Raw genomic sequence first — 72,089 nt, 5'->3', positions numbered from 1 at the left:
ATGTTTATGACACAGCGGAAGACTTCTAGACATTTCCTGGCAACTCAACCCAGCTATCCCATGCACATCAACTCATACCTGCTCAATAACTACTCACCATCCCCGAATGGATCACCACTGTTTTCAAAACATTTAAACTGGGGTTAGTTACTGTTTACATAAAACAATACAACAAAAGCAATACAACAATCCAATCCAATCAACCAATCTCCATCATAGCTCCACACATCTGACTACACACTAAAGTGTGTAGTCCTGCCAGAATACCCATCGCAACAAGTATTCCACACCGCCAGTGGGGGACCGCAGCCGTTCCCACCTAAGCCCCGCTCATCTCATCCGAGCGATAACCCAAGTTCCTAAATGTGCACATCCCCTCTGTGGCGGGCTCCACAGAGGGAGAATCAAGGGCATGAAGCCACTCCCGCAAGTGACTCCACTCAGCCGAGGACGCACCTCGCAAACCACAGACAGTTATACAACCAACCATATTATACCACAACAGTTACCAATTACCAAATCCGATAGGATATAAATCAACACCAATGATCAACCAACAACAATACAATGTAAACAATAACCGAGTAGGGAAACCCTACCTGGAATAGCAACCACAAGAGCGTCACAGCAGCTAATCAGAAATGTTCCTCTACGAATCCTCCTCCTATAACACATATTCATATAATTATCACCTAATCAACACAATACACCCAAAACCCCCCAAATCTACTCAATTAGGGCTTTAAGCAAACTCAACGAAACATTATAAAAATTATACAAGAAGCTTACCCTTGACACGACGATCTCAACGGCGTAAAGAACAAGACAATCCGACGATAGTAGCCCTTAGGATTTGTTAACAACGCGACGAAAGAGAACTACGTAACTTCTTTTTCTTTTTTGAAAAGTTTTAGAAAGCAAAAGTGATTATTAAGAATGACGGAAATCTTTTATACTAATCACGTGTTATTTATAAAACCCGGCTAAAATAACCTGTAAGACTCACTTACTCGATCGAGTAAGTCACTTACTCGATCGAGTAAGTTACTTACTCGATCGAGTGACCCTTACTTGATCGAGAGACCAACATACTCGATCAAGTACCCATCAGGTAGCCTACTGTTTCGTATAAAAACATACTTACTTGACAGAGTAAGCCCCACTCGATAGAGTACCTTTAGACATAGAAAACCGTAGTATTACAGGTGCATCTCGCATTTCGACATGTTTCGCAGCATTGGATGCCTCCGCTTCACCCCTTCTCTTTGAAGAACCTTGCTTGCTAGACTTTTTAGGAGCAATGAAATATCTGAAATTTAAGACAAAAATTTCATCTTAAGATAAGCAAAAATTCATCCAATCAATCATAATAGAACAAACTAGTGAACTAATTCATCCTACAAACAATAATAGAACGCGATAAAACCAATTTCTAGCATAAGTAAGTGGCAAATCAAAAAAACCCCAAATTGAGTTACGGTTTGAGAAATTGGGATTAAATTGATTAGAATGGATGAAATCAAAGAGAAATGAGATAAAAACTTACTTGTTGATGATTAGTCATGTACAAACCTTGAATCTTGATGATGGAAATGGTGTATTGTTGTGATTTAAGGTGAAAAATGAAGAAGAAATGAAAGAAGATGGAGAAAGGAATACCGTCAGGTGAAGAACAGTGATAGAACACTTGAGCATAATTCCATTTTAGCCGTTGACTTTTCCTCCTCCGTATTACTTTACGCGTTGCTCCGTTTTTGAAAATTACAACCCTGAACGGTTTTTCTTGAGTGGGGAAGCGTGCCAACCTCCATAAAGCTTTCTTCCCATCTTCAATCACCTATAAATGACAAATCAAAATACCAACTAGTTTAGCAATTATTTCTAATTCTATGAAAACATTAAATTGTTCGGAAATTAAAAACAAAAACAAATAAAAACACGAGTTGCCTCCCGAGAAGCGCTGATTTTACGTCCCGCGTGACGTAAGAAGCTTGAATGAGTTAAGCTTCCATAGGTATAGGATTCACGGTGACTTCCTCTACAACTCCAACGATCACATTCTCATGATAGACCTTCAAACGATGGCCATTTGCATTGAATTTTTCTCCATTAGTGGTCATTACTTCAACAGAACCGAATTTGTTGACATTGGTTATGGTAAACGGACCGGATCACCTTGATCATAATTTTCCCGGAAATAGCTTGAAGCGGGAATTGAATAGTAACACCTTATCACCGATCTTGAATTATTTCTTTAAGATCTTCTTGTCATACCACCTTTTTGTCTTCTCCTTATAAAGACGGGAGCTCTCATAAGCTTGCAAGCGGAATTTATCAAGCTCAATGAGTTGCAACAACCATTTCTCTCCACTTAGCTTTGCATCTATATTTAGCTCCTTGACCGCCCAATATGCCTTATGCTCCATCTCAACCGGTAGATGGTAAGCTTTTCCATAGACCAACCTATATGGTGAGGTACCAATAAGAGTTTTAAATGCGGTTCGGTAGGCCCACAAGGTGTCATCTAGCTTCATGCTCCAATCTTTACTTGACTTGGAAACAACTTTCTCAATAATGGACTTGAGCTCACAGTTGGAAACCTCGACTTGGCCACTAGTTTGTGGATGATAAGCACAGCCTCTTCTATGGGAAACCTCATACTTTTCTAGCAACGCATCAAGTTGTTTCTTATCAAAGTGATTACCACGATCACTAATGACCGCTCTAGGCACACCAAATCTTGGAAATATGATCTTCTTGAATAAGTTAATCACGGCTCGGGCATTATTGTTGGTGGGAGTAGTAATTGCCTCTACCCATTTAGAGATATAATCAACGGCGACCAATATGTAACGATTACCTCTTGATGAAGGAAATGACCCTTGGTAATCGATACCCCACACATCAAATACCTCCACTTCAAGGATACCATTTAAGGGCAACTCGTGTCTTCTTGAAATTGAGCCCGTTCTTTGGCAAGCATCGCATGCCATCACAAAATTCTTGGCATCTTGGAACATGGAAGGCCAATAGAAGCCGGATTGCAACACCTTTGAAACGGTCTTGTATGGTCCATGATGACCACCATAAGGAGAAGAATGATATCCTTCTAGCACACCTTTCACATCCCATTGTGGGACACATCTCCAGAATAGCCTGTCGGAGAAATGTTTGAACAAATAAGGATCGTCCCAAAGAAAGAACTTGGCATCATGTAAGAACTTCTTCCTTTGTTGATATGAAAGGTCGGGTGGCAACTCCTTTCCAAATAGATAGTTAGCTATGTCGGCATACCAAGGTGTATTGGCTTCCAACATTATCAAAGCATCATCGGCGAAAGAATCATCAATAGGTATATCAATACCTCCGGCCATCATCATACTTTAATCGGGATAAGTGACCGGCAACAACATTTTCAGCCCCCTTCTTGTCTCGAATCTCAAGATCAAATTCTTGCAAGATCCATCTTATGAGCCTTGGCTTGGCCTCTTCTTTGGCTAGGAGATGCTTCAAAGCGGCATGATCGGTATGAACAATGACTTTGGAACCGATCAAGTAAGAGCGGAATTTGTATAAGGCATAGACAATGGAAAGTAGCTCTTTGCCCGTGGTGGCATAATTGATTTGAGCTGCATCCAAGGTTTTTCTAGCATAGTAGATAGCATGGAGCACCTTGTTTTTCCTTTGTCCTACCACGCACCTACCGCATAGTCACTTGCATCACACATGAGCTTGAATGGCAAGTTCCAATCCGGTGATTGGATGATAATTGCGGAGATCAAAGCCTTTTTTATCCTTTTAAAAGACTCAAGACAATAATTAGTAAACAAAAATGGAGCATCTTTTAAATGAAGCTCCGTAAGGGGTTTGGCAATCTTAGAAAAATCTTTGATAAAACGGCGGTAAAATCCCGCATGCCCTAAGAAACTCCTTACACTTTTAACATTTACCGGTGGGGGTAGTTGTTCAATAACTAGGACTTTAGCTCCGTCCAGTTCAATTCCTCTTTTGGACACAATGTGACCAAGTACCACTTCTTCATTCACCATGAAGTGGCACTTTTCCCAATTTAGCACCAAGTCAACCTCTTCACAACGCTTCAAAACTTTAGTCAAATTAGCCAAGCATGCATCGAATGAAGAACCATAAACGCCAAAATCATCCATAAACACCTCCATAATAGATTCAATGAAATCAGAAAAGATGCTTATCACGAAACGTTGGAACGTAGCGGGGGCATAACAAAGACCAAAGGGCATTCTACGGTAAGCATAGGTACCATAAGGACATGTAAATGTGGTCTTATCTTGGTCATCCGGGTGAATGGGTATTTGAAAGAACCCGGAATAACCATCTAAGTAGCAAAAGTACTTGTGATATGCCAACCTCTCCAACATTTGGTCAATAAAGGGTAAATGGGTAATGGTCTTTCTTGGTGGTCAAATTCAACCTCCTATAATCATTACACATGCACCACCCCATCACAATTCTAGTGAGAATGCGTTCATTTTTATCATTTTTTACTACGGTGGTTCCTCCTTTCTTAGGAACCACTTGTACCGGACTAACGCATTTGGAGTCGAAAATTGCATAAATGATTCCCGCATATAACAATTTAATGACCTCCTTTTTAACCACTTCTTGCATGTTAGGATTTAGTCGTCTTTGACCTTGGACACATGATTTATGATCTTCCCCAAGGTAAATTCTATGCATGCAAAATTCCGGGCTTATGCCTTTCAAATCATCAAGTTTATATCCAATGGCTTTCTTGTGAGTTTTCAAAACTTGAAGCAATGAAGTTAGTTGAATCTTACTCAAATGAGCACTAATAATGATCGGACACATATCCTCATCATCTAGAAAAGCATATTTCAAATTAGAGGGGAGGGGTTTAAGTTCGGGTTTTTGTACCTCAAGGTCTTGAGTAGAAACCAAACCTATAAATTGTGAGCTTTCCTCCAATGATAGCTCTTCTCCATCCAATTCCATCTCCAAAGCATCCACTTCTTCACTTCCAATCTCATCATCACCTGCAAATGATTCCAACAACAAGAGTGCCTCCAAGAGATCTTTAGCCAAAGATCGAGGTATAGAATCTTCTATGACAACATCAACAATATCCAAAATTTCAATATAATAACAAGACTCTTCATGGCACTATTCAAATTATATGTGACCTTATCGTCACCAACTTACAAAGTCAACTTACCATTCTTGACATCAATTACCGCACCCGCGGTGTGTAGATTGATTGGGATTTGTACGTCTTTGGCCATGTCAAGAACAATAAAATCAACCGGAATGATAAACATACCAACCTTCACCGGGAACATCCTCCAAAACTCCCAAAGAGCGTTTTATTGAACGGTCCGCCATTTGCAAAGTGACACTAGTATATTTTAAGACTCCCATGTTTAGCTTATCACAAATAGAATATAGCACTACACTCACACTAGCACCCAGATCACATAAAGCTTTATCAATTGTATAGGTGCCAATGGTGCATGGAATAGAAAAGCTATCGGGATCTTTTAACTTAGAAGGGGACTTATTTTGCAAAAGAGCACTACACGTGGAGGTGAATGCTATAGTTTCAACATCATCAAAAGTCCTCTTCTTAGTTGAAATATCTTTCATGAACTTTAGTGTAAGATGGAATTTGAGTAATTAACTTGGTAAAAGGAACGGTTACCTGCAAATTCTTCACTACTTCCATGAACTTACCGAATTGAGTTTTCTTTTGATGCTTGGCCAATCTATGAGGGAAAGGCACTTTGACCTTTTCCGGCACTTTAGCTTCAACATCTTTCTTTGGAGGAGCATCCTCCACATCTTTCACTTTCTCAACAATGATGGATTCATCCACTTTCTTGGGAATAGCTTCACCTTTCTTTGCATTAGGAGAAACCTCCATTTCAACAAGTACCTCCTTACTTTCTTTGGGCATAGGGGGCTTATCATATTTGGTACCACTTCTCAAGGTAGTAGTAATGACGGTATCATGTGGTTGCTCACCTTAGGGTGGTAGTTGGCCCATCTTCCTTTGAGAGCTAGAAGAAGCTAGTTGAGCCATTTGATTCTCTAGCATTTTGATTGCGGCATTGTGAGCTTGGTCACTCTTTTGCATTTGAGCCAACAATTCGGATTGTGTCTTAGCCATTTGCATCACCTAGGTTTCAAGTTTGCTCCTCCCTTGGTTATTTTGTTGGGAATTTGGAGGTGGACCTTGGGTTGGTTGGAAGTTTTGTTGAGGTGACCTTTGATTTTGATTTTAGCCTTGATTTTGATTCGGATAGCCCGGTGGATTGAACCTTTGTTGTGGGACAAAGCTATTTTGTTGTTGTGGCACAAAATTTTTTTGTGGTTGAGGATTTAGCACATTATTGATTTTGTAAGACAAATTCGGGTGGAACTTTGTGTTGGGATTGTAAGTATTTGAAAAAGTACCCGGTGGAAATGAACTCTGTCTAAAGCTTTGAAAAGTATTTACCTCTTCAATAGTGGCTTGACATAAGGCAGTGCAATGTCCTGCACCTACGCAACCTTCACAAACAACAATTTGGCTAGTAGTGGACATGGCATTGACTTTTTGAAGAGATGAGGCCTCGTTTTGAGTCTCCAATTTTTGTTGAAGCAAGGCAATTTGAGCCTTCAAAATGGATGTATCGGAAGCCTCCTCCTTAGTCTTTTGGGGTGTATTTCGGGAATTAACATATTGTGAATCATGAATCGTCATGGATATAATTGTGGCATGAGCAATATCGGTGTCAATTTGATCAAACCGCCCATTGTTGGCGGAATCAAGAACTCGTAGGGACTCGGCACAACATCCATTGTAGAATGTTATAGCGAGAAACCAAGGATCCAACCCATGATGTGGGCATTGTCTTTGCAACTCCTTGTATCTCTCCCAAGCTTCATAAAGGCTCTCTAGCCCTTGTTGACGGAACCCCATGATTTGGCTCTTCAAGGTTTGAGTTTTCTCCGGTGGAAAATAATTTTGGTAAAAAGAAAGAGCCAAAGTCTCCCAATTGGTGATCCCCATGGCGGTTCTATCAAGGCTATTGATCCATAGTTTAGCCTTGTCCTTCAATAAAAAAGGGAAAATTATCTCCCTTATTTGAGATTGTGTGACTCCCGTTTGCCTAATCATGGAGCAATAGTCACAAAAGTTTTGCACATGCAAATTGGGATCCTCCAAAGGACTTCCCCCAAATTGCCTCCTCTCCACAAGGCCAATGAAAGCCGGTTTGATCTCGAACTCCGCGGCTCCAATTTGGGTAGTAGTGATACTGATTGTAGGGTAAAGTCGTCACACCCTTATCAAAAGTAATTTATAAAACCCAATCAAAAAGTAGTATTTAATCGGGGTCGAACCACAAGGATGGCGGGGTGTATACTTAATCGGTTTAAGTCCTATTTTAGTCAAACAAGAATAAGGTTGGTTGATTATAAACTAAGATGCAAACAAGATAAATGACTAAACTAAATGAAATTCTTTTCTACTCAAATGAATAAAAACTAAGGTCTTTGGGTTCACTTGGGTAAGTCGGGGAATAGAAGATTGTTAACAAGAAATGGGTAATGATAAAGGTCTATGATTGATCCTAATTTCTTAGTCAATTAGAGCTAACCAACAAGCATTCACTTAGTAAGAAAAACTCGTCTCGACCATGCCATATAGGTCTTCCATTGGCTTTCGACCTAGGATAGACTAAACATGATAATGAAAGACTCAGACTTTCATTTAAGCAATCCATCAAACATTTCATGGGCATGGGAGTAAGGGTTTACAAACAAGCTTTCACTTAGTTTAAACAAACTCATCACAAACATGCATAAAGACTATCTAATAGCATAGGCACCAAGATGGATTAAACATGTCTAAGAAAGGCTCCAACTTTCATTAAAGTATCTCATTAAACACTTCTAAAACCACCCAATAGCATAATGCACCAAGATAAGTTAAACATGCTAATGAAAGACTCAAACTTTCGTTCAAACATTTCATTGAGCACTTCATATGCACAAGAGTAAGACCAATTAACTACCCAACTCAAAAGGTTAACAACCCAAATTCACCCCCTTTAATCACCCAAGATCCCCCATGACCTTAGATAAGACTACTCACCCATGATTATAGTGGAGAAATTAACAACAAAAGACAATAGCATATGAACAATGACAAACAACATGGTGACTTGAACAAAGAGTAATTAATGAAGATGAGAAATGTAAACAAATGAAAATAAGATGTAAATACGAGAGAAATTGTACCAACTAAGAGGAAAGTAACAAGCTTGGATAATAACGGAAGATGATTTTCTTCTTGTCTTCCAAATACAACCCAAATGACTAATTGTAAACTATTGAGAATTGAAGAACTTGGATAAACTATAGAGCAATTGCATTAATTTTGAGTAAAGATTACAACTTGAGTAGAGGAAAATTAAAGAGAGGAAATTAAAATCTAGGGTTCTAAAATATTCTATTCTAATGTGTCTAATATAATGTCTAGTCAAAATGAGAGAAGGAGCTTTATATAGCATTCTCTAATTACAAGTCTAATTAAACTAATAATAATAATAATCTAATCATAATAATAATTCTAATAATAATAATAATAACTAAAAGCATAATCAACCGACACAAACAAGACTTAAAACAAAACAAAAAGGGGAAAACACGGGTGAAACAAAGCAATCACGCATCGGGGGGCCTCTGCCTGTCAACCGGTTGCCGGCTAGGGCACCGGCAGCGAGTCAATTGAAGCAAGGAGCAGAAATGTGATGTGGTGTGGTGGGTGCCGGCATGTCGGCTGCCGGGGCACCGGTAGAGGAAACAATGGAGGGCGAGTTCAATCAAGAGAGGTGCTGCGTGCCGGTAAGTCAGCTGCCGGTGACCAGGCCGGCAGCGAAAACTTCACAAAAAGAAGCAAATTTGTAGTGTGTGTGGCTACCGGTGGGGGATCGGTTGCCGGTTGGCCGGCAAAGAGGAATCATGAATGAAATATGATGCGGGTTGGTGACGGAGTCGATGTCGGGCTGAATTGGTGCTGTTGTTGGTGTCGCCGTGGACAGAGGTGAGTGATGGTTGTGGAGCAGGGTAGTTTAGTGGTTCAAATGGGATGAAGTGACTGGAGCTCCGTTGTCTTGTCGGGTTTGGATTGAAGATGGGGATGGTACTGTGTGGTGATGCGAGTGAATGAAGGGGATGATGGATATGGGTTCGTGAAATGGAGCAGGGGAGTAATTTGATGGTGGTGTCGAGTTTTCTGTGAAGGGGATGTGATCGGGCTATGGTAATTGATGGAATATGATGATGATGATGATGATGATGATGATGATGATGATGATGATGATGATAGTGTGAATATTGCAGGGGAGCAGTCGGGTTGAGCTAGTGGTGATCGCTGTTGTGCTTGTTTTGTCAAAGTCAACCTTTGACATTTGCTTTGGTTTTCATTTAATTCACGCTTTGCTCTTTGACCCGTCTCAACCCGATTTGCTCACCAATTTTCGTCTCATTGTTCCTCTAGCTCGAATCTCCTCTTTATTATTCCGCCTCACCTATAAATTATAATTAAATAAAACAAAAGTAATATTAATATTATTAAATTCCGATTAATTATTAAATCTAATTAATACGGCTAATTACTATAAATTAGTTAATAAATGAGTTTTTTAACCATTTAAGCACGCAAAATCGAGTCGAAATATAAGATAAAAGTATGAGAAAAATGACGCTAAATTACTACTTATCAGATACCCCTTGGAAGCATAGCCGCGGTGGGCTTGGAATGATCGGAAAGTTTCACCATCTTTTTTATTGGAGATGGTGGTGACGGTGGAGATGATGAACTAGAGCCTTCTTCCTCGTCACGGATTGGATAATTGGTACGAATGCGACCTAAATCGCCGGGACTAGAAGATTTGGCAAGCTCCTTGAAATAATTGAGTCGGCTACGGAAAGTTTTCTCGGGCTCCGGATCAAAGGGAATCAATTCTTCGGTACGAGAGGACCTAGGCATAAGACAACAATCTTCAAGAAACTTGTAAGTAACGGTCTCAAGGAACAAGTGTTCCTTAAGACAAAAGAAAATAAGATAGAAATAAACAATTCAAAATGCAACAAAACCGTGCTCCCCGGCAACAACGCCATAATTTGATAGGCTATCGCACACCTAACAAATATACTCTAAACTCGGCTAACAAATTAATGTAGTAAAGTAGGGGTCGAACACAAGGAGACGGAATTGCGTAGTGGATTGTTATGAGTTGAATTCTATCTAGGTCGGTTCGATTGTTTGTTTGGTTTGGTTTGATAAACTTGTAAATAAAATGATGTAAATTAAATATGATAAAAGAGTCTAGGGGAGTCGGGTTATACATGCAAATATATAGATGCTCATGCTAAACTAGAAATAGATAATATTGTCAATTGTTTAGGTATTATGACAGCCACCTCTCGGCCTTATTGTCGACCATAGAACGGGTCCTAATGAGCTCTCGCTATGGCTAGGTCGGTCTACTAACACATGCTTAGTCTAATTTATTTTCGTGTCTCTCGACCTATAAAAGTGAATTAACAAATTAATCAAAGATAGTGATCAATTACCAAAGATTAGCAAAGAAACAAGCATGTGATAGAAATTTATCAAACAATATTATATCATTCTAATTTAACATTTACAAATATTATTCATGCATGGCTTCCCTATTCCCTAGACAAAAAAAAAGACTACTCACTCATTTTAGAAATTGAACTAATGATATGTGAATTAATAAACATGATGATAATAGAATTTATAGCTAAATGGAAATATAAGAATTATAAATATGCTAAATAATGATAACATATGAATTAGTGGAACTACTATGATAGAATGTAAAAATGAAATGCTATGAGATATGATGATAATAACTTGATTATGAAATGTAACAAAGTAATATGAGATTGCTAATAACTAAAATGTAAACCACGAAATAACGATAATGAAGAATGAATCAACGAAATAAACAAGAAATGAAATTACCATAATAAGAAAATTTGGAACTTGAACAAGAAGAACTCAAATAACAAACCCAAATAACTTGAATGGAAAGATTGTATTATTAAGAACAAATGCTTAATGTAAATTATTTATAACAAAGAAAAGCTTAAAGAAATGTAAACTAATCTGAAAACTAAAGTATTGTGTGCTTAAGAGTGTATGAAAGATGATAAAAGATCTCCCCTATGACGGACTAAGCACCCTTTATATAGTGATAAAGGGTGAAACGTAAAATTAAATGGGGAAGGTAACCCCTGTTGGAATATGTGTCCTCCGACAATAATGCGATCACAACTGTCGATCATGATGATCACATGTTTATATCTCATTTTAAGAATACATGTGGGATGTAATATTTTACAGTCAACTGGTCCACACATATCGGTAATGATTGGCTGACTAGAGTTTGACATTACTGTCGTGCGACGGTGGTGATCAGTTGATCCCCTTAGGTCATACCTATAGGGAAATACTCTTAATTGATTATTTAATTAATCGTATGCCGATACGAGTTAATTAAATTGCTTAAAATTGACGGATGATCTTGTGAGTAAAGATAACGTGTCTTATTGTAATTCGATTAAATTAGATACGGTCTAAGTAATCGAATTGTTTTATTACTTGGATAAAATTATTGTTTACGAAACAATTGAAATTGAAATTGAATGAATAATTTATTATAAATACAAGACGTTGTGATTTATAATTGATAAACCGTTTTGGTACAAGTAATTACGAATTACTAGTCGATATTGTATATGACATATTTTATGAGTATGTTGATTTTTAATATGTTAAAAATACATTACAATTTCACATGTCAAGTAACATGTCACATATGTCACAATTGACAAATGACAAAATAAAATGGACCTCCCATTTTATATATGTGCCGAAAATTGGAGGGAGTTTAAGGTTTATATTGTGTTTTTTATTTTAAGTGGAAAACACAATGATTAAACCTTACTTGTAGCCATGCAAACCTAGTTGATCTTGAGAAGAACACAAGCTCATGCATTGGCCCCTTTATTCCCCCTCCCCACCGGTTTTTCTAGCTAGAAAGGCCAATGGTTTTTTCTATCATTATTCACTCTTTCATAATATAATTTCTAGTGTAAGAAATTATCATTCTCTCTACAACTTATGAAACATTTTTAGAGAAAGAAAAACCTCACAAATCTCTCCTCTCTTGGCCGAAATTACAAGAGAACAAATTAATATTTTGTGTCAAATTTTAAGTAAGACTTATATTGTTACTCGATCATAATAATATTAGTTATTAAGGGTTTTTCTTTGGGTATATACTTTTGGGAGAGGTTCTAATTTGGACCTTTGTTCATCCATAATAAGAAAGCTCAAGAACTAATAAATAGGTGAATTTGTTGGTGCCCTTTTGATCCGAAATCCCAAAGTAAGATTGACGATTTCTTCTCTTATCTTGTTTTTAGTTTGCATGCATAAGATCTTGTATTTATTTTATGACCAAATAAATTGTTTCATATATGAACATGTAAATTAATGAGATTAATGAATCTAACAAGCGGTATCATGAGCCTTAGGTTGTTTGCATGCAAATCGGTTTATAGTTTTTCCGAGTTATAAGATTAACATACAAAACTAATTAATTTGGATTTATGAAGATAAACCTAAAAATATATTTGAATGTTAAAAGTTTATGATCCTAAGTGATTTTTAGGACATTTTGGTTTATTTATGGATTTTATTGTTCATTTTATATATTATTGGCATTAAAATGTGATTTTTATGATAAAAATGTCATTTTTGACGAAAAATAGCTAAACTTCGATTTTTTTAGTGGTTTTTGGATATGTTTTCTCACATATTATTTACTGATCGCCTGTAAATTTTGGTGTTAAAATAAGTTGTTTTGCTCGAAATATGAATTTTATAAGTTAAAATCGTATTTAAATGGGTAAATAGGTTAATATGATTTATATTTCGAATCTGGTCATGGAAATTTAGTATGTTGTCACATGTAATTTTACAAGATGTGTGTAAAATATTTGGCTATAATGAAGTCTTTTTGCATGATTTATGAATTTTTGATGAAAAACCACATAAATAGTGACTATAATTAGCAATAATGCTAAAACATACTTCATGACTAAAGGAAAAACGTCACATGTTACTTTTTATCATATATTTCAGATCTAAAAGTGAAAAGTTGATGAAAATAATTTTTCTCATATTTTATGGTCATATTTGTTAAAACCGATAAACCGCAACATTGTTTTTCTCGATAAATTTTCGAAATTTTTAACCTAAGTTTTGAATATTATGAGTGTCATGGTATTTTTCCAGAATGTTCATGAGTTTAAATTTCAAATTTCGAAATTATTTGAAATTTTTATAATTTAATTTGAAGTTTATAGCATAATTTTGTATTTTTGGGTCCATTTATGAACAATATTAAGAAATCAAGTTTAATTATTGTCAAAATGTTAATGGAGAATAATTTTTGAGTCCTAAGATGGTTAGGGTAATTAACTTGTACATAAATATGAATTTATGTAATTATTGTGATTTTAACAAGTTATAATCACGCAAATCCATGAAAACCGATAAATATACGATATTGGCTCTTTAAAGGCGATTTAGCATAAAATCTAGCATGTTCATACATATTATAATGCTGCATTTTATTTATGATTGTCATATTTTAATTTTATATAATTTTTGAATTATGTAATTTTACTTAGTATGGCCTTAGTTTTAATTGATATTACACGAAATGTATGGGAATATCGACTCGGTTGTAATTATTGTGATCTCGTATCACCGTTTTATAATATTAATAGATTTATTTTAATTACAAATGTATAATAGGAAATTATGTAATTCATTTTGTAATTTAATTATTCCGGAGTTCCTTGAAGACGGTGCCATTCGAGAAGGCGATCCATCAAAGAAAGTGTTGCCTTGAAATGCGTGCCAAGACCGAAGTTCAAGGGACCAAAGGAGTTGGTTTCCGAATTATTAATAGTTTATTAGATTTACTTTTTTAGGAAGGCCATACTAAGATATTATTTTTATGCTTTGCATTTTATTTATATGTTGCATGCATCGCTAAATCGCCATAACTAAACATGCATTTTAAATCGAGTTTATCGACCGTGTCAATTACAATTATCGTAGTTCACCGCTTTAGTTCACTTAAAACGTGATAGATAATAAATTGACATGACCTCTCGCTAAAATAAACAATTGAGACTTAGCCTTACCAAAAAGTAAAAACCATGAAAACCTATTTCGTGAGGGAGTGCGCTCGGCCACACCGGGGTACAAACCTTGTTACGTAGGGGAAGTGGTTGATAAATGTCTATCCACCGAATTCATGTTTATAAGGGATGAATCGGCTACACCGTGCCCAAGTTGATGTGGATTTGGATCATGGACACATTTATTCGAAATTTGGGTTGAACTCAACAAAAGTATTCTCGACCATAGCCGGATGTGTTTTGGGCTAAAGATAAATATTAATGTAATTTTATCGACCAAGAGTTCTAAAAGTAGAATCGATTAAAGAGTTAATCCACCGAGTTATATTGATAAGGGATGAATCGCCTACACCGTGCCCAAGTTAATATGAATTTGGGTCTTGGAATCATTTATCAAGTTGGGTAGAGGTCACTAGATAAATGCAATAAAACTTGTTTAAATTAAAATTTACGAGTATTATTATTATTTTGAAAACGACAACTGTTTTATTCCTTCTATTTTGTTTTGTAGACCACTTTTATTTCTCATAACAAATGGCCGCTCCAAACACCAACGCCACCACTCTCACTAATGTTTCATGGCTCCGATCCTTCATGGATCGTTGTAAACTTGAAAAGAATGGGTCAAATTTCTCCGATTGGGATGCCCAACTCAAATTAGCCGCTCAAGGTGACGACAAGCTTCGTTACCTCATTGAGGCCTCTCCACCCGAACCTAATGCTAGGTCGAGTGCCGCCACTAGGGAAGCATATGAGGCTTACCACAAAGAGTCCACCGCTATGAAAAATGTGTTGATTTTTGCTATGGAGGCGGATCTCCAAAGGAGAGCCTTTAAAATGGGCACCGCTTATGAAATCTATTCCAAACTTGTGACAATGTTCTCACAAGCACCAAGGATCGTCCAATATGAGGCGGCCTCGTCATTCTTTCATCTCGATTTCAAGGAGGGCCAAAAGGTTAGCCCTCACGTGCTCAAATTGTTGGAGCTAGTCGAGACATTGAAAATTCAAAAGGTTGAAATCCCCAAGGAGCTCATTGTTGATAGAATTCTTCACTCCTTATCCAAAGTCAAAGCATATGTACAATTCCGGGTGAATTTCAATATGCAAGACAAGGACGTGTCTCTTGAAGAGTTGCACAAATTACTTGTGCAAGCCGAAAGAGACATGGGGCTAAATGTTAACCCACCTAAGGATATGCTTAATATAAGCACTAAGAGCAAGGGGAAGTTCAAGAAGAATGGGAAAAAGGGTAAGAGGCAAGCTCCCATGTCCACCAAGGTTAAGACTTTTGAAGCTAGCACTTACAAAACCAAGAAGGGTCCTCTTGATAAATGCCATTATTGTAATGGTGTTGGACATTGGAAGAGGAATTGTTCCAAGTATCTTGGTGACATCAAAGCTGGAAAGATCACTCCAGTAGGTAAATGACTATCCTTTCTTTTATGTTTCTAATTCAACTATGGTATTTTGATACAAAGTTGTGATAATGTATCCCTTTTTATTGTAAATAGGGCCTCCTCCAAGCAAAGACAAGGGAAAGGAGAAGCAAGCTTGAGAAATCATGAAGGAGCTAGGAGTAGCTACCAATGAAGCTTGGCTTTTATTATTGTCTTTATTTTAATGTTATGAATTTTAGAACTATTTTGATTTCCGTGTTTGACATGGAAATGGTTGATCCTTTCTAAACAATGGTTGTATTTTGGATTATGGTGGCTTGGCTTGCAACCCAAGTCACCCCTTTTATCATATTTGTTTGTTCCAAAAAAATTCGTCTTTATATGCTTGAACATAGAAACATATGATCATCTACATAAAGTGATCCAATAGACAATTATAATGATAGGATTCATTATATGTCCACAAGCTTGAGGCTTGTGTATGATCAATTATAAAGTGATGTTGAGTTGATGAACTCTCCTAAAGGAATGTCAATTACCAAGTACACTCATCAAATCTAAAATCTATTAGTCAATCTATGAGATAATCCTCCTTCTACTTCAAAATCATTATTTGTGTCTCATAAGCTATCTTTGAATATCTAGTGTATTTATTCTAAAGATAGAGTGGGAGAAAAATGAAGACACAAAGAATACAAAGAATAATTTGTATGCTTGAGTAAATGAGATCTACGAAAGGAAAAATGATTTGTATACCAAATTAGATAGTATACATGAATAGATGAGATCTATGGTCTCGAATAGATGAGATCTACATGACAAAAGAGACCAAGTGAAGTAATCAAAAGAATATGTTCTTAAGATAACTACACGAGGAGACCAAAAGAAAGTTTTTAAAAGAAAATGACTAAGATTTTGCTAGTTTATGACCTAGATATAAATAGAGTTTCAATATTGATATTTACTTAAGAGCCTAAATGAAACTAAGCTGCATCCTTGAGTATAAATGAGATTTATGATTAAAAGTCGCAAAGAAAGATATGCCGATATCTACAAAAGCTAAGTTAATTGTTAACCACGCTAGTGTCATTACTTAACCTCATTATGAAAATGAAATGGTTATACCTCCTTCCAAAAAGGGTATTTTGAGAAGGACGTGTATTAAATGAGATTTCACTTTTAAATAATGACATTGCTACGCATCATTATAAAAATGAATGAGTTAGAGATTAAAATCTCTTTCCATAAGTTTAAGAATGAAACCTTTTCAAAATAGGTATTTTGAAAAGATATGTTGGGAACATATATGGTTTTATCTTAATAACTTGGCAAAGCAAAATGTATTTCAATTCTTGAAATGTTTCGATTGAGTAGTCAAATACGAAACATGTGGAATTGAGTGGGAGTTTGAAATTATCATGTGAAGACATGAAATTTAGTGGGAGCAATCATCTTGTAAAATTTATAACTCATTACTCATTGGGAATGACGAGCTAGTACTATCCTTCACAAAGAAGTATTTGAGTTTTCAATTCTGGATGAAAATGGACTAAGATGAATCCAATCACATCATGGGATGTTGGATAGGCATTGAGATATGCACATCAAATCAACAATAAATATAGGTTATTCATTTCAATGAAAATGGAATTACCATAAGCAGTCATGGTCATTCATTGAACCGAAGAATGGTTGATCACGTGATTAAAGATTACTAATGTTTCCGCCATTAGAATAATCATGCACATGTCCAATAATGAATCATATGCTTAAGAGCATGATGAGTCATTGGTAAGCCATTGAAGAATCGTCATGAATTCTCGAGGAGAACTAATGAGCTATTCTAGTGTTTGATAGAACACTCTGTTATGTGACAAGAAGTTGCACATATTGAAGTTTCGAAAAAGCGTAAGGATTTATGAAAATCCTAAGCTATTTAAGCTAAAAGGAGAAATAAGAAGTTTGAAAAGATACTTGGTTATAGTAAGAAGTTACTCAAAACTAGTATTTTCAAATTTGCTAGGACTTAGGAGAAGTGCTAGGCTAATCATCTTGACAATTGTTGCAAGATCCTACAAAACATATACCTGGTACATTATGAGTTGGAAGAACACTTGACTAGTGCAAGTCATGTCGTCCACTATAATTCATTTGTTATGTGATAAACAACAAAAGGGTTCTCTCAAAGTAAAGAACCTAAACCTAGTTTGGGAAACTAGATATGTACTTGGTGAGATTCATGCTATGTAAGACAAACATGAAAATAAAGGAAAATCCAATTCAAGAGTTTGAACACATGGACACATGGTGTGTTAAACACATGTAGCGAGTAACTAGTGTTTACACACTTACAATGTACATCACAAGGTTGTAATATGGTATTGACTACCCGAATGTGATGTCCACAATTATCGTTTGAGTTATTATTAACTCACCTTATACTTTGTTACATCCAAACGGGTTATAGAGACAATTGAACCCCGTTAAAGGGAACATGGATTAGCATTGTATTCGCCCATAGTCACTTACATGAGGTGACGTCTCGAAGTGACTAGAGTGTGATGCGATTGATGGCAAGTTCAAGTGTCATGGAGTCATGTGAGATGACTGGTCGATCACATAGGCAGACTGTTAGGAACACTTTGTCGGGCTTATGACCGCTTATAGAGTTCTGGCAAATTTATATAGCCTGGTCGTGGCGAGAGCTACTATAGTATTCTAATGAGTCAATTCTTTTGACTAAAGATTGATCACCTAAGGTGGCACAGTTTCAGATTAACTTTGATTTATGTTACTATGACCTTCGTAAATGGGGTCAAATGGGCATATTTTGGGTTATGATGGTTGTGGTTAGTCGAAGGGAATAGTGCGATAGGAATTGTCCACCCCTTGTCAGGGTTATAACAATATCTCAGGGCCACTCGAGGAGTAATGAACTGGAAATGCGTGGCCACGCTCGGAAGGTATCTATGGTAGATAATTCCGGTCAATCAGTTATTCTCCAGATCGAGGAAACCACTCTCGATATGATCACTTGCAAGTACGACCTGAAAGACACCTTGCATTAAGTGGGAGATAGTAATAGGACAAGAGAATTGATGACGCACACTTGTCGAGGACAAGTGGGAGATTGTTGGAATATGTGTTAGGTTCATATACCTATTATTAGACTCCTCTAATAATGAACTAATTAACTTGTTAATTATTTGTTCTTTAGATCTAGTGCATGCATAACAAAATAAAAGATTTATAAGAAAAACAATGTCCCTTATATTGGTAGTAGGTTCGAAAATATGGGCACAAGTAAGGTCACCTTCCTTCACTTGTTCTTGAGCTAAATATGATGGATGATCCTCCTAAGACTCCAAGTATAGAAGACACTGCAATAAGTTGCACCCAAGATTAATCCCAAAAATTCCTACTAATATTAACTAAATATATAGTAGATACCCTTAATAATACTAATATTTCTAGTATTACTACCTCTAGTAATAGATGATAAGTATTAATATTTTTAGAGAGTTTTATGACTTTGCATGTGAGGAAACATGAAGCAAAATGAGAAAAAACCAATAGTGCAAAAATGAGCAACAAATGCTCATATATAGAGCACCAAAACCGGTGGCTCTCATGCAAAAGGGAGAATATTTTCTTTTTGTTTTTGCTCTTTTGTTTAGTATAGGTAGTGTAGTGTAAGAGTAGGTATGATTAAAGCTTGTTTGTTGTGTCACAATCACACTTTAATCAAAACAAACAAAAGACAAAACAGCATCTTTTGCTCTTTCATTTGGCCGAAATAATGGAGCCATTTTGGTCCATTTTTCCCTTTTGTCATTTGTCCCACAAATGCTTATAAGTCATATGTTTAACTATCTTACATAATTAATTATTAATGTAACTATTTAACACTTAAATATCACAATTAATAATATAATATACACTCCACTTTTTGAGTAGTATACTACCATTATATCAACATATAATGGGGCTTATAATTATTAGTTAGTTAAAATCACAACTTCTTGTAACTTTAAATAACTAATTACCTCTACCTCAAAACTTATATATATATCCTCAAGTAATTTAGCAATTTAACACTTAAATACTAAATTAAATCTTATTTAATCACATTACAATAAGACGCAAAATTAACACTCCCATTATTAAGGAATTAATTAATCTGTATCACATACAATTAATTAAATATCTATTTGGGCCTCATCCTATAGGTGTGACCTAAAGGGATCAACTGACCACCACCGTCACACGACAGTAATGTCAAACTCTAGTTAGCCAATCATTACCGATTAATGACGGTCAGTCGCCTATATAAAGAATCATCCCTCACGTATTCTTAGTATGAGATTTAATAATGATATTTAAATCATGTGATCGCACTATTGTTGAGGACACATTTCCCAACAATCTCCCACTTGTTCGAGACAAGTGTGCGTCACCAATTCTCTTGTCCTATTACAATCTCCCACTCAATGCAAGGTGTCCTGCAGGTCGTACTTACATTTGATCATATCTTGAGTGGTTTTCTCGATCTAGAGATTAACTGTCTAACCGGAATTATCTATCATAGATGCCTTCCGAGCGTGGCCACGCATTTCCAGTTAACTGCTCCTCGAGTGGCCTTGAGATTTCAAACAACCCTGACAAGGGGTGGACAATTCCTATCGCCCTATTCCCTTCGTTCAGCCACAGTCCATCATAACCCAAAATATACCCAGTTTGACCTCATTTACGAAATCGTAGAGTATAAATCAAAGCTAATCAGAAGTTGTGCCAACTTGGGCGAATAGTCTCTAGTCAAAAGAATTGACTCATAAGAATACTATAGTAGCTCTTTCCACGACCAGGCTTTATGAATTACCAGAACTCTATAAGCGGTCACTGCCCGACAGAGTGTCCCATACAGTCTGCCTATGTGATCGACTAGTCATCCCATATGACTCTATGGCACTTGAACTTGCCATCAATCGCATCACACTCTAGTCACTTCGAGACGTCACCTCATATAAGTAACTAGGGGCGAATACCATGTTAATCCAGTTCACTTTAATGGGGTTCAATTTGTCTCCACAACCCATTTGGATAGAACAAGGTTATAAATAAACGAGTTTGTATAAATAAACTCAAACCACAAATACGATTATCATATATGAACCAAAAACTCAGATTTTTCATTTCATATCTTATAATCTAATACAAATTTGGCATACGCCTTAGACCCGTGGATACAACATGATGGTCATGCTTTGTTTGCGATAAAGGTTTGGTCAAAGGATCAGCTATGTTGTCATCCGTTCCAACCTTACAAATCGCTACTTCCTTTCTTTCAACGAAATCCCTAATTACATGGAATTTGCTAAGTACGTGTCTAGACTTATTGCTAGACTTGGGTTCTTTAGCTTGAAAGATCGCCCCACTATTGTCACAGAAGATCGTGATGGGATCTTTGGCGGTGGAAACTACCTTTAGCCCTTCCATGAATTGCCTAATCCACACGGCTTCCTTGGCAGCTTCTGATGCTGCAACGTACTCAGCCTCCGTAGTAGAATCCGCAATCACAGCTTCTTTGAAGCTTCTCCGGCTTATGGCACCACCATTGAGCATGTATACAAATCCAGCCTGGGATTTCATATCATCTCTATCTGTTTGAAAACTCGAGTCTGTGTAACCCTTAACACATAACTCGGAGTCGCCTCCAAACACTAAGATAGAATCCTTAGTCCTTCGCAAGTACTTAAGGATATTCTTCACAGCTATCCAGTGACTCTCACCTGGATTATCTTGATATCTACTAGTCATGCTTAAAGCATACGAGACATCTGGACGAGTGCATATCATGGCATACATGATTGATCCAACAGCGGAAGCATAAGGAATCAACTTCATGCGTTCAACATCTTCAGGTTTGGAAGGAGATTGAGACTTGCTCAAAATGATTCCACTACCCATAGGAATTAAGCCTCTCTTGGACTTTTCCATGCTGAGACATCGAAGAATCTTTTCAATATAAGATTCTTGACTCAATGCCAATATCCTTTTGGGTCTATCTCTATAGATCCGGATACCTAGTATGCGTTGTGCTTCTCCTAAATCCTTCATTTGGAAATAATTTCCCAAATACTCCTTGACGGAGGTTAAATTAACATTGGAATATCATTTCCAATAAGTAGTATGTCATCCACATACAATATTAGGAACACAACATTGCTCCCACTGAACTTCATGTATAAACATGGTTCCTCAACACTTCGAGTAAAACCATTTTCTCTTATAACATGATTGAATCGATGATTCCAGCTTCTAGATGCCTGCTTAAGACCATAAATGGATCTCTTAAGCTTGCATACCATGTTAGGATTTTTCAGATCTACAAAACCTTCAGGTTGTATCATGTACACCTCCTCTTCTAAATGCCCATTTAGAAAAGCGGCCTTTACATCTGTTCCGGGTGTAATTCTGAAGCAGTTATTTGTTACCACTCGTGGCTTGTAGAATGACGTCTTTGATTGAATCCTCCTTTCGGTCTCTCCTGAAACAATGAACAAACTGAGAGCTCGGCTTTGGCCGAGCGTACTCACTCCGACGCTCAAGTCAGTGAACTTAAAGAGATAAGTTGTGTGTTACTTGGCGAAGTATATATTGTAGAGAGATAAGGAAGATATTACCAGATTATGAGGTGTTTAGGTTATATTTCGGATACTTTCCTCAATGAGGGTTGAGGAGTATTTATAGACTTTCACCTTTTGTCACGTAGTGGCCAAGTGGCCAAGTGGATAGCAGGTGGAAAGACTGATCTACCCTCGGCCGAGGGACCCATGGCAGGCCGGCGGGCCCTGTTGACTCCACGCCGAGGGGTCTTGGATATGAGTACGCGGATATGTGTCCCGGCTGGCTAGTTGTCCTAGCCGGGACCCAAGTGACAGGCCGACAGGCTGCGTCAGCTAGGCTGTCCAAGGTGTTGACTTTGCTTTGGATATCTTTGACCTTGCTCAATATGTTGACTCGGTCAGCGAGTGCAGAATATGCCCCATCAACATCCATTTGCCATATTTCATAGTCATGAAATGCGGCAATCTCTAACAATATCCGAATGGATCTTAGCATGGCTACAGGAGCAAAGGTTTCATCATAGTGAAGACCCTGAACTTTGGTAAAACCCTTTGCAACAAGCCTAGCCTTGTAGACATCATCATGTCCTTCTATGCCATTCTTTATTTTGAATATCCATTTGCATTGAAGAGGTCTCACTCCTTCAGGCAAATCCACCAAGTTCCAAACTTGATTTTCATGCATAGAACTAATTTCGGATTCCATGGCTTGAAGCCATAAAGCTGAATTAGGACTAGAGATTGCAGCTTTGTAGGTAGCGGGTTCGTCGCTTTCTAGAAGCAACACATCAAGACTCCCATCCTCTTCGATAAGTCCCACGTACCTATCAAGATGGCGAATTTCTCGACCCGACCTCCTCAATTGAGGAACAACTTCCGAATTAGATGACGAAGGAACGTCTTCACGTGCTTCTCCATTTGTCTCTATTTCGGTTTGTGTCTCTTGAACTTCATTAAGTTCAAAATTTCTCCCACTCTGTCTCTTAGAAATAAACTCACTTTCTAAGAAGACAGCCTCATTAGACACAAACACTTTGTTCTCTTGAGGTTTGTAGAAGTAGTAGCCTCGGGAGGTGGTAAGGTAACTTACAAAGATGCACGTTTCAGATCGGGGGGCTAGCTTGTTGTCGGTCTTTAATTTGACGTAAGCATCATGATAAGTCATAATTATATACATATTTATGCCTCCCCTTAATTACTTTTGATATGGTTTTCGTGCTAGTTTATATCATTTACATGCCTTTTATGTTAGAATGTTGATACTTCCGCCTTTTGATGTTTAATGCAGGAATGATGCATTTGAGGAGCAAATGAATGAAATGGGCATCGCGGAGTTATCATGAAGGGATACACGAAGCATGGCACGAGAATCCATAAGAATGAAGGAAGAGAAGTTAAGAAGAAAACACAAAGAAAAGAGCTTTATATTACAAGTGCCTACTTTGAAGAGCCATATCTCGAGTTCTACAACATATTTTCAAGTGATACCAATTGGAAGTGAAATCTTATCTTCTTATATTTCCAACGCCGCAAAAATCGCTTATTTCTGACAAGTAACGAAGAAATGGCAGCCGTTTGAAGTTCAGTGCGCGAAGTAGGAAATTGGTGCCTCGATCGAGTCAACCTTGGCTCGATCGAGGAACTTCATGCTCGATCGAGTCACCTCCGACTCGATCGAGGAACCAACCTAATCAATAAACTTTGCAATGTCGAGAGTTGGGGTATCTGGGAATTGGTGCCTCGATCGAGTCAACCTTGGCTCGATCGAGGAACCACTAGTTTCCGCAATATTCCGCAAATTTCCTTAAGTCGGTTATGACTACTATAAATACCAAAACTCGTACTCTAGGTTATATTATGCCTTATTTTACATAGGTTTAGTATAGCTACCTTAGAAAACTCTCTCAAATACTTAGTTTAGTTTAATTATTGTTCGGATCTATTGCCTTTAATTGCGGTATTGTTCTAATCTTTCTTCAATTATTATTTCAATTACTTGTTTATCTTTATTATTGTTCATCATGTTTTCTATTACTATTATTGTTATTCTTTCTATTATGCGTAGCTAATTTCCTCATCTAGGATGAAGGGGATCTAGGTTAATTAAAAGGGGAAAATTGATTAATTGCTAGGGAAATCATATAAGTTGTCGTTTGATTATTGTTCTTATTCTAGTTAATTAACTTAGGCCTGAGTTGTTAATTAGTGTAGCGAATTAATCCTTTCACCGACCGGGTTAGAATTAATATAGGCTGCGATAATCAAATAGATTGTATCTAATTATAGCGACCGCATGTTAGAATCGATCTAAAGGGCATAATAGAGTCGACCGATCTTATGACCTTAGACAGCTTGACGGATCTAGCAATTGATTAATAGACCCCATATAATTGACCTAGTGAACCGGAAATCCTAGACCTTTAATATTATTGTTATTTGCCCTTTAAATTACTTGCAATTAGTTGGTTAGCATACAAACAAAACAAACCCCCACAATTGGTTACTTTAAGACAGATTTAAATATAAACAAACTAGATAATCACCGCCTCCCTGTGGATTCGACCCTGACTTACCGCTAGCTATTTTGTTAGTACTAAGCTAGGATTTATTTTGATTAAGGCAAACGACTGGAAATAACCTTATCACATCACATCCCCAAATCTTCATATAGGAAATATTAGGAACCCTTCCTTTCCACATCTCATATGGAGTTCTTTCGGTTGCTTTTGATGGACTATAATTCAATGAGATGATTGCGATTTGAATTGCAAAACCCCAAAACGAGTCAGGTAACTTAGTTTGACTCATCATAGATCGAACCATATCTAGTAGGGTTCGATTTCTCCTCTCGACTACACCATTTAGTTGTGGTGTACCAGGTGGAGTAAGCTGTGACACAATGCCACAATCTTTCAAGTGTGAATCAAATTCATTACTGAGATATTCTCCACCACGATCCGATCGTAGTGTCTTTATCCTTTTGTTCAATTGGTTCTCTACTTCATTCTGAAATTGTTTAAATTTCTCAAAAGCTTCACTCTTATATTTCATTAAGTAGATATACCCATATCTATTCAAATCATCGGTGAAGGTAATGAAGTAATCATAATTACCCCTAGCGGTGACACTCATTGGTCCACACACATCGGTATGTATAAGGCCCAAAAGTTCACTAGCTCGTGTCCCTTTACCACTAAAAGGACGACGAGTCATTTTGCCTAGGAGGCATGATTCGCATATACCATATGATTGGAAATCAAATGGTTTGATCACGTTAGTAGAAACTAACTTCTTAATGCGATTCTCATTGATATGACCCAATCGACAATGTCAAATGTACGACTAATTTGGATCACTTGATTTGAGTTTCTTGGTTTGAATGTTATAGATGTCATTCCTTGGATTTGATGTTTCTAGAACATAAATACCATTAATAGATGAACCTTGGCCTATGACCAAGTCATTTCTAGAAATAGTACAATAATTGTTCTTGATGGCAAAATTAAAGCCTTCTATGTCTAACATAGCAACTGAAATAATGTTCTTAAATAAAGTAGGTACATAAAAACAATTATTTAAATACAATTCAAATCCATTCGCTAGAACAAGTACATAAGTACCCTTGGACGCGGCCGCTACCCTAGCTCCATTCCCAAGTCGGAGATCAACATCGCATTTGCTCAGCTTTTCCACGTTTCTTAGCCCCTGTAAATGATTACAAAGGTGAGAACCACAACCAGTATCTAGTACCCATGTTGTCGTGGAAGTGAAATTTACATCAATAACATAAATCTCAGTAGGAATTTTACCAAGTGGAATGACAAGTCCATCCCTTATATTTCCCAAATATATGGGGCAATTTCTCATCCAATGTCCCATGCCATGACAATAATGGCATTCATCATCAACTTTGGCTCCTCTACCATTGTTGAATTTTCTCCCTTTTCTTCCCTTCCTCTTGAACCATTTCCCTTTTGTAGCAAGATCTTGCTTGCTAGAACTCCCACTTACTTCGGCATCCTTCTCTTCCAAAGATAGGGACCTCATAGACTTAGTGACATGGTCTACCCGAGACGTATTCACATAAGGCCTAGTTATAGTAGGAGGTATGGAGGAAGTGATGAAATTGAGATTTCCATCAGAACCGATCCCAAAATGAAGCTCTCTAGTAGTATCGAGTTGGTGGTTGGAGCAAATTTCGTCGAATAAATTGTGACATGACTCAATGGTAATTGGTGTTGTTGCTTGTGATGGATCCATTGTGATATAAATCAACTACAAATTTGGAGGTAAAGGAAATATTAACATTTGTCATTTTAATATAAACTTGTAAACATTTTTAAACAAGTTTTAACATTTATATAGTGACCTCTACCCAACTAATATAAATGATTCCGAGATCCAAATTCATATTAATACGGGCACGGTAAGCCGATTCATCCCTTATTAATATAACTCGGTGGATTAACCTCTTAATCGATTCTACTTTTAGAACTCTCGGTTGATAAAAATCACTCTAATTTTCATCTTAAGCCCGGAACACATGCGACTACGGTCACGAATACTTCCGTTGAGCTCAATCCAAATTTCGATGTAATAACATTTTACTACCCCACTTCGCCAACGTAACAAGGTTTGTATTACGGTAAAGCCGGCTCAACTCCCTTATGAAATTGTTACTTCATGGGTTTCTACTATTTGGTAAGGCTATTTCTCAATTTATGTGAGAGGTCTTGTCAATTTATTATCTATCACGTTTTAAGTGAACTAAAGCGGTGAACTACGATAATTATAATTGACACAGTCGATGAGTCGATATGATATGCATGTGTTGTTATGGCGATTTGGCAATGCATGTAACATATCAAAGCAATAAATAAAATTCCTAGTATGGCCTTCCTAAAATAGAAAATCAAATATTCTATTACATATTCGGAAACCAACTCCTTTGGTCCCTTGAATCTTCAATTGGCACGCTTCCCAAGACACCGTCTTCGTCGGATCACCTTTCCGAATGGCACCGTCTTTGAAGATACTCCATAATTACAAATAATAATAAAAATACAAAGCTATTCCTATTATACATTTGTAAAATGGAAAAACTAATAAAAATAAAAGTGATACGAGATCACATTAAATTACAACCGAATCAATATTCCCTTTCATTACGTGTAATATTGATTAAACTAAGGCCATACTAAGATAAAATTACATAATTCTAAATTATATAAATAAAAGACATTCAACAATTGAAATATGCAGCATTATAATATGTACCTATCATGTCAAATGATGTGCCAAATCGCCCTATTTAACTTATGTCGTACATAGAACCCGGTTTTATGGAAATGCGTGATAATAACCTTTTAAAATCACTAATTAACACTTAAATCACATCTAAGCTCAAGTTAATTATCCTAACACTTTTTTGGACTCAAAAAATAGTCATCACTCAATTTTTGACAATAATTCAACTTGATTTAATCTTATGCTCATTTTATTTTTGCAAGAAATTTTTATGCTCATTTTTGACCTTGAAATCATATAATTTATGAAATAAATCCAAATTAATTTATAAAATTCTCAAAATTTGAATTTTAAATTTTTGAAAATTCTGGAATAATTCCATGACACTCATAATGTCAAAAATCATGGTTAAAATTTTCGAATTAATTTTTGAGAAAATATAGTTGCATATTATCGGTTTTATCTCATAAAATATTTAAAGTATCCAAAAATTACTCCAATAATTTTTACAACCTTAGATCTGATAAGTGGGATATTAATGCAACTTAAAATAATTTTCTCAAGCCATGCAATACGTTTTAGCTAATTTTGCTAAAATAGTCACTATTTATGCCATTTTTACTCTAAAAATCCATAAATCATGCTAAAAGATATATTTTAATCTCGAAATTTATATACTCTATGTAAATTATGCATGTGACATCATATTAAAAAATCATGGCTTAATTCAAAATTTAACTATTTTTAACCATTTTACCTCTATTAATCCATTTTTATCTCATAAAAATCATAAATCATGCAATATTAATTCAATTAATACGAGTTTTTACACACAACTTGTAAAATATGCATGTGAGGTCATATAAAATTCCCAAGGTCAGAAACTTAGTTTAACTATTTTTAGCATTTTAATTCCCATTTTAGTCATAAAAATGTAATAAAATGACCAAAAATCATTAAAATGGGCAATAAATTTCCATAAATCATAAAAATGATCTAAAAAAATTTTAGGACCAGAATATATAACATGCATGGTGATTTCGTGGCTTATACTTATAAATCACAAATTTTTAGTTTTATATGTTAACCTTTTAATTCGGAAAAACAATAACCGATTATGCATGCAACATCCTTATGCTCTGATACCACTTGTTAGGTTCATATACCTATTATTAGACTCCTCTAATAATGAACTAACTAACTTGTTAATTATTTGTTCTTTAGATCTAGTGCATGCATAACAAAATGAAAGATTTATAAGAAAAACAATGTCCCTTACATTGGTAGTAGGTTCGAAAATATGGGCACAAGTAAGGTCACCTTCCTTCACTTGTTCTTGAGCTAAATATGATGGATGATCCTCCTAAGACTCCAAGTATAGAAGACACTCCAATAAGTTGCACCCAAGATTAATCCCAAAAATTCCTACTAATATTAACTAGATATATAGTAGAAATGTACCCTTAATAATACTAATATTTCTAGTATTACTACCTCTAGTAATAGATGATAAGTATTAATATTTTTGGAGAGTTTTATGACTTTGCATGTGAGGAAAGATGAAACAAAATGAGCAAAAACCAATAGTGCAAAAATGAGCAACAAATGCTCATATATAGAGCACCAAAACCGGTGGCTCTCATGCAAAAGGGAGAATATTTTCTTTTTGTTTTTGCTCGTGTGTTTAGTATAGGTAGTGTAGTGTAAGAGTAGGTATGATTAAAGCTTGTGTGTAGTGTCACAATCACACTTTAATCAAAACAAACAAAAGACAAAAGAGCATCTTTTGCTCTTTCATTTGGCCGAAATAATGGAGCCATTTTGGTCCATTTTTCCCTTTTGTCATTTGTCCCACAAATACTTATAAGTCATATGTTTAACTATTTTACATAATTAATTATTAATGTAACCATTTAACACTTAAATATCACAATTAATAATATAATATACACTCCACTTTTTGAGTAGTATACTACCATTATATCAATATATAATGGGTCTTATAATTACTAGTTAGTTAAAATCACAACTTCTTGTAACTTTAAATAACTAATTACCTCTACCTCAAAACTTATATATATATCCTCAAGTAATTTAGCAATTTAACACTTAAATACTAAATTAAATCTTATTTAATCACATTACAATAAGATGCAAAATTAACACTCCCATTATTAAGGAATTAATTAATCTGTATCACATACAATTAATTAAATATCTATTTGGGCCTCATCCTATAGGTGTGACCTAAAGGGGTCAACTGATCACCACCGTCACACGACAGTAATGTCAAACTCTAGTTAGCCAATCATTACCAATTAATGACGGTCAGTCGACTATATAAAGAATCATCCCTCACGTATTCTTAGTATGAGATTTAATAATGATATTTAAATCATGTGATCGCACTATTGTTGGGGACACATTTCCCAACAATATGTGTCCTCCGACAATAATGCGATCACAACTGTCGATCATAATGATCACATGTTTAAATCTCATTTTAAGAATACATGTAGGATGTAATATTTCTGATCAAGCGGTCCACACATATCGGTAATGATTGGGCGACTAGAGTTTGACATTATGTCGTCGCGACGTGGTGATCGATTGATCCCCTTAGGTCATACCTATAGGGAAATACTCTTAATTGATTATTTAATTAATCGTATGCCGATACGAGTTAATTAAATTGTTTAAAATTGACGGATGATCTTGTGAGTAAAGTTAACGTGTCTTATTGTAATTCGATTAAATTAGATACGGTCTAAGTAATCGAATTGTTTTATTAATTGGATAAAATTATTGTTTACGAAACAATTGAAATTGAAATTGAATGAATAATTTATTATAAATACAAGACGTTGTGATTTATAATTGATAAACCGTTTTGGTACAAGTAATTACAAATTACTAGTCGATATTGTATATGACATATTTTATGAGTATGTTGATTTTTAATATGTTAAAAATACATTACAATTTCACATGTCAAGTAACATGTCACATATGTCACAATTGACAAATGACAAAATAAAATGGACCTCCCATTTTATATATGTGCCGAAAATTGGAGGGAGTTTAAGGTTTATATTGTGTTTTTTATTTTAAGTGAAAAACACAATGATTAAACCTTGCTTGTAGCCATGCAAACCTAGTTGATCTTGAGAAGAACACAAGCTCATGCATTGGCCCCTTTATTCCCCCTCCCCACCGGTTTTTCTAGCTAGAAAGGCCAATGGTTTTTTCTATCATTATTCACTCTTTCATAATATAATTTCTAGTGTAAGAAATTATCATTCTCTCTACAACTTATGAAACATTTTTAGAGAAAGAAAAACCTCACAAATCTCTCCTCTCTTGGCCGAAATTACAAGAGAACAAATTAATATTTTGTGTCAAATTTTAAGTAAGAGTTATATTGTTACTCGATCATAATAATATTAGTTATTAAGGGTTTTTCTTTGGGTATATACTTTTGGGAGAGGTTCTAATTTTGACCTTTGTTCATCCATAATAAGGAAGCTCAAGAACTAACAAATAGGTGAATTTGTTGGTGCCCTTTTGATCCGAAATCCCAAAGTAAGATTGACGATTTCTTCTCTTATCTTGTTTTTAGTTTGCATGCATAAGATCTTATATTTATTTTATGACCAAATAAATTGTTTCATATATGAATATGTAAATTAATGAGATTAATGAATCTAACAACCCCGATCGGGGACACCCCTCCCCGATCGGGGACGCAGGATCCTCGGTCAATTGCTATTAATCCTTGATTAATTAGCATATGGCATCCTATGTTCCGACTTAATGCTCCATAATTTCTCGAGTTAGAGCATCATTTGGCATCCTATGCTTGCAAGTTGACTTGGTCTTTTGGACTTTGTTTTGGGCTTCATTTCACATCTTTTCTTGCATCAACCAATGTTCATTTCTTCCATGCTCGGGAATTCTTTGCTCGAAATTCTCCAAAACGCCATTCCATTTGCATGATCTTGTTTCTTTTAGCCTCGTGAACTTTAATGCTTGCACATTTGACGAAAAAAAGCTACAAATGCTTCATTTCCTACAAAATACAATGAAAACAAGTAAAGACACCTAGAACACGGAATTAGCTCACAAATACACTAATAAAAGTGTAATATTCAAATAAAACCGAGCAAAAATAGGGGGTAAAATCGTATATAAATTAGACACATCAGCTGGGTATTCGCGGACAGATGGGGCACAACATCTCTATACAAGCTTGGATTATCAACTGGGTTAACTTTCTATACATAAACTCGGATCCTATGATAACTATCCCTATTTTCATCGACACTCTTTGGCGAATTCGGTGCATCAGAAATTGTCATAAGTTCAATAATCTTGATGTTGATATTTCCATATCTATGAATCAGATAATGACGAAAGCTTCTATTGTTACATTGTGCTTTGCCCAACGAAATGCTCCTAAGGTGGATGTTGATTTAATGGATACTGATGATTGTTCTGAAGTGGCAAACATACGAGACTTCTACCATGTCTTTCTAATTGGCACTTCCCTTTGTTCGAATTATGTTCGTTTAAAGTGTGATGCCTCCCTGAAATCTGGGTTTAAGACAGCAGCTGGTTGGATAATTCAATATGCTAATGGTGATGTTTTTCGACACGGCTCAACTAGGTTCTGGGCATGCTCACCCTTCCAAGCAGAAGTTGCTGCTCTTCATTATGTCATTACTAATGCGATTAGTCATGGTTTTAGGCATATTGACGCAACGACGGACTGCTTAAATCTAGTACTTCAAGTGACGGGCAACATGGAGGCTTCTCAGGATGCAAAGTTTATAATTCGTTCTATTACTAGCTTAATCTCTACTACGCATTGTACTTCAATAAGTCACTATCCTCGGAAGCTGAATAGGATTGTCCATTCTATTGCAAGAGCTACTATGGAATGAGTAAGCCTATTTTGCTTACTTTCCAGAAAAAAAAAAGGTTTTGGTAAGTATGTAAAGTTGGGGGTAATACGATAGCTCATTGTATAGCTCGATACTGCATGTCGGTGGGTGAGTATACTGTGTTGTGATGTGTTGAAGTTTGAATGGTAAGTCCAAAGGCGGTATGCGCGTGGCGTGCTGAGGCACTGGAAATAGATCCATTTCAGGGTATATTGGATGCACAGGAGTTTGGTATGTAAGTGTAGTACAAGTCACGTGAGACACATGGTGTGTCGTTTAAAAGAGGTTATCAAGGCTTGGTGATCCTAAGGGTATCTAGAAGTTGGGGTTGCATGGTGTGGGGAGTTCTCCGTGAAAATCAAGGTCCGAGTCAAGATGATAGTCCTTGATTTGAGAGGAGTATTGTTAGGGTGTAAACAAGTGTCCCGTATTGGTAGTGTAAGGTTAAAGGTCGTCTTTATAAGTATCCACAAATATAATAGTAGGAGGCCTTTTGGAAAGGAGCCCAAGAGTAAATCTGTAAGAGTTTGGCCCAAAGTGGACAATATTGTAATATTATGAACCGTGAACATTGGCACAGCAAAGGCCCAACATAAGGATATTCACGCTTCTGCACAACATGTTGGTCTCCAACTTTCCAAAAGCCATTTTGGATTTGGAATCGATTTAATATAACGCACCCCTTCCCCGTGTTTTCAAAAAAGTTGGAACATTTAGCATCCAAACCTAAATACCGCTGATTCAAGAGATATGCGTCGTCATTTTGATGAATTAGATTCTTAATGGAAACGCGTCAATTTGCCTGGTTTGTCTCCTTCTCCATGCTCAGAAAAAATGAAAATATAAATAATAATTTAAAAAAAAAAAAAAAAAAAAAAAAAAAAAAAAAAAGAGGTAACTATTCCGTCGTTCCGATCATTTGTTTACCTTTGCAGCTTTGCTTTTGATACAAAGACCAAGAGAGAAAATTAGATCATTTGTAGTTGTTATTAGTGATGACAAATGGACAATAGTGCAACTGTGCAATTGAATGATCAAATGACCTATTAAAATCTATCTCAATTGAATTGAGACATGAGCATGTCAATATTGTCATATTGAATCTTAATACTTAATGCGAGTACTTGGTAAATATGCCAACAAACCCATACACAATCATACAGCTTGTGGCTAGAGTTTCCCCTGCTATAATGGTCCAAGACTTTTGAGACTTTGCAAGTTTGTAGTACACCGTAAACAAACCAACATTGATAGTGGTTTTACGGCTTTTAGTCCTAATAGTTAGTCCGCAAGGCATTCTTTTACGAATCCGCTATGTTAAGTATGAGACAGTTGAATACACAATTAAATTGTTAAACATTACTATAATAAAATAGCGTGGAATGAAACTGACTCCTTTCATACTTCCTTTTAGTGGACGTTTATGAATAATACTCTCCAGCTGATATGATCTCAATTGACCAAGCATGTTTGGTTGACAAACTACTCGAGGCAACTTACAGATAAAATGGATCACTTATGATTAATTGCCGGCTTAGAAAATTCCTAACCTGACACAAGCCGACCAAACGTTATGACCTACTTCTATTATATTCCACAGACGATATGCACCCATATGAGTATGACATGACCCATTCCGTAAACAGACTGACCTGCCATGCACACAGTTTACTATTTGCTTATTTCTTTCATGCAAATGATGCAACTACAACTACGTCCAATAAAACTATCTTGACTCGAAAGGACCCAATATCAACACAACAGGCCTGAAAATGACCCAAAGCTATTAATTTGAAATTACCTTAAAATTCAGGCCTGATTCAGTAACCATTAAACTAAAGCGGCAAGTACCAGTCAGTAACGATAAAATAATAGCAAACCCGACGTCATGACATGAATCGTTTGTCAGGCTTAATTACTATATTTCTCAAGGTTCTCCTATGCTATGAAGCAGTGAATAGAGTAAATCTACAGTTCAATAGCATAGTGGAGCTGTCGCCTTCACAATTTGGAACTGGATATCTCACTCATACTGTTTAACATAACGAAAACAGGTACTTATTGTACAACTATTCCAAGTGGAAACTGGAATTTATACCTTAATCTTGATGTAAAATCACATACAATTTTCTACCGATACTGTACTCAACATATGTCTAACTGAAATTCTAAAATCCCGACGTCAAAATCATCAAGATCAAATAAGCAGCAGATAACCAAAAAAGAGGTGGGTAGCTACGGGGAAGCACTCATCTGGTTTAAAATATGGGAATAAGTAGCATGATCTGGTGTGCTTTTGAACGCAGGCATGAAGTCTGACAGGAATCTCAGTACAGCTGCCAGACGCTGTGAATCATTTGAAGCATATGCCTCTTCCAGAAACAAAGACGGCCCAACTGTGACTACCTGAAATCATACACATGTTTACCGTAGTTAGTTCAAGCCGTTGCTAGCACGTGTACATTTTCATGATTTCATTTCTATAAATCTGGAAACTACTGTGGACTAGATTCAACAATCTTTAAGTGTCATTACATGGACGGCATAAATTATTAAACTAAATAAGAAAGCCAGATTTTGTGGTACAGAGTGCTAGAAGAAATTTTAAGAGTTGGGGGATTATGAGCAATAAAGGTGAATGTACTCAACAAGGATATTGATATTGCAAGTCAAATTAAAGGTGTACGAAGTGCTTAAGACAATACTGGCTGAAGAAGAAGTTCTGGTACATCAATGCCATCCGGAATATAGAATTGCTTGAATCACAAAGTCAAAATGAAAAAGCTAAAATATGACTTAGCTTGTACACAATTTAAGGGTACGGCAAGACCTATTTGTGATCGCTAAGGCAGATTAAATGGTATTTTTAGTCTTTTCTCCTTTGACTGCTAATAGATTTCACATTTTGTGCATAAGAAACCATAATGGCACATAACTCATTAGTCTTTATAAAGTGCTTATTTGATATATACGCAAGTTAAATCTCTCACTTCTTCCAATCATATTGTTGGAGTTAACTCATCAACTACTCCCAACATCTTATAGAATTTATTTCCAATTGTTTGACCACATAATCATTCTAAGATTTCTGACATATAGAAATAGACAAATATAAGTTGCTCATAGTGAATGAAAGAACACCGTCTTCCGGTGTTATTAGTATCGAAACATAGAGGCCCTTAAACCGGGGATTCTCAATTGGTCCGGATTCCTCATACTCTCTCCTACTTAACAGAGTCATTACGTTTTCCTTTTTGGCGGATTTCACCAGTTTCTTTACATTTACTTCTCAGAAAATTCTTACACTTACCTAATTACTAACTTACCCTTATCAACCCCTCAAATTACTACTATCTCGCCCACTTTTCCCACCCTCATTACCCAACCAACCACCCCCTGACTCACCATCATTCTTATCCACCACCACACCACCGATCTGCCTGACAACCATACCACCACCGCCAAACCCACGAGCCGCCCGATGAATATCGTCAGACCCGGACGCACATAAAAACCACCACCACCCCGCCGAAATTCAACCCCCACCCCAAAACATCACTCCCCGACCCTAGAAAAAGCGACCCCCAATCCCATGAAACTCCGCCGTGGACCTTAGGAAAACCCCACCCCTCCTCCTCCTCAGAAACCCTAGATCTAAGGTTATCGAAGGTGGGGAAGGGGGATTCAAGGGAGTGGGAGGATTTTCCTAAAGTCGGAGGTGGTGTTTAGTAAGGGTGGGGATATATTCGGTGCTGGAAGGTGATTTTTGGGGGGTAGGGTTAGTTTAGGAGAGGCGATAGTGACTGTTCTGGTGGATATGGGGTGCAAGGGGCTGTTTTCGGCGGAGATAGACTGTTTCCGGCTGGTAAGGGGGCATCTCTGTTGGATGGGGTGGTTTATGTGGGAGGTTGATTAGTGGCAGGGTAGTTGGGTGGGTGGGGTGGGTTAGCTGAGGATGATGGGGATAATAACTAAAGAGGGTAGGAGAGGGTAATGTAGAAATTGTGTGGCCTAAATACCACTGGCATCAAAATCCTAGCAAAAAGAGCAAACGTGAAGGATCATGTTGAATCGAAGGGGGTAGATGAAATCTAATGTGAACCATGAAAGAGCACAAAGAAGGATCACAATGAAATAATGAAGGTGCTTACAATGAAAGCTCTTGGAGGAAAAAGAAGTTAAGCATACCTTATGCTTACGCGCATAACGTAAAGCTTCTTGATAGTATCCATTCTGCACCAGGGACAACACATAATCATGATGTAAACCTAGCTGCCTTAGCATGTCAAGGCCCAGCTTCCTGGTTGGAAAGTGTATACGGCCAGATTCAAGTAGTTGACGAGCAACTTCTTTTGAGGGTTCAATAATCTGCATGCACTTCTTTTCATTAGACTTGTGAATAAAGTTGATGAAATATTTGTACTTGTACGAGAACTGCATATTCTAGCAGACATAATAATACCTCATCACAAATACTAGTGCATTGTGGTTTTGCACGAGTAATTGACAGAAACATCGTCAGAAAAAGAATTTTTAGTTATTATCATAACCTATGGTGTGGGCATAAATGTCTTAAGTATCGGTTTATAAAGCCGTTTTACAACAGAATTTCTGATTATATACCTTATCAATGATAAACGAGCTCAGTTCTGCATATCGTTCCCCACGATCGAGCAATTGTATCATCAGAACATATATATTGGGATAGACTCTGATCCTTTCCACACTTGCACTGTGATAGTTGCAGGAAAGAAAAAGTTAAGAGACCATGATGGAAGTGTGATAAAGAAAAGCGAAGAGCAAAAATAGCAATGATACAGCAAACAAAACAAGAATTTTGATCAACAGAAACACGAGAAAACTGGGAAACGTTTACGGAGCAAAACTTTCCAAAAGAGCATCAGTTGTCAGTCGAATCTTGCTAGTCAAAACTTTTAACTGCTTGGGTTTATTTGAGGTTTATTTTCGGCCTTTCAAGTGTCAGTATGATTAGGAAGCTCTCTGGATATAAATTCAATAAGCCATATAAGTCAAATATCATTATGGCGAATATTTGACTTCTATCCAAGAGCCTGCTAAACTTCACCGGGCCTTTAAAACAGTTCTGGTTGATATCATATGATTCACATATTCATGCACCTAAACCACACCAAGTAAGACAATGGTTCACCTTGGTGTACCTTCAGATTCATGTCATCACATAAACATACACCAAATCATATGTTGACAAGTTATAAGAGAGCAACCAAATATAATCACATAAACATTTACCTACGAAGGAACTCAATGATGATAGCAACCAAATAATCAGGGTCACCAGCCATCTCCTCATCTACTGGACCAAACACATAGCTGTAAATCTCATCAGGTGAAACTGCTGCGGTGTTGATCTGAGAATCATGCTGTTCCACATTATTAGCATCTAGTGGAATATTGCTAGGACCAACTGATGGAGATTGCATAGACGATGACCGAATCTTGGCACCAAAAGTTTCAGTGCCAACAGAATTAGGAAAAGTCATTCCTTCGTCGGATTCTGAATCTGAGATCACTGAGGATTGTATGGCATTTTCATTGGGAATCACCCTTGTGTTCACATTATTAGAAAATCCACCTGCAAGATTTCTCGGACTATGAGCATGTGGGGTGCCAGAAGCAGGAGACTTGTCCGTTGTACTTCCTTTAAAGTAATCGCCTGTTTTAATAGCATGGGAATAAGAAGTAACAAGAATATCCAACGCACGAGCGACAACGCTCACTGGCCTGTGCTCCAATAAAATTGTCCGTGTCAAAGACAAACATATTTGCTTCGCCTGAATAGGAAAAAAAAGGGAAGAGTTACTATCTGTAAATTGAACAATCTGACCTTAATGAAGTCAGATAATTGTCAAAGCAACGTGAATATCCAAATCTTGTAATGTGATCATGCCAAATCTTTACAAAATACCCCATCTAATAATAACAATAGGCAACAATATGCATCATAAAACCTGCTTCAAGAAAGCCTTTGCGATGGGATCAATAGACGGGATTTTGTGAGTAAGTTAAAAAAAAATGAAGACATGAGTGAAGGTCAGGCATAAGCCAATTCTATTTGATCTAGTCAAGAAAGTAGAACTTGTTACCTTGCTATTGAAGCTCTAAGTTCTTGACTAACTTTTTTAAGCATGTTCACTTTTCAATCTCAGTTTCACTCTTGTCAGTGATTTAAGACCTGACTTATTCTTGCAATTATGACAGAAAAATGAAAGCAACAGTCATGCTCCAATGATCTTTGGAAAAAAACATCAGGGTCCAAGGGGTGAGGCACTAAGGTTACACACATCTCTTCTTCAGATCTCAACTTGCAAGGTAACAGTTAGAATATAGACTATAGAGCCAAAGAAGTGGTTGAGGGACATGACTTATTTCTAATCAGTTTTGTACAACTATTTTTAAAATTTAAGCACATTACAGACAACATGATATTCTAAACAAAATTCTGCAAACCAGGAGACCACAATTCCAATTCCTAACCCTTTAAGCAAAGAATACAGTTACTGAACGTAGTTGCTCTCTCATGGACATAAATTACTCATTCACGGACTTTTTGTCATTACTTTTCCACTACCTACCCTTCCTTCAAAAAACAAAATAAACACACCCTCTCAAATTCTCTTCCTCAAATCCATTAAATTAATCAATAATGGTCGCTAATTCTCGTGTCGATTGAGTAATAATTCTAATTTATTAACTATGTTATATCAAATTAGGGAGATTTAATTAATTAAGACTAATGAAATTAGGGTTTGAAACCTGAATCTTTGAAGCTAATAAAACGTAGAAAAGGGATTGCTTGGTCGGTGATGGGAGTTGTAACAATTAGATAGATGATTGATACAGAGATCAATTACGTCTTAAATTAATTAACCCACTGTCAAGCAAACAGTTAAACGTCTTAAATTAATTAATTAACCCACTGAGATTAATTAACCCACTGGCACACCATGAATTTCTATGGAGAAATGATATACTATGTCCTTCACTTGCAAAGTTTAATGAAAGCCTGGTGTTAACTTGTCGGGAAGTGGTCTGGGTGGTGCGGGAATGGACTGTGGTCTGGGTGGTACGGTGGCCTGGCTGGTAGTGGTTGGTGTAATAATTGAGAGATTATTTGGTTTGGAAATAAGAGAGAAGATGAGGGTGTAGAAATGACAAGGGTAAATTGGTCATTCATGTCCATGATTGAGTAAATCATGTCCATGAATGAGCATAACCCTTACTGAAAGGGATACTCCAATAAGCAGTGACACTATGAAAGCTATCAAGAGGCATTATACGTAACATGGTCATGAGACAATAATTCATGACACTGTGAAAGCTAGTCAAGAGGCATTATATGTAAAATCATGATCATCTTCTAGGATACAAGCAGTTGCAAGTAAAATTATCATTTTGTTCTGAGCAAAGTGATTTTCAAAGAGTAGTTCACAAATTATACCTTACTGGCTTCACACTTCCGCCGCTGCAGGAATTCCAGCACTGATGGTACATCTGAGTTACTGGCTGACAAAGCCTACGATAAAAGCATTATTTGTAAAAACAATATGGTACAACAAAAAGACTCTATATTGTAGAGAGGGACACTCACCTCCAAGTCTAAATGAATTTTCCACAGAAGTCCACAAGACGAATCGCATATAAGATCTGGGTTAAGAAATGTCCATCCATCTTTGTAAAGTGTCATTTCATTACCATCTGTCTGTTTGAACTCTAGATTTTCCTCAACTTTGCTATTGTATTGGAAAGATGACAAATTGGCCCCATGATTACCCCTCAAAAGCATCGGAAGTGGAGCAGATATTGGTGCCCTAGAATCCGCAAACAAGTCATAGAGTATGACAACCTTCGCATCAACTTGATGAGCAAGCACCACATTATCAACCACACTCACAGACACCTTGCTCGAAAAAACAGGTAAAGAGCCCTGAAAGTAAAGACAATACAATCGCTTTAACAAGTCCATCAAGATTCCACCAGTCAAATATTGATGTGATCAATGCTTCCTCATACAATATTTCTTAACTCTCTTTGTGGGGGAAGCAGGGAAGTGGTAGTCTCTTATTCTATCTGACACTACAAGGTTAGAACCTGTAGCCTTGTGAGATGCGATGCACTGGCCAGCAAGCATGTTGGGAAGGTGCCAGTATGCCTGCGAGCTGGACGAACAACCAGTTGAGAGGAGACTGGTGGCGAGGGAGGGGGTGGGGAAAGATTTGGGGTTTGATTGAGTTACCATGAGATTTGATCTTGACAAGTATACCCTTCATATAGATTTAATCCAAGGGTGTCACAGAGGGCTCTAACCAAATTCTAAATCCAGGAGGAGATTGAACGATAGGTAAAATGTAAAATAACATTCCAAATTAATCTGATTGCTTGATTTGAGTAAATAATGTATTTCTTATTGGATTAATAGTCAAAAAGTACCTTTGAAATACTTTGCCTTTTGAACCACTGCCTTGTACAAAAACATTTTGCAAAACACTTCTTTTAAAAAACAATGATTGAGCCTAATCCATAGCCTTTTGTAGGCCAAGAAGTCAACTTTCCGATGTTGGACACTAGAGGCACGTGATTTTTTTTTTTTCTTGAATAATTTGGTTAATACCCTTCAAAAGGACATTTATATGAACTAAGCTCATTTATATCACAAAGTCTGCACCATGTGTCTAGAAAGTCAGAGAAAAAAGTTGTAGTTGAATCTTGTGATTAACCCACAATTAGAAGGGAAAATGGAAAGGAAAACAAAATAAAATTGGGCAAAAACAAGTGGAAAAATGAAATTCTGCCAGCTCCTTCAGTGATCAATGCCAGAAAGTAGACCCTCTTTTGCTGGAAAGTCGATAGGGGAAGTGTTGGAGACACCAAAGTTTTTTTAAAAGGAAGTATAACGCAAAAATAATTTTCACAAGGAAGTCGCAAACTGTGGTACTTTAAAGGTAGTGATCGATAATTGATCCTTATATATTTTATCCACATTATTTTTCCCATGGGTTCTTATACCTCTGTAGAATATCTGCCATCACCAGCCGACTTTATAGTTGGTCTCAAGTTCTCAACATAAAAGTCAAACATAATTTATACTGTCTTCATTTTGCAACAATTTGTGAATAATTGATTAAATTTATTCTTAGGAGAAGTGGAAGAAAAGAGTAAACCATGAATGGTCAAAGGTTATCATTGATTGTTTACGCTTTTGCAGTTCGTCAAACGTGATTCATATGTTGTGCTTATTTGGCAACAAGTTACAAAATGTATATCTGGATGAAGATTGTTAAATTTGTGAATAATCAAATTTTTTTTTTTTTGAAGAAGAGTGGAAGAAAAGCTTAAACCATCAATAATAACCTTGATGAGAGGTCAAGACGTTGAAACAAGAGCCTAACATTCCCAGCAAGTACCTACTCCAATGGAGTTGGGAAAATAAAGAGTACCTGTTGCACAACAGCATCACGGTAGAATCTGTAACAACGAAGCTGCATCGCCACTCTATCCATTTGAAAACAATATATTCTTCCATAACTGTAAACATTGAAATTTATTAGGGACACAATACTGAAAATCAAACTTTCAATGAAAAAGTCTTTTAACATATTGTGAAGCCATACACTGTGATTACATGAACATCTTCAGCGGCTAAATCATGCTTAAGATTGGTCTCGGGCTTGGCCATAAGCATATCAAATTTAGGCAGGCGAATGATTCCAGCAGATGAGAGCTACAAAAAAAAATTGGGGTTAGTAAGAGGAGATTACACCACTGAAAGTTAAGCAAGAAAACAGAGGGGGAATAGGAAACAGAGATAAAGGGGAAGGACGAGAGAAAATAAAAGCAAAACGAAAAAAGGAGACGGAAGAGATACAAGAGAATAGAGAAAAACAAGGGGAAACGGTGCAATAATAAGAGTAAAAGAGAAATGAAGATAAGAAAAGCAAGAAAGCAATCCCATGGAATACAAAACAAACTCACACGTGAAAGCAAGCAACTATGATTGAAAGGTAAACCATCAAAGATAACCTAGGTCAGCGGCTACGTCGCGGATACAAGAATCTAACATCACCAACTACTCTATGACTCTATCTCTATTCTCTACCCACTTACACGATGACAAACCACCCTCCCATCCACTGGGAAAGCACCAGTTCAGTTTCACGCAAATATTAAGGCAAGTAAGTGAATCAAGACAGTTTACTAAAATACCCTTCCCACTTACTCTCCTCCACAATCCACAAACCCGTCATGGTCATTTGTCAGTTGTCACCCATATAACAGCCCACCCCACAAAATAGACAGAACTACTATAGAAGTGTGACATAAGCGAATACCGTCAACGCAATTAGAGAATAACATAATTTCCAAATCCTAAAACCAAGCCTTTCTAGAGGTGTTTAATGTTTGGAGTTAGAGGGTTGCATAAAAGAGGGATCGCCATCCCAATTAGAAAATAACATCATTTCCAGAATCCCAACATCAAGCGGTCAAGCCTTTCTAGAGGCTTTCAGAGTCTGAGGATCACATTAAAAATTAGGGGTCGTCATTCAAGGAAACACCTTAGTACTCTGAGGAGGCAAACTCAGGTGTTCAAAATTTTGTTTATTGGTGCCTTACAGTTTCATAAATTCCACTATGGTGACCCAAGACCCTTAAACCACTTTAGCGATCTTAAGTGTTACAGTATATAACAAAACATTTATCCAAATCACATACATTTTTCAGCAAATTAATCAGTTCTTTGCGAATTTATGAGAAATTATCCTTATTAATTAATTTAATGTTGACTTGTACAATTCATTACTCCTCAAAATGTCATTAATTTAGATGGAATCTTGACTATACTATACCTTGAGTCCTAGAATTGGAAAATGAGTAGGGATTTTCGAATTGAGTTCAGTCCTAAAGTCCATGACTTGGTTACCAGGGGAGAAAATTCTATCTCATGTAGCCTCTTTAGTATTTTAAGCAACTATAGTCCTGTATTGGTATTCATTACCACAACGGGTATCTCTGAACTACTGATTTGTAATGGAGTTTCTTCCTATGATGTTCAGCCAGTGGCGTAAAACTAAAGATGGGGGGTAGTTTAAAAAATATGCTAGTCAGCTGCTTTATGTTTGATTATATGGAATAAATTCACATTTATTTTCGGAGGCTGGCTCATCTTATGAAATGTTCTCCATTCCAGTGGACCAAAATACTTATAAATGGAGCTTAAGACTGTTATTCTTTGCCTTTGAAATATAATGGAACAAATTAAACAGCCCACTAAACTATGTACGCTTCTTTCATTCTGAAACCAAATGTTGAAACACAATTTCATACTAAATCATTTGGTGTGGGTGAGACTGCATATAACCGATACCCTTACTCGAAATAGGTGGGAGCCTTTGAGTCACTAGGGTAATGTTTTTCACGTCTTATGGAATATAACTAAAGGTAAAATTGTGTTTCTAGCATCTCTAAGGGATAAGCTGAACGATTCTCTACGGGGTCCCAATTACATAGCTATGAAGGCATGTTGCTCTAGACATCTCTACAAAGGTAATACCGATAAAATCATGATCTAGAAAACATCCATTGACTGAACGTCAAACCAACAAACAGAGGCAGATATATTACCTACTATCAACACAAGAAACGTCACAGTGAAATCTTCAGGCAACCTTTTTATGCTCAAGTGTAAGTCATTAAGCATGTATAGATCCTAAGGAGAAATCGATACAAGAGCTAAGTTCATTCAGATAAAAGAAATACCTGGAATCCTATAAAGCTTTTGCATTGCATCCCAGAAGCAAGGAGAAGCAAACGGCTTTCATGTGTATAGACATACCAACTCACATTTACATGCTTGGATTCAACCAATCTGACACTTTTGGATTCAGAATCACAAGTCATCAAGTCCATTCCACTGCAATAATATGATCAAATTATGGCAAGGTCAACTACCCAGAGTTAAAGGAAACTCAACACATGTTCAACTGACAAATAACAAACATCAGCACCACAAACGATTCACCATCTTCTACAATATATGCACAACGGATAAGCAAGAAGACTATTCAATAATGTTAGGGACATGAAGCATTGTATCTTCCAACCAAGTGTGGGAAATAATCTGATCAAATCTTGCGTGACAGACTTACAGCCATGGGATTAAATCACGGTATCAGTCGCGATCTTGCAATGGTCAAGAATCACGCTAGAATACTATGACGCAGTGGTGCGTCCAACGTCCCGGCTCATATCAGGCTCTGCTTGTTTTTATATAAAATTTTAAGCTATATAGGTCTAGTATCGGCTATATTGGCTGAGTCGATCAAATGTCAGCCACATGGGTCAAAATGTCAAATATAAGCTATAACTGGCAGTCTTTATGTATAGGAAAATATCAACGATGGAAGCTGAAAATCTGTCATACATCACGTAACAGCTGTACATAATATGATGGTTACAGCTAGCTGATACAGTGGATGTAGTCATTCAAACTTTACATGTATCCAAAGCATGAAAGCATTATAGTTCGAATGTATGGCACTAAATCTCAATGTTAGTGTGAGAAAAGAGAGTAGGTAGGGATTACATAAGTTAAATCATGATTTAGAAAAAGATTAGTACAAGAAAGGTTCATACGAACCGTTCTACTAGTTTTGCCTTTTGGGATTTTCACGCAATTAGCTCAAATTCAGTATGTTTTGCAGCTTCATACCCAATCCGTCTCTCCTGACACTTAAATAATGCTATGTGTTCCACTCTCTCACTCTCCATTTCCCTCTCCTACAACTTCGTCCTAAGCCTATTGGCTAATGGAACTGAGGACTTGTCATTGGCCAGAAAGACAGGTTTTAATTGAATAAAAGCAGGTTGAAGCGAGACAGCTGATTTTAAGACAGTAGTTGGAGACTAATCACAGTTCTATATTCAGGAACACTTTGCTGTAACTTATACTCATTCTTTTCTTAAGGGACACTAGATAGGTGTATAGGACTGATAGCTCCAGTTAGTGCAAGACACCATCTCCGAAACAACTAAGACGTAGTCAATGGCATACAAGTTTCAGCATATAATTCATTCAATTAGCCTTTTTCACTATTTTGCTCTGAAAATCAGCAATCATGTCAATCCTTCAAGGTTCCTTTTCTAGCAGATGTCAGAAATAATGCACGGTAATGAAATAACAGCATGAATTTTAAGTAAATGTAGTGGAAACTAAAGACCGAGCAAAGCATTAGTAGAAAGGAGGCAGGTACTAAGATCAATAATTAAACAACAGCCTCTCTGTGGTTTATGAGAGGTACATCCCCCCCCCCCCCCACACACACACACACACACCAGTCATGTCAATCCTTCAAGGTTCCTTTTCTAGCAGATGTCGGAAATAATGCACGGTAATGACATAACAGCATGACTTTTAAGTAAATGTAATGGGAACTAGGACTAAGGAGGCAGGTAGGTGCTAAGATCAATAATAAACCACAGCCTCTCTGTGGTTTAGGAGAGGTTGTGTACATCCCCCATCCCCCCTCCCCAGGTTGCCAAATACGAGCCTCTGAAGAAATGGGGAAATATTATTGTTGTACAAATATTGAGACACAAATATTAATAGTGTCACAAATATAAATAGTTGTTAGCCAAAATCATAATCAAGCTTCTTTATCACATACCTTGTCTTCACAAGCACGAAATTACTAGTGGGGCAGTCTGTCCAAAAAAATCCCAATATCTTCTCTGATTCGTTTCTACAAAGGTGGCAAAATGTATTGCCCCTCTCCTTGTCCCAAAATTGAATTTCATGATTAGATCGCTGAATAGCTAAAACCTTACTATCTAGAGAGTATCGAACAGATAACACAGGACCTTCGCTAATTGCATCAGATGTGGGTTCAATACAGGGGTCGAATGGCACAATTTTCCAGGAAAAAACCTGATATTCATAAGGAAAGTCAGGAATTTGAAAATTTGATGAACTATGGAAAATAAAACATATCGGTCATATCAAAGAAGGTTACCTGATCAGATGTTGCAGACAGCAGTAATTTATTCCCATCATCATAGAATAACGCTTTAGACCCAGAGATGTTACATCTCAAAGGTGGATATTGGATATAAACATGTGACAGCGCACCTGATCCACTTAGGCCAGTGACGGGGTGGGAACTTGATGCTTCGCTATGCATGTTAATATCTTTTCTTTCTTACCTCCAAAATTCTGGTTAATATTAGCACTAGAGATTTACTAAGTCTGTCTAAAAGAAAACAAAACTATCAACTTCATATCAGCCCAACCGGTCACATTTCATCTTTATGCTGCACTGGATGGTGAGAGCTTTGGGATTAAGCCTTGGCTTTGAGCTACATAATAGATATAACATTGATTAATACACAAAGCGCACAAATGAAACTAGGGGTGCAGTTCAAAAATAGGTGAGACTACTGATAGAAAACAATACCACAACATTCTTCATACAATTCTTCAGAGCACAAAATTCTTTCAAACACATGTCACTTTCTACTTCTGGAATTTTTACTGCAACACAGCTCCCGTAATTCTTTGCCTAGAAGCACAAAAATTAGAGAAAAAAAAAATGAAGCAACATGCAAATAAAGGAGAATAATTCATAATCCAAATACCCTTTGACGCTATGATGCTAAAGGACAGATGTTGTATAAAGCACCTCGGCAAAGTAACACTGATTTACCAACTGCATGATGAAAAGACTGAATAATGGTGAATTTGTTTGAAGGAAACACATAGAATTACTCGAGAATCACACAGTTGTTCGAACAGTTTTTATTTTTCTCCAAAATGTACTGAATGAAAAAGACTTGGTATGTTGTTGACATGTCTTACAACCACTAACTACCATACTCCTAGTTAAGCGCACCAAATGACATACTAAGAACGTAAATATATAGAACTGAAAGCAACATCAGTATCAAAAACTCAAGATATAGAAGTAGGTCACAAGCTATGTTACTTTGACTTGGGTACAAGTATCGGACACAGGTACATATCCATGCGTCTAATTCGGCATGACTAAATTTTGAGACAGGGAACCCTATCCTAAAATGAGGATAAGGGTGTAGGGACATGTCTTCAAAGCAAAAATACACTTCAAGACTTGAAATACTCCAATTTTTTTAGTATAATAGGAAAAAGTTAGACAAATAAGAATTACATTATTAACTATAATACTAAATGCCTTATAAACCTCTCTCCCTCTACTTTTGTGGAGCAAGCCTCACTAGTCCCGGCTCTCCTAGGCGAAATGTCTGACTAATAAGTGTCGGGTACGGAATCCATATCCATGTCGTGTCGTGTCAACGCAGGTACAGTCCGAAAGTGGCGAGTCGAAGTAACATAGGTCAGAATGAAACTAAGGGAATTGGATAGAAGATGATCATAAATACATATATTCTGCACTAAAAAAAAAAAAAGAAACAACAACAACATTTGAGACAGCAAATATAAATCCTCATTGAAAAGCATAATGAAAACTGAAAAGTACATTAAAAAAAATAAAAAAAAATCTTGCAAAAAAAAAAAGAAAAGTACATTAAAAAAGGTCGAAACAAACGTTACAAAAAATCATAAATAACTGAAAATTTCTTACTAAAAGAATGATAAAAAGTCTAGAATAAAGAAGTGTAAAACAATTAAAGAAAAGCCAAAAGAAAATATAACATTAGATGATGGCCGAGAAAACAGAGGGGGATTGAAGTTTGAAAACTAAAAAACTAGTAAATCATTTTCCTCAAATGCCTCCAAATCTGTCCCTTTTGTTTTTAGATGATGACAAAAATTAATATTGAAGTTCGAAAAATAAACAAAATAATACGAGTAACTGATTTCTCAATTCCTCATATATCACCAAATCTAGCCCTTGTGTTTTCTTGAATCACCTTTTAAAATGCCAATGGGACTCCACCTTTAAAAATATGCTGCACAAGTTTTTCGAAACTCTATATTCGTAGAGGAAGATTAAATCTTCGAAAGCTTGTTCTTGATGGCCATTGAAAGGAAGACATTCGTCTATCACTATCTTCTTAACGGCTTAACTCCGATTAAAACTTTTTTTATCAATATTATTCATAAATTTAACTCTCCCAAATACCTCGCGTCTTATTAGCAACTTCACAAGTCTTTTTTCCCCTTCAATAGTCCGAAATTGGGATTGACCTTTCCACTTTTGCTTCTCTTCTAGTCTCACTATATTTCTTATCATTCTCATTGTTCATGCATTTCTCTTATGCTTTTATTGCTAGCTCACATCATCATTCTACCAAGATATATCATTTTCTAAACCCAAATAATACCCAAGTCATATGACAATGCACAATACATACACCATTTTCTGCATCATTCATCTACCAAATCCAAAACTTTTGTATTATTCATTAATTGTTGATTGAATCTTCCTAGGCAAGAGCAAAGACCAGAAAAGAAATTGGTGCGGGAAACTGAAATTTCCAAGAGCATGATAACGGATTCCCTAAATTGATAGATATCGACTGTTGAAGTTGAAAAGATAGGATGCATAGCTACTCTGTTAACTGGGTTAGTCTAAGGTCTATCATCACCTCAAAATAGAACAAAAACTAAAAAGAAGAAAAGTATCAGAGGAATCTCTGCCTGCTACCAGGAATAAGTAGTTAGACTGAAGCTGAAAGAAACATTTTGTGACAATACAATGAACCATTTTCAAACCTGCGCTCCACAGTTGACTAAAATTCTTTGTAAAATTGAAGTAGTCTTCTTTTCTTTCATGGACACATACCTGCCGATGAAATATCAGAATTAGACAAACAAAAAATAGATAGTACGGAGCACAATTTATGAAGACCATGAATTGTGGAGAGAGATGTATAATATAGACAATGAAACAAAAGATGCTTAAACAACAATGCAGGAACTTTTAGAGATCATAAGTTTAACTTTCATAGGGGTCCTTCCATAATTAAGCCACAATCTACAGATTTTTCGGTGAGCAGAATTGCACACGAAGTAAAATTTACTCTTTCCCATCCAATCCAACCAAATCTACCCATTCCATTTTTGACAAAAATTTTAGACCAACTTACGGTCATTACAAAATTATTATTACAAAACCGCCATCAATTGGTACATCATAAATCTTAGTCAGCCTCACAAAACCAATTACAGTAAATTCACTTACCCTAACATTTAAAATATCAATCCCCACCGATAATGTTATCGTATATCCAGAAAACCTCCCCGTATCCCATTCCCCTCTCAATCTAACATCACCCTCCACCACCACTGACCACTCAACCCCTCACACAGTCACACTAACAACACAACCCAACTCGCACTATCAGCTATCACATCTCCGTCAGCAAGTCAATTGACTCGCAACAAAAACCTGCATTGCAATTTCAAACCAAAACCTCCTACCTAAGAAACACTGCCAACAGTATCACTCTTTTCCTTTCATTAATATCTGAAAACGAATGAATTGAACATGTTATCGAAAAATTACATGTTTTTAATTAAGCAGAATCAATTACTTACGGTACGTAACGCCAATTTTCTAATTACTAATCACAATTTACAAACTGCATAATCTAGCTGCTCATATAAGTTGGAATTCCACAGATAACAGTTCACATAATCATGCACACAACAGATTCATATAATCTACATAAAACACAACAAAATTCACATAACAAAACGACATTAAAGCTAACAATTCGTATGATTTCCTCAAAAATGAAATTCAATCAAGAACAACAATCACCAAAAGAAGCATAACTATACAAATTCACAAAATTAAAAGGCAGAATTGAATAAAGAGAAATGAAATACCAATTTTCAAATCGAGGGAAATAAGAAATTGAATTGAAAGCGAAGAAAAGAGAAATCAAGAGGTTGCCTAACAGTCTTTGGTCTGTCTCGTGTTTTTAATTTCTAACGATCAGTCAAACGAGAGAGACGAGGAAATTAATAGACTTCGAGTCTGTGGGTGAGGTGGTTTACCTGGTATACGTGGTTTGCAGGCTATCACATACACCCGCGATTTACCTGTCTTGGCAGAAGGTACCGGTTGCGGTTCGCTTACCAACCAAAAAAAAAAAAAAAAAAAAAAAAAAAAAAAAAGAAATCGAGACTCTATGAGTAGAGACATGATAACCGGGTTGGGTCGAAAACAAAACAGGGTTGGGTACTCAAATTTTTCAAATGGCCCAAATTATGATGATTGTTTATCCCATTGGGTCGAAATCACAAATTGTTGTGTAGGATCACTTTATGCATAAACTAGTTTGAAAGTCTGTAGTTCGTATGGGTTGATGACCTTGATTATTTTAAAATAAAATTATAAAATATTATCGAATAGGTGTTTCGAAATTCAAATCCGGGTGTCGCATAATTCTAAAAAAAATTGAAATATCATAATCCATTATGGTCTCTTGATACGTACTTGATTCTAAGCATTAAGTAATCTCTAATGCTTTGTTATCTCGAATTCTAGCAAAATTTATTAAGTACTAATCATCATAGGAATTTGATTAATATTAATATGAAACTAATAACTAAATAATAATGCAATTGATGAAATGGTTAACTAAATAACTTTTAATAGAAATAACAAAAGCAATAACGAAATGTAGAACTAGAATTACCGAAATGTAGAACTTGTATTAAGGACTTGCAAAGGAAGAACAAATACGAAACCAAATGCTTGAATAAATTAGAACCAAATGTTTAACAATAACCAAATGCTTAACAATATTAAAACTAATGTGAAAACTATGAGAGAATTTGTGTGTTTAAGCTAAGGAAGAGTAAAATTGTGTAAGAAAAGGTATCCCCTAATGACGGGTTAAGGCCCCTATTTATAGTAAAATAGGGGCATAACGTAAAAATCCAAGGGCAAGGAAACCCCGATCGGGGACAGGCCACCCCGATCAGGGCCAAGTGAATCCGGCCATCTCTCCTTAATTTCTTGCTTAAATGCTAAGGGGATCCAAAGTTTGCGATAAATGTCATATTTAAGCCTCTGGTTAATGCTTCATAATACCACCTAAGAGCATTCAAAGGAGCATCCTAAGCTTGATATTTTCCACATAAATTTGGACTTTTCTTTTGGGCTCTTTGTATGATTGATAGGCTTATCGTGTACCTATGCAAAGATAATTACCCTAGACACAAATTAATGTAGCAATAAGGGTCGAACACAAGGAGACGGGAATTGCGTTGTGAAATGCTATGGGAAGATTCTTATCAAGGTCGATTTCGTTTTGTTTGTTTGTTGTTGGTTTGATGACTAACTAGTATTAAGATGTAAACTATATAATAAAAGGGAGTCTAGGGGAGTCGGGTCACACATGCAAAGGTAAATATATGATCATTATAAACTCGGTAATAATAACATTGTCAATTATTTAGGCTTAGATACACCCACCTTACGATATTAGTGTCAATCATAGACCGGGTCCTAGAGAAACTCTTGTTTATGACTAGGTCGTTCTACTACACATGCTTAGTCTAATTCAATTCCATGTCTCTCGACTTTTAGAACGAATGAACAAACTTAATCAATGAATAAGGCCTTTAAACATAGATTAAACGTGACGATGCAAACATGTGATAGAAACAATTAAACAATATTGTATCAACCTAATTTAACATTTTATATATTTGATTTTGCGTGGCTTCCCTAGCCCCTAGGCCAAGGAATTTAGTTACTCATATTAAAGTATAAACTACAAGCTTTGTTGTAAGAAATGCTAAACGTGATTGTAGAAATGATATAAACTAAATGATATAACATGAAATAAGAATGATACTAGTGTGATATAAATAAAGTTCTAATGATAAACTATGCGATAACTAAAATAGAAATGTAAAGTAGTAAACTAGAAATAGAAATACCGTAATGGAAATGAACTTGTAAGGAAGAACAAAGTAGAACTAAATGCTTGAATATATAAAGAACCAAATGTTTGATAACTAAAAGCTTAACATGATTGAAAACAAATATGAAAACTAATGAGAGAAATATTGCTTAAGGCTATTGTAGAGTATGAAAGACGTGAGAATAAGATAACCCTAATGACTGATTAAGACCCCTATTTATAAGAAAAGAGGGGCATAACGTAAAAGTCCTACAGGGGGTCAACCCCGATGGGGTTGCCAGCCCCGGTCGGGGCCATGGGTATCCGGGTATTTTTCCTTCAATCCGTGCTTAAATGCTACAAGGAATCCTAAGTAAAGCCTTAACTCCTCCTTAATCACCCGGTTGAATGCAATGTTTGGCATCTTAGAAAGGATCTCTATGTGACTTTAGCATCCTAGGCATTTGTTGACTTGTGAATTATGGGCTTGACTTTGCATTTGTAATTCTTCAAATTAATCCATCATTTTATCCATGCAAGTCCATGAACATCTTCCATGTTGGTCCATCATCTCTTCTTTAGCTTAGCTCATGCTTCCAGTATTTGTACTTTAGTAGAATTGGGCTCATTTTAGCCCATGTTCCTACAAAACATGAGAAAACATACAAATGAAACTAGAAAGCAAATATTAGCTCATAAACACTAAAGGTAGTGCATAATACATATAAAATGGAGCTAATCTAAGGGGTAAAAGTATGTAAATTATGCACTTATCAAACTTTCCCAAGCTAAACCCTTGCTTGTCCTCAAGCAAGAAACCATATCCCATCAATTGCACTATCCCAAAAAGCTAAGCATAATGATTTAAAACCCGAAACAACATGGGCAAAGGAATAAAGTAAAACATGGATGAGATTTACATGACGGCGTAGCATGGAAAACTTAAAATGAACCTTTAAGCTCTTGCATGATCTTCCGACTTATGGACTCTCACGGTGCACTCAAACTCTTTTATATGTAAAAGGACATTTTTGTGAATAAACACTCAACTATCCTCGACTTATAATAATGTGCCCACAATCTAATATGGTAATCAATCAAAACTAATAAGCCAAAACAATCAAATGCAAGCATGATAAAGAAGCCAAATGGGTAGGAAGAACGCAATATGTAATGGGTAAGAAAAGGGAACAAATGAATCATGGATTGTGGAGCTAATATCAAGCTAGCAACAACCAAATGTAAGCATGCTCAATCCCAATTCTAACCCAATTTGCAATTCAAATCATAAGTAAACTCTCCAAAATATGTGAATAATGTATGAGAGTTTCTCACATCAACATCTTCTCCTCTTTTTCTTCTTTTCAATTCATACTTTTTTTTTTTTCATTTCATGCTTTTTCCATTTCTTTTTCCATTCTTTTCTTTCTCATTTTTTTTCATTTCAATACTTCATTATTTTCTTTCATTTTTTTCTTTTTCATTTCTTCCTTGAGCATTAAGACCAAGCTCACATGATATTCCAAACTTTGAACCAAATCCCAAATGAGCACCCAAACAAAACCAAACAAAGCTACTAGCTCTCTATTCGGGCTGGCTATCATTGGCTACAGGGATCACCCCTCTGTGCCTTGGTACAAGGATGTATGGGATAGTTGGACAATTCCCAAACATAGTGTCATTGGCTGGCTTATTCAGAGGCAAGCCTTGAATACTAGGGACAAGTTATTTCAACTTGGGATTTGTGGCAGCAATTGTTGTGTGATGTGTGAGCTAGAACCAGAAACTCATGCTCACCTATTCTCTGAGTGTGCTTATAGCAAGCAGGTGATAAATCTTCTTGAGCACTGGTTACTTATGAGGATTCAAACACCGCCTGGACATAGTTCTACTGTTAGGAGGAAAGTTTGGAGAGTGGTTAGGCTTTCTTGGTGGTATGTCCTCTGGCTGGAAAGGAATACCCGCAGGATTGATATGAAGCTTAGACGACCAGAAGTTCTTGTTTCAGAAATTCAGAAGATGGTTCAGCAGAGAATACAGCAGAAATTCTGTTCTAATGGGCAGCAGGCTGAAGTTAGTTGGTTGAATAGCCTAGGTATCAATGTATAAATGTAGGTTATTTTTCCTATTGTAATGGCTTAAGTTGATGAAAGTGGTTTCTTGTAATATCCTTTTTGATTAATCAAAGCTTACATTTTACTAAAAAAAAAAAAAGCTACTAGCTCAACGAGGTAGGCAAATTATAATGTAGCTAGGGATAAATGTTTGTGAAGGGGTCAAAAAGGCAATTATAATCATGTGAATGGTTCCAAAATGCTATAACAAATGAATGCATGCTTATAAAGAGATGACATGAGAACCATACTTGTGCATTTTGATGAAACACACATCATAAGGAGACACCTACACCCACCTAAGAGAAATCGGATATGGATGCATCGGTCTAAAGAGGTTCTACCTTACGAATTTGTAGTTTGCCAAAAGTCAAGATCAAGCCTATTTGGTTCATTTTCCATCTCCCACCTACTATGTCAAGACATCCCCATGTAGCTATTATCCCATCATAAAAGAACAAATCATTAGCTATAAGCTATCATTAGGATAAGCAAAGAGGAAAGTAGGCTACAAGCAAGCAAAAAGCACAAATTTCTCTCAAAAATTTTTAAATTTTCTACACTACATGCAAACTACACTATATGCAAATGCAATCCCCCCTAAGCTAAACACAACATTTTCCTCAATGTGCCAACAATTAAATTACCCAACTAAACCATAAAAAATGGCTCAAAGCACAAAACAAGAAGGACTAGAGGTCATGTTTAATGGGTTGCGAGAAATTAAACTAAAATGCAAAGCAAATAAAACTTACTAAACTTGCTAGCCTCCCCCCAAGCTAGCATGTATTCGGGGGACTTCTTCATCATTCATTTAAGAAAAGGGCCAAAAGTTGAACCCCTTCCTTCCTTTCTTCTTCTTACCACTTCCACTTGCTTCACCTTGTTGACCACTTCCACTAGAATCATCGTCTTGAAGAGGAGTGACATACTCACCAATGTTTTGGCCACTACCAAGACCATCACCATAGCTACTATAACCACCATACCCTCCATGGAATGCCTCAAATCCATAATTCGAACCACAAAAATCCGGACCGGGAGCATATGTAGTGAAAGTACCTGCATCATTGTTAGGAGGGGGAGGAGTAAATCCACCCGGGGGATAAGTATAAAATGAAGGGTGCGGTCCTTCGGGTTGGATTACTCCTTGTCTAGCAAAATGATCATATATGGGATGCAATGAAAGTCTTTGGTCATCACGAATTGTATTAACACTTAAGCTTAAGTCTCGCATCATATCCATCATTTCTAGACTAGAGGGTGAATGAATACTAGAGGTGGAATGGCGTGCTTGAGAGGGTTGACCTCCCTCACGCCGCTAAATGGTGGTACGTGTCTCACCTCGTAGAGGCAAGTGGTAAGTAGGTCTAGTAAAAGGGGCACTCCCATGATAGGGCTTAGTGTGAAATAGGGCCTTAATTTCTTTCTTTTCTTTGGGTAGACTAATGGAGTCTTGCCTACCTATTTTCCAAACCATGTTAGGGTGAGCATCCCTAAACCAATTGCAAGAAATAAAATACCCATAATTTAGCCCAACCCCTTTTTCCCTAGACAAAAGCAATGGTCTCAAGTCGGTGTTTTCTTGGTTTAATCTACACAAGTGGTGAGCAATCTTAGTAACCAAACCTCCTAAGACAATACAACTATTCTTTGGGTTACATTGTTTGGTCAAGTGGACCGCAAAGTGGTAGGGAATATTGATTCCCCAATTCTCTTCACCATTAACATTTAAGAAAGCACCCAAGATCTCCACCTCAACTTTCCTCACCGAGTGAGGCTCATTTCTCCCAAAAAAGGTCCATCCCATAAACCTTTGCCAAACCCGAATGTCGGGGTAATGTATGTATTGATGAGGGAAATAGTCCCAACTGTAATACTCCGTATTTATGAGTCTTTGGGTACTCTATCGAGTAAGCCTTACTCTGTCGAGTAAGGGTGAGTTGCGTTTTAAAATAGTTTCTGACCTGTTGGGTACTCGATCGAGTAACTAGGATACTCGATCGAGTAAGGGGGTACTCGATCGAGTACCTTAGGTACTCGATCGAGTAGCCGGTTTACGGGGAGTTTTTCTCGGGTTTTGTTAATTATGCGATTAAGATATATAACCTTTTCCGTCATCATTCTAAACACTTTTGCAAAACCTAATTTACTGTCAAAGAGAGAAAGCAAGTACGTTCATCATCTTAATCGCATTGTTAGCAAATCCCGGAGTTTGGAAGGTCGGTTTTCATCGTTGGTTATACCGTTGAGATCCTTGCGTCGAGGGTAAGATCTATGTACCCTTTTTACTGTTTTTCCTTTAAGTTGGTTAAACCCTAATATGGGGATTTGGGGGTTTTGTGTAGATTGTGATTTGGTAGTGTTTATGTGTTTGTATGATAGGAGGAGGTTTTGTAGAAGAGGCTTTTGATACAAACCGTTTGATACCGTCTGATCATTGTGCTTTCCGGTAGGATTTCCTACTCGGTATTAGTCCCATAATGGGATGATTGTTGATGTGTTGTGGTTGATTGAATAATATAGTAATTGTATTGTGACGGTTTGTTGATTGTGATTATTTGTCTCTGGTTCTCGGGCGTGTCCTCGGTGAGTGGGGTCACTTGCGGGAGTGGCTTCACGCCCTAGTTACGCCCTTCGTGGAACCCGCCACGGAAGGGGATGTGCATTAATGGACGGGGTTATCGCTCATTATGACGAGCGGGGATTTGGTGGGTACAGTGCCGGTCCCCCTCGCGGGATCGTCCAGTGGACGATCGATGATTGAGATTGTTGGGATTGGCGTGATTGTGTGTGTGTGACGGTTAAGGTCATGCTTTTATCTTATTGTTGATATATTGAGTTGTGTGATTAGTCTTGACCCGTTTAAATGTTTTAAAAATTGTGGTGATCCATTCGGGGTGGTGAGCGATTATTGAGCGGTATGATATGATGCGTATGGGATAGGCCGGATGAGTCATCACGTGGCGATTAGAAGTCTTCATTTGTGTCGACGATGTTTTGTAGCTTTGATAGTTTTAGCGATGAAAGAGAGATCGAGAATCTTGTATTTCTTTTTATCAGTTTGGAATTGCTATGTAATCACTTTAAACTTTATATACTTTTAAAGTTGTTTCGTTATTATCTTATGAATATCATGCCTCGGGTAACCGAGATAGTGGCATCCTTATACCTGAGTGGTCCTGGTAAGGCACTTGGAGTATGGGAGTGTTACAAATGGTATCAGAGCGACGATCCTGAAACCTGTAACCAATGAACCCAATGAATATAGGGAGTCAATTAAAATGAACCCGGGGTAAAGGTTGTAAGAGCTAATGCAAAGACTTGGGAGACGTCCTAAAGTCGCGAACTCGCCCTACAATTTTGAACCGGTCACCATGGGATATGAGTCGGGATCGCTATGTGTTTATCTTGTGAATTGTGTACCTATATGGTGATGTGTGGCATGAATCAGTGGATGTATGTATGTGGAGAATGGGGAATGTGTAGAAAAGATGGTGATAATGTGATTTCGTATGTTGTTGATTGAAAGCATGTTGCATGATAGTTGGTTTACAATGTTGGTTGGAATTGTTAGAAAAGTGTATGAGAATGATGAGTAATGTGTTGGAAATGGATGAATTGATTGGAAAAGATGGGGTAGCAATTGCATGAGAATATGAATTTTGTGATTATGAATATGTTTAAGTGACGAAGTGTATTTGTAATGTTGTTGTATTAGTAACATGGAAATAGGATTTGTAATGTATGAGAATGTTGTGTTACGAAAAGTTATAAAATTTAAAGTATGCGGTTAGTACATGACTAATGAGTTAAATAACATATGTGCATGATGGATGTTGTTGCTTGATTTTTGAAAATAGTAACATATGATTATGAATACTGGTTTTATGAGTTTTGGACTGGTTTTGTTTGCTTGGTTGTTGTTTAAGTTATATGGAAGTAAAATCAAGTAGTTGTGTTTTTTTCGATTATAAAGAGGTTGTCTTTAAACTGTTATAACTTGAGATGAATAAATGATTTTGATGTGATTCCAATTGGAGGTGATAGCTTGTCCTTTTACGATTCTAACGATAGGTCACACGCCCAAATCGACCAAGTAATGAGTGAGTTATGACTGTTTTACGAAAACTGGACAGTGCTGAGAATTGGGGTACTCGATCGAGTATCCTTGGTACTCGATCGAGTAAGGGGGCACTCGATCGAGTACCTCAGTTACTCGATCGAGTAGCCCTGGTGATTTGTTTTACGTGCTTCTGATCTTCACCTACTCGATCGAGTAAGTCCCTTACTCGATCGAGTGGCCTGTACTCGTTCTAGTGACCCCTGTTTTGGGTCATATGCTTGCCCTTTGATTTCGTTACATAGTATGTTTAATTCAAAGGTGTTATTTTACTTCTTATTGCATTGTTTTACATGTAAGTTGGTCTTGATTCGTAAGTTACCCAATCTTATGGGGTGGTGAGTGGCACCTTATGGTGAGTATGAGTTTGGTGGGAGGAGATGAGCTATATGTGGTTGTGCTGAGAAGTGGAAAAAGAAAAAGAATATTGATGAGCTGATTGAGGCATGGTGCAAGTTTTGGTGAGACGTGGTGAGTGATTTATTCGCGAAATTGAGTGATGTAAAAGTAAGTGAAAGTGGGTAAGGGATGATGTGGGTCTAAGGAACGTGAGAATGAAAAGATTGAAAGGAAGGTTTGAATAGTGGCAACTTGAGATGTATAAAGAATTATGGAGTGAGATGGTTAGGAGTCGTGTGGGTTAAGAATATACACAATGAAAGTTCGTTTTAAAGGGGTTGAGAAGAGTAATATATAGTGAACTTTATGGAGACATGTTGCGAGGTGGATTTGTAGACAGTGAGTGAGTTTGGAAGATTTGGTTTATTAAGAGGTGAAACTACGTGTGATTTCTTTGGGCATTTAACGGCATGAAATGAAGTTGTTTAAACAGTGAACGTTGATTTTATGGATAGGTTAGTGACAAGTGTGAGCGATAGCATAATAAGAGAAGATCCATGGTAAGAAAGAGTGAGATGATATCGACTTGAAATAATGGGATTTGAGCTTTGGCGGAATGAGAAGGTAACCGGAGCACTAAAGAATTAGATAGAAGTAATAAGGAGTTGAGCTATTAAATGGTATTGTTGAATGTGAAGAGAAAAGAAGAGTAAAAAGTAAGCTAAGGAAAATTTTCACCGGAATTATGTGATATAAAGGTAAGGAATCATCGAAATGTGTGATATTATCATGAGGATGTTAGTTAATGGTTATATGGGAGCTTCAGGACAACATGATTAATAATGACTTTCGAGAAATTAAGGGAGTAAGAGTTGGTGGAGTATTTACACGATATGAGATTTTTGGTGGAAAGTTAGATGACGATACAATTAAGATAGTATTGGGAATAACGTTGAGGTAATTTTGTTAATGGGTTTGATGTTCTTTATTTGGGGATGTTAACCAAAGATAGGAGAAAAACCGTGTTGTTTTGATATGAGTGTAAGAGGTTGGATATACGAGCAGTGGTGGTATTGTGGTGTTGTCACTAGTGGTTAAGGGTGATGATAGATAAGAAAGACAGCAGTCCTAGAGAGGTTGATTTTACAAAGGCCGGATTGATATGTATGGTTGTAAGGGAGTATAAGATGTGGTTATATGAGGCGAGCGCTAGTGGTTGAATATTAGTGGTATGGCATGAGGTGATGGTTATGCGAATGGGAAAATATGTTATGAGGGGCATATGAGTTAAGCTCGGGCGACAGGTAACCTTTATCGAGTGGTAACTTACGTGATCAGGATTGACTAGTTGGATGTGATTGTGGGTCTATGATGTGTATAAATGTTTGTGTGAGGTTCTGACCTCACGAGAAGCGGTATGGTGTGATAGTTATAAAGATGTGATATGAATGTTTGTGATATATGTAGGGTACGACAATCTGATGGAATGAGGCTAAAAAGGTAATAATGTGATTGATCTGGCATGGATAGTTAAAATTGTATGTGTATGGATGATACTTGTTTATTCCGTGAAATGGTAAGGATGATGTTCATGAGATTATTATCTATTTAATTCATATAACATGTTGCATTATGATTTAGTAAAGTGGATTTGAGTGAGTTTTTCTTATCCGAGAAGTTATGTTGAGTCAGTGTTTATGGGACTGTGTAAGTTGTGATGACTATCGATGTGGTTGTGGTTCCTCGAGTGGTGATCCGGGCACGGTACATAGTGTTGTGATACGGCTATTTTCGCACGCGGTGTGGTGTTGGTGGCGGTGTTGCGATGTCACACGGTTGTAGTGGAGTAGGCGGGATGATTATGATACGAGGAGTTTTCAAAAGTACATACCGATCATACATAGATTGTTGTTTTGTTTCTTTGTTGCCTCCTGTGAGTTTCAGTTTGTACGGATAGACAGTTGTTTTGTTTATTGATGTTTTCTTTACCAGGTTAAGTTTGAGAATGAGGGTATAGTATGATATGAAAGAGAGTTGTACATGTTTTCGTTGTTATCATGGTATAGTGACATTCTCATGATGGGACACAATGATTGTGAGAAGTTGATACTGATAATTTTGATCTTGTTTTAAGTTGAGGCATCAGTAGTCATAGTCATGATCTGATATATGCAGGTGGTTCATAATCCTTTGTTGAGACAGTGAGTGTAGGGTGTTGAGTAATTAGTGTCGTGTTAAGTTATGTATGAGTCTTGCGGTAATGAAAGAAAGAAACTTGAGGATCTAGTGTGAGTGTACGTAACAAGTGTGGATCGTGAGTTATGCTTTTGGCGATAAGAGTTTTATATAGTCTATATAGAGAGGTATGTCATGTTGCAGTAATGTGGAAGAGTTGGAGTGTTGGTTATGCTAAGGGTTTTGCAGTATTAGTTAGAAGGAGTGCAGAGTGAATTGAAGTATGAGAACTGTTTAAGTAAGAAAACCTTGGAAATAGGAACGGTTATAGAAATGAGGTTATAGGCGGTTATCTTTGACATGTGGTGGTGATGAGGATGATGAGATGATTTAATTAAGGATTTAGTATTAGTGAGTTACGGGGACGTAACATTTGTCTTAAGAGGAGTAGAATGCGTTAAAAGTGAGTTTCATGGTTGTGCATGTTGTAAAATAATTGGAAGTAGAGTGTTAGCATAGCATAAAGGAGGGATTTGTTTTGTGGTTGATGTTGTTAAAAGGCCATGGCCGTGCTTGTAGTAGTGTGATGTTTAGGAGTTCGAGAGTTTTGATAGTGGCATGATGATGTTTATGAGTGTAAGTAAACTTCGAGGACGAAGTTCCTTTTAAGGGTGATAGAATGTAACATTCCGTTTGATGTTAGGGGTATTTTGATATTGGATTGGCTCTGGATGATGTATTACGGAACTAGTTGGTAGTGTATGGAGTTAGTGTTGAGAGAGATATAATGGAGTCGATACGATATCGTGAGCCATGTTGTGGAGGTAGGAATAGTTAGTGGGGTTGGTGTTACGAGTTCATGTTTGGGTTGGAGTTTTGTTTTGAGTTCTTAGTCACGTTGTTGTGTCTTGATCGAGTTAGTATGTTTGTTTTTGAGTATGGGTTGAACTTCGGGGACGAAGTTCTTTTTAAGGAGGGAAGACTGTAATACTCCGTATTTATGAGTCTTTGGGTACTCTATCGAGTAGGCCTTACTCACGAGTAAGGGTGAGTTGCGTTTTAAAATAGTTTCGACTGTTGGGTACTCGATCGAGTAACTAGGGTACTCGATCGAGTAAGGGGTACTCGATCGAGTACCTTAGGTACTCGATCGAGTAAGCCGATTTACTGGGAGTTTTTCTCGGGTTTTGTTAATTATGCGATTAAGATATATAACCTTTTCCGTCATCATTCTAAACACTTTTGCAAAACCTAATTTACTGTCAAAGAGAGAAAGCAAGTATGTTCATCATCTTAATCGCATTGTTAGCAAATCCCGGAGTTTGGAAGGTCGGTTTTCATCGTTGGTTATACCGTTGAGATCCTTGCGTCGAGGGTAAGATCTATGTACCCTTTTTACTGTTTTTCCTTTAAGTTGGTTAAACCCTAATATGGGGATTTGGGGGTTTTGTGTAGATTGTGATTTGGTAGTGTTTATGTGTTTGTATGATAGGAGGAGGTTTTGTAGAAGAGGCTTTTTGATACAGCTGTTGATACCGTCTGACTGTTGTGCTTTCCAGGTAGGATTTCCTACTCAGTATTAGTCCCATAATGGGATGATTGTTGGTGTGTTGTGGTTGATTGAATAATATAGTAATTGTATTGTGACGGTTTATTGATTGTGATTGTTTGTCTCTGGTTCTCGAGGCGTGTCCTCGGCTGAGTGGGGTCACTTGCGGGAGTGGCTTCACGCCCTAGTTTCGCCCTTCGTGGAACCCGCCACGGAAGGGGATGTGCACATTAATGGACAGGGTTATCGCTCATTATGACGAGCGGGGATTTGGTGGGTACGGCTGCGGTCCCCCACTGGCAGGACTGGTCTAGTGGACAGTCAAGAATTGAGATTGTTGGGATTGGCGTGATTGTGTGTGTGTGACGGTTAAGCTGTCTGTTTATCTTATTGTTGATATATTGAGTTGTGTGATTAGTACTGACCCCGTTTAAATGTTTTAAAAACTGTGGTGATCCATTCGGGGGTGGTGAGCAGTTATTGAGCAGGTATGATATGATGCGTATGGGATAGCTGGGATGAGTCATCACGTGGCAGTTAGAAGTCTTCCGCTGTGTCAGACGATGTTTTGTAGCTTTGATAGTTTTAGCAGTAGACCGTCTGAGAATCTTGTATTTCTTTTTATCAGTTTGGAATTGCTATGTAATCACTTTAAACTTTATATACTTTTAAAGTTGTTTCGTTATTGTCTTATGAATATCATGCCTCGGGTAACCGAGATAGTGGCATCCTTATACCTGAGTGGTCCTGGTAAGGCACTTGGAGTATGGGGGTGTTACACCAACTTTGGAAAGGGAATTGAGAAATGGCATTCCATGTCAAAACGGGGTCATAAGAGGTGAGTGACTGGTAGGTAAGTCTCTATGGGGCAATTGGAAGATATTAACGAAGTCCGCTAGGTCCATTCTATGGTCCTCATTAAACAATCGGAAGGTCACAAAAAGCACAAAACCGGGGTTCTTAGACCTATGAAACTCGAAAGAGCTCAAGAACTCAAGGGTGAGTTCGGGAAAGGTCTTATAATCCATTGTATAATAATGCTTCATACCAAGATTCTTAAATAATGCCTTAACATTCTTATCAATTCCAATATTGATCAAAGAAGCTTGGTTAATAAATTTAGTCGGTTTCATACGTTTGTTCCTTAGGATGACCCAATTGTTATATTGCGTTTGTGAATTGAAGATCACTCCGGGAAAATCCGGGTCTTGCCATTCCGGGACCTCTTCCATTTGAACATCCTCCGCAGCCCGGGAGGATTCCGCATCATTCCTTCTCCTCTTAGAAGCACCTTGGGTAGGAGGTCTTCTTGGTGCCAATTTTCTGAAATTTAAGACAGAAATTCATCTTAAGGCAAACCAAAATTCATCCAAATAGACATAATAGAACGAACTAGTGAACTAATTCATATTATAAACATGAATAAAGCATTCTACAATCAATTTCTAGTACAAAGAAGCACAAAATCAAATTACCCAAAATTGAGTTAGGGTTTGCTAAACTTGATTAAATTGATTGAAATGGATGAAATTAAAGAGAAATGGAAGAGAAACTTACTTGTTGAAGTTAATGGTTGATTTAATCTTGCAAAATGATGAAGAAAGTGATGTTTCCTAGTGATTTGTAGTGAAGAAATGAAGAAATATGGAAGAGAGAAGGGAGAGAAATGGTACCGTCGTGGATGAGGATTGATAGAATGAGATTTTTTTTTTTTACTTGTCTAAAAGGCTGCCAGCAATCCATGAAACCACGTCCCCGATCGGGGCTGGCAACCCCGATCGGGGTTGACTAGTCCTTGCCATTTTGACTTGCTTCCGTGTTTGATTTAATTTTGTCCCATTTTTCGAAAACTACGTCCCCGAACGGGGTTCTTGCATGAGGAAGCATGCTATTTTCTCCTCTAAGTCTCTTTTCTTCATTTTCACCTATAAATCACAAAAAGAAACATCGTCAAGTCCAGCATATTATTACTAATCTACGAAAAATATTAAATTACGGAAAATTAATAACAAAAATAAATAAAAGCAATTAAAAAGCTTGGGTTGCCTCCCAAGAAGCGCTGGTTTAACATCCTGCACGACGTAAAAGCTTGAGTCGGTTTAAGCTTTCTTTAGTAGAGGTTGAACGGTCATTTACTCTATCACACCAACGATCACATTCTCATGGTAGAGCTTCAAACGATGGCCATTTGCTTTGAATTTTTCGCCCTTGGTGGTCATCACTTCAACGAAACCGAACTTGTTGAGATTTGTGACGGTATATGGACCGGACCACCGTGATCGTAACTTTCCCGGAAATAGCTTGTAACGGGAATTGAATAGCAACACCTTATCACCAATTTGAAATTCCTTGTTCAAGATCTTCTTGTCATGCCATCTCTTTGTTTTCTCCTTGTAGAGACGGGAGCTCTCATAAGCTTGTAATCGGAATTCATCGAGTTCATTGAGTTGCAACAACCGCTTTTCTCCACTCAATTTCGGATCCATGTTAATCTCCTTAACCGCCCAATATGCTTTTTGTTCCATCTCAACGGGAAGATGGCACGCCTTTCCATAGACCAACCTATATGGTGAGGTACCAACAGGTGTCTTATATGCGGTACGGTAGGCCCACAAGGTATCATCGAGCTTCATACTCCAATCCTTTCATGATTTGGCAACAACTTTCTCAAGTATGGACTTGATCTCACGGTTAGAAACCTTCACTTGGCCACTACTTTGTGGATGGTAAGCCAAGCCTCTTCTATGGTAGACTCCATATTTTTCCAATAAGACATCAAGTTGTTTCTCACCAAAGTGAGTACCACGATCACTAATGACCGCTCTTGGCACGCCAAATCTCAGAAATATGATCTTCTTGAATAAGTTGATGACGGCACGAGCATCATTTGTTGGAGTAGTAATTGCCTCTACCCATTTAGAGACATAATCAACGGCGACCAAAATATACCGATTTCCTTTTGAGGAAAGAAACGGTCCTTGATAATCTATACTCCAAACATCAAATACTTCCACTTCCAAGATACCATTTAAAGGCATCTCGTGCCTCCTTGATATGGAATCCGTCCTTTGGCAAGCATCGCAAGCCATCACGAAATTTTTAGCATCTTGGAACATAGTTGGCCAATAGAAGCCGGATTGCAACACCTTTGCAACGGTCTTGGATGGTCCATGATGACCACCATAAGGAGAAGAATGACATCTGTGGACAACGTGGCCCACGGGGGTCGCTCGGGAACAAGCGTTTCCATTTGTGGAGTCGCCACCAATTTTTATGGGAAATTGGAACCGTTCGAATACCTCGCGTCATCTCAAGACACAAAGTAGTGACATAAACACCAGGTTTTGCGGTCCTTACTCCAAGTTTTAACTTGAGCGACCTGGGTCGGTGGGACTGGGTCACTCCAGGTTTTGCGGTCCTCACTCGCTACATGAGGGCCATGGTTCATCCCGAGCTGCTGGAGAAGGGGACTTCTCCGGCACAACGATCGGTCTGGGCTACTTCTTTGGAGGTATAATCCTTTGTTTTGCATTATGAAAGATCATTACTTCTTCCCGTACTTCTTTTGCTTCTATCGAATCATGAAAGATCATTATCGATCGTCTTGTTTTGCAGGCGTGGGTGTACTCCTACTTTCCGGGCTTCGCGCCCAAGAGGACGGAGCCAGAGCTGAGGGCGTACCCAGTGGTGAGGGACTGGGTGGCGTGTCGTAGGAAGAGCCAACGCTATTCTTATGATGTTTATCGACGGGCCGTGAATGCCCTGAAGTTGAGTGACGTGAGTGTTCTTCAATCACTTTCCTTATTATTTGCTTTATTGATTTCAGAAACGATCATAAGAATGACCCCTTCGTTTATTTGTCTTTAGTGGGTGCTTAGACCTTGGGTGGACTACCCTGGTGCTCCATGCCTTCGTGGCTGAGGTCCTTCGACCTAGGAGCTCGAGTTGGTTGCTGCTGAGGACGTCGATGGGACTAGTGTGGTACCTGGGCAAACGCTTGACTCGTCAGCGTTCCCGTGATGCTTTCACGGTTCCCATCGATCCTCCTCGGATGATGTTTAGGGAGCCCTATGATGCTGAGAGAGAGGCTGACTTGGCGGGCGTTGGTGGTGACGCTCTTCTCCTTCCTGGTGAGGAGTACTCTTCGTTTGTTCGCCAGAGGCTGGCGTACTAGCCGATCGTGGTAAGTATTTTAATTTTTTCTTTTTTTTGCATTGATCTGACAAACTAACGAATGATCGTCGAATAAAGTATTCATTTGAATTTTGTAGGAGATTGAGGTGGCAGGCATCGAGCCCCCAGCGTACCTAGAGACACTTGAGTACACCGACGCTGCGGGGATGATGACGATCTCCGAGCTCCGTGACTTCGGTGATGAGGTGACAGATGCTGGCCTGGAGGAGTGGCAACACTTGGTTAGGAAGGTAAGCCCCCAGCTTCGTTTGATTTTTCTTTGCTTTTGTATAAGAATACATTTGTTCATTTTTTGAAAATCCTTTGTTTATTGAACTGCAGGTGGCGCCATCTCAGCATGTGGCATTGTGGAGGGTGGCCAACCGGCTGCAGGCCACGGCCGCTGAGGCACTTGGGTGTGGCCGAGGACGACAGGTATGAACCTCTCATTTTCTTTATTTGAATTTCGTTGTAATTTCTTGTATTTGTTTGAAATGGTTGAATGAAGTGAGGCATTTCTTTATCACCTACAGAGGGAGCGAGACTTGGAGCGTGAGCTGGCGCGGTCCCAGGTGGAGACAGCTCGCCTGCTAAGGGAGCTGGAGGTCAGGGACGCTGAGATCACCGCCCTCGAGGCGGCCGTAGCTGAGTTGAGTGGTGACCAGGAGTGGCTGCTTTCCCTTTCGCTTCTTTTGTTGTCGGTTGACTTGTATATACTTTGTACATTTTGGACTCTATTTTATATTTTCGGACTTGTTTTGGACGAAAGCCCCCAGTTGGTTGCACTTTGTTGCACTTTGGTTGTATATATAGAGGCCTGAGTGCCTTTGCTGGTGGATTGTATGTTGTTCCTGCAGGTTAGCTTAGAAATAGGTTTGGTAGATGACGGTTTACGCCGTCATGCTGCCGAAATTTACACAGAATTTACACGCATAAACATAACATACACATGGCTTAAATTAGCGCAAAATGAGAAAAATAAAGGGAAAGACCTGAAAATGCGAAAAATTGCCCAAAAATGAGCGAAAATGACAAAAATGCCCGAAAAAATGACCGGACGGTAGGGAGGGCTACCCCCTAAGAAAAACGTAAAAAGAAATGTATACGTTTGAAATAAAATGTGAAATGAGGAGTGAAATGATTCCCCTAAAAAAGAAAATAAAATGAAACGGGTAAGTGTGCTCGTTTGGCGAGAATGTCGTCTTTGTCTCGAAAAGCGTGTCCGAGAACTTTAGAAAACATAAAATTTGGTAATTGGACGGAATTACCAAAGTAATAATCAATAGGAATAGGAAATTATAACCGAAATAAACTAGGAAAGATCCAAAGCGGAAAACCACGGAAATCAGCCTGGGGAAGAGGCGCAGCAGGAGCTGCGACCCTTCGAAGAGGCGCAGCAGGTGCTGCGCCACTCCCCTGACGGAAATTAGGAAACGGCTTTTAGCATAAATAGAGACGTCGGGGAGGATTTTATTCTCATAATTCCTCCATCTTTCTTCCGTCTATTTCATTAAAACTCCCATATATTCTAAAAAAATCAAAATTATGGATGCCTTCGAAAACCGTCTCAAGGATTGTGCGAATGAGTTCACAAGTGCGGACAAACACGACATGGGTGCCTTTAATTTGGGATCAATCTTGAGTCTCAAATTAGTGAAGATAGTGAAACCTTTTTTGGATGCTTGTCTCGACTATTGGGACCCTAATTTTCACGTGTTCGCCTTCCCTGGAGGCGATATTTGTCCTTTTCCGGAGGAAATAGCTGCTATAGGAGGATGGGACCCAGAAAATGCTCCTGCTATACCTTCTAGCTCTCAGGGGTATAAGGGCAAATTCAGAGACTTTTTGGGACTGACTAAAGCTGAGGTCGACCATCTTGTGACCTCAAAAGAAGTTCGTATGCTTGACTTCATTGATCGATTTATAAACAGGGAAGACCCTTCGATATCTTATGTCGCGAGACGCAGGGCGTTTGGATTCTGTCTACTTCACTGTTATGTCCTTCAAGGGCACGTTGACAAAGAGGTGAGAGGGGATCCTCGTTTCTTGAACATAGTGGAACAAATGGAGCTGCGCAGGAGCCCAGCGTGCCTTTGCTTAGGAGAGATCATCCTGGGGTTGGACAACAGAAAAGCCAACCGTGGGCTTCCTTATTTGGGTAGTCCTATTATTCTACAGGTAAGAGCCCGCTTTTTTTTTTTTTTTTTTTGTATGTGGACCAACCGTTTTTTTTCTTCTTCTTCTTCTCTTTTTTTTTTTCCGTTTTGGTTAGCCATATGGGGATTAATTCCCATCATGCCTTGTAGGTTTGGCTCATGGAGCGATTGCGGCTGATCGAGCCCCCAGTTAATATTCCAGGATACCATGCTCGGTCGATTATGATGAGGACCAGGTTCTACATGGTGGACTTTGCTCGGGTTTGCAACTATTGGGAGAACAAGTTGAAAAATGAAGGAGGCCCCTTGATTTGATGGATCGTGCCATGGTGGCATCTTAAGTCAGTCACCGGAGTTTCATCTTTAGACCCGACTCGGTCAGTTCGCATTCCTGGCTTGGAATTTATGGTTTGTATCTTCCCGGAGAGATTGATGAGGCAAGTTGGCCTTAAGCAGAAGATCCCCAAGCTTGACACTGTTCCTCAGACTGCATTGGCACATACGACAGAGATTCGTCGAGAGTGGGCCCTCAAGTGGGCTTAAAGGAACATGTGGTTCATACTTTCTCCTGTTGGCTCCTTATGGGTATCTGATTCATATCTGCAATGGAGGAAGGTTGCTACTCCTGAAGAGCGCGAGAGATTAAGGAAGCACGAGCCTGTTGACTACAAGATTCACGAAGTGGCAAAGGAGAATCACAAATACTTGACTGAAGAGGAGGAAGAGGCCGGATTTCGAGTCGTTCATCCGAAGAAGAAACCGAAGACCGCTCCTGCCGCAGAGATGGTGGTGGACCGAGATGGTAAGGCGAGACCGCGAGAGAGACCTTTGGTGATTAGGTCAGAGATAGCACAAGAGCGCCCTGATCGTGGTCGAGATAAAAAGTATGACAAAAATTACAAAGGCAAGGGAGAGATGGAAGAATAGCGTTAGTCGTAGTATTATTTATTATTATTATTTGTAATAAACGGTGGGGTTTTTAGAATCCTAGCCTAGCATTTATTTTATTTTATTATTTATTATTTTTTAGTATTTTATATTATGTGGCGTATTATTATTATTTTATGGAACAAAGTGAATAAAAGATTAAATTAGTTAAGAAACTATTGTTATTTTCCTTCATTATTCTTGTCGAATTTCAAATGCAAATGCAAATGTCCTTCTATTTACATTTTAAAATAACGGGTTGTATCCTGTAAAAGGATTGCCTACGTATTCATTAAGAAAATGAAATCAAACCCTTGCGTGTAGTTCGAGTAAATGTAAAAGAATAATTGTTCTAAGCAAGAGCTCGTAGTGAACTAGAAAATAAGCATGAGCTTTACTTACTCCTAAGATACAACTCAGTTTATTTGATGATATGAGGATGACGAAATGCTAAAATGCAAGAGCATAGTGACATAAGCTTTTCAGCGGGCCAAGGGCCATTTTATTTCATGTCGCATGAGCGGCACGTGGGTGTTACGCGAGGCGTGTGTCTTGTCCTACACTAGGCATAGTATCATTTCAGTTGATCGAGGTTGGTTGGGCTAGCAAATTCATTCCCGTCTAGGTCTGTAATCTTAACCGCCCCCCAGAGAGTATGGACTTGACTAAGAATGGTCCAGCCCAGTTGGGTTTAAATTTTCCACGTGAATCGACAGGTAGTAGAGCTCTGACTGATTTGAGGACTAAGTCTCCTTCTTTGATGTTTCTGGGCTTAACCCGTTTGTTGAAGGCTCGTTTGATACGTGCCTGATATGTTTGCACATTATGCAATGCGCGCAACCTTCGTTCATCCAAGAGGATGAGTTCTTCATATCTGTCCCTTTTTCCAATCAGCTTCTGGAATTTGACTTTCGAGCAGAATGCGTAAAGACGGGATATCTAGCTCAACTGGTTGTACAGCTTCTATGGTGATACCGTCGTTTAGTATCAAAAATAAACCTAATACTACTAACTGAAGCTAGCGGTAAATAGGGTCGATCTCCACAGGGAGGCTATTGTTTCTACTTGCTAATTTAAGTTTGTCAGATGTCACAGTTGGGGGTTTAGATTGATTACTAACTAAAACTAACTAAAGGCAAGGGAAAGATATGAGGAAAAGCAATAAGAGGAAGGTACTAGGATGTCGGGTCCTCAATGAATATCAGATAAATGCAGTTAAGGTCGCAGATAGGTCACATAAATCAGTCTAAGGGGTAACGAATATCTCCTTCCGGTCTCAATTCACCCTAAAACACTATTAGCTTAGCTTCTGCCCTCACTAAAGTATCCTAATGTTCACTACAGGTCTCACCCTTTCCAATCTTCTGATCTAGGTCAAGGTTTACCAAATCAATTAGCTAATTACGTCGACTCAACAACTAATTGCTATTATATGCAGTGATTGACAACATGGACATGATTTAGCGTCGGATCCACAAACCTAATTAGCAAAAATCATTCATTCATTGATTCCCCTAATCCTAGCAAGGGAATTAGCTACACATGCTATTAATAATGAAACTAATAATAACTAAAGCAATAATTAACGATATCATGATATTAGGATGAGAGAAATTAAATAAAATGAACTAAATTAACAACAAGGATTAAGGAAATAAGATGATAAAAGAGTAGAGATTAAAAAGATGCAAAGAATAATAAAACTAGAATTAAGATAGAGAGAAAGGAGAAGATGTTACATAGTTCAGATCCGGAAATAAGAGAGAATAACTGCTAAACTGAGTAAAGGGGATGTTTTTTTAAAAGTAACAGGAAAGAGATCCAATTAATGACCTAATTATCTCTTTTTATAGTAGAGATATTATTCTAAGATAAGCTAACATAAGATAATTAAGATTCTCGACTTGTCCATGCTGCGTCAGACTTGGTTTACTCGATCGAACAACTTAGAATTATTCGATCGAGTAGTTTCTCCATCAAAGGTCTTCGATCGAGTGGCCCTTTGCATAAGTTGGTCGATCAAGAACTTAAAGTGGCCGATCGAAATGTGTATATTTCAGAGTTCTCGATCGAGAGCTTCAGCGCGTAATTTCCAGCTTTGCGCACTGAACTTTAAACGGCCGCCATTG

At 37.5% G+C, this 72,089-nt stretch overlaps 3 protein-coding genes and 1 non-coding gene across 4 annotated transcripts; 2 read left to right on the top strand and 2 right to left on the bottom strand.

Annotated features, from left to right (window-relative positions):
- Nucleotides 1-2,246: 2,246 nt before the first annotated feature.
- Nucleotides 2,247-5,917, bottom strand: LOC141655395 (uncharacterized). The gene is made up of 6 exons (XM_074462478.1): nucleotides 5,696-5,917; nucleotides 5,322-5,643; nucleotides 4,915-5,102; nucleotides 3,951-4,172; nucleotides 3,365-3,507; nucleotides 2,247-3,156 (listed from the first exon to the last, which is right to left on the bottom strand). The coding sequence occupies exons 1-6, from the start codon at nucleotides 5,915-5,917 to the stop codon at nucleotides 2,247-2,249; spliced, it is 2,007 nt and encodes a 668-aa protein (XP_074318579.1).
- A 952-nt stretch (nucleotides 5,918-6,869) lies between these two features.
- LOC141658161 (small nucleolar RNA R71) lies at nucleotides 6,870-6,977 on the top strand. Its single transcript, XR_012549063.1, has one exon. It is a non-coding gene; the product is annotated as a small nucleolar RNA R71 (small nucleolar RNA).
- Nucleotides 6,978-34,511: 27,534 nt separating this feature from the next.
- LOC141657428 (uncharacterized) lies at nucleotides 34,512-50,524 on the bottom strand. The gene is made up of 14 exons (XM_074464663.1): nucleotides 50,375-50,524; nucleotides 49,256-49,325; nucleotides 46,998-47,102; nucleotides 46,557-46,899; nucleotides 46,212-46,471; nucleotides 44,305-44,458; nucleotides 42,162-42,271; nucleotides 41,988-42,075; nucleotides 40,142-40,477; nucleotides 39,992-40,066; nucleotides 37,783-38,324; nucleotides 37,135-37,243; nucleotides 36,700-36,879; nucleotides 34,512-34,917 (listed from the first exon to the last, which is right to left on the bottom strand). Exons 4-14 carry the CDS (start codon nucleotides 46,722-46,724, stop codon nucleotides 34,747-34,749), a joined length of 2,193 nt encoding a protein of 730 aa, XP_074320764.1. The 5' UTR covers nucleotides 46,725-46,899; nucleotides 46,998-47,102; nucleotides 49,256-49,325; nucleotides 50,375-50,524; the 3' UTR covers nucleotides 34,512-34,746.
- A 3,425-nt stretch (nucleotides 50,525-53,949) lies between these two features.
- On the top strand, nucleotides 53,950-54,513 carry LOC141655394 (uncharacterized). Its single transcript, XM_074462477.1, has one exon. It carries the CDS (start codon nucleotides 53,950-53,952, stop codon nucleotides 54,511-54,513), a length of 564 nt encoding a protein of 187 aa, XP_074318578.1.
- The last annotated feature ends 17,576 nt before the right edge of the window (nucleotides 54,514-72,089 follow it).

This window comes from Silene latifolia, chromosome 5 (assembly GCF_048544455.1).
Source record: "Silene latifolia isolate original U9 population chromosome 5, ASM4854445v1, whole genome shotgun sequence".
NCBI lineage: Eukaryota > Viridiplantae > Streptophyta > Magnoliopsida > Caryophyllales > Caryophyllaceae > Silene > Silene latifolia.
The sequence above is the reverse complement of the archived record's forward strand: the minus strand, read 5'-3'. Positions and strand labels throughout refer to the sequence as shown.

Excerpts from the sequence above, each read along its gene's own strand:
- LOC141655395 (XM_074462478.1), bottom strand. The coding sequence starts at position 5,917 with ATGGAGGTTTCTCCTAATGCAAAGAAAGGTGAAGCTATTCCCAAGAAA. Across the intron at positions 5,103-5,321 it reads GGAGGATGTTCCCGGTGAAG|AAGATTCTATACCTCGATCT; the intron begins GTTGGTATGTTT and ends ATGTTGTCATAG. Across the intron at positions 4,173-4,914 it reads TTTCTACTCAAGACCTTGAG|GTGTTTATGGATGATTTTGG; the intron begins GTACAAAAACCC and ends TCTATTATGGAG.
- LOC141657428 (XM_074464663.1), bottom strand. The coding sequence starts at position 46,724 with ATGCATAGCGAAGCATCAAGTTCCCACCCCGTCACTGGCCTAAGTGGA. Across the intron at positions 44,459-46,211 it reads TTCGTGCTTGTGAAGACAAG|TGGAATGGACTTGATGACTT; the intron begins GTATGTGATAAA and ends ATATTATTGCAG. Across the intron at positions 36,880-37,134 it reads GCTCGTTTATCATTGATAAG|ATTATTGAACCCTCAAAAGA; the intron begins GTATATAATCAG and ends AAGTGCATGCAG.
- LOC141655394 (XM_074462477.1), top strand. The coding sequence starts at position 53,950 with ATGAGCACCCAAACAAAACCAAACAAAGCTACTAGCTCTCTATTCGGG.